This window comes from Mesoplodon mirus, assembly GCF_964341445.2.
Source record: "Mesoplodon mirus genome assembly, chromosome: 12".
Taxonomy (NCBI): Eukaryota; Metazoa; Chordata; class Mammalia; order Artiodactyla; family Ziphiidae; genus Mesoplodon; species Mesoplodon mirus.
Window position 1 is genome coordinate 8,336,083 of NC_138988.1, and position 70,944 is coordinate 8,407,026.

The 70,944-nt window shown below is 51.0% G+C and overlaps 1 protein-coding gene across 1 annotated transcript; it reads left to right on the plus strand.

The window, feature by feature from the left end:
- Positions 1 to 24,045: 24,045 nt before the first annotated feature.
- Positions 24,046 to 49,060, plus strand: SSUH2 (ssu-2 homolog; the record flags this gene model as incomplete). The annotated part of the gene is given in 13 exon segments (XM_082638232.1): positions 24,046 to 24,088; positions 24,091 to 24,174; positions 31,576 to 31,674; positions 32,028 to 32,109; positions 33,646 to 33,775; positions 34,949 to 35,009; positions 36,099 to 36,223; positions 37,283 to 37,345; positions 38,955 to 39,040; positions 40,359 to 40,451; positions 40,844 to 40,949; positions 42,704 to 42,811; positions 47,786 to 49,060. Coding segments are annotated over 13 exon segments (1,227 nt in total). The 3' UTR covers positions 47,933 to 49,060.
- Positions 49,061 to 70,944: the final 21,884 nt, after the last annotated feature.

Below are 70,944 nucleotides of genomic sequence, written 5' to 3' on the forward strand. Positions count from 1 at the left end.
AGCCTGGAGCCATCCATCCTCAGCCTAATGCATGTTGTCACATCACGTCCTGTCTGCGAGTGAAGATGCGGATGGAGACCAGACTCAGTGACGTTGGAAATTACATCCACTTGAGTGCCGGTCAGAGCCTGGAGAGGAGAGTCGGTGAGTAATCATGTTCTTTGCCTTTCACATCACAGCTGTGATTCTGCTTCCCGTTCCAGTGCAGAGCCAGGCAGTCTGGTCTCTGTGCCCAGGCTTCTCCTCCTTCTGCTTTTCTGGGCTTCTTTCTGTTTTGCTGAGACATATAGTACTTACTATGTGCCAGCCTAAGTACTTCACAGGAATGAAGTCGTTTCATCCTTCTAACCACCCTGTGAACTAGTTCCTATTATTGTACCCCTCTTACAGATGGGAAAGATGAGGCCCAGAAGGGAATTCTGGGACTTGCATAGGCACCACCTGGTAAGAGGCAGGACTGGACCCAGCCTGCTCTCTTGCTTCTCCTTGATCCTGCCTCCCTTCCCCACCTCCATGCATGCCTGAGGGTCCCATGGGTTTGGGGGAACCAGTAAGTTTCCCTATTACCCACCAACTCCTTCCCAGTTTCTCTTGGTAATATCACTGTGAGTCCTGGCATCCACTGGAAGGGATCCCTAGGAGGGACCAGGTCAGGGCTCTGATGAATACTCAGTCCTGATGTTTGCTCTCAGGAAGGCAGAGGGAGACCAAGGGCAGGCCTATCACAGTCAGTGGGTACGTCTCAGGATCTGTTGGGGGATGATTCTCCAGTGGACTCTGGTGTTTCCCCATGTCTGGTGCTTCCCTGTCTGTTCTTTATTCTGGACTACCTTTACCAGGATGTTTGTATAGCAGACATCCTTGCGAGAAGAGAGAGAGTCTTACTTTGGAACAGAGAGCTTACTGCCCACTATAAAATATTTGGGTTCCCTTAGCTCAGCGTTATTCTCCTGTAATGTAACCCACCACGTGTACAGGAGTTACATGGTTCTCTTTATGTGGTCCTGTGGGAATTGGGGCTCAGGAAACTGGGGCAAAAACGCTTACTGTCCAGCTACCGCTACTGCTGTGAGTGATACAGTTCTTTGTCTCTGATCCAGGAGTCTCCTGTCTTTTGCCAGCATCCGTGAAACTGGCAGGCTAACTTGTGAGCTGGCAAGTAGGGCAAATCTCAGGTCTTTCACAGTTCTTGAGAGATTCCAGGCTCATGACTTAGAGGAGACAAAGATTCAGGGTTTTAAAGACAAATCGGGGCTTCCCTGGTGGCGCAGTGGTTGAGAGTCCGCCTGCCGATGCAGGGGACACGGGTTCGTGCCCCAGTCCGGGAGGATCCCACATGCCGCAGAGCGGCTGGGCCCGTGAGCCATGACCGCTGAGCCTGCGCGTCTGGAGCCTGTGCTCTGCAACGGGAGAGGCCACAACAGTGAGAGGCCTGCGTACCGCAAAAAAAAAAAAAAAAGACAAATCAGCCGCAGCCCCTGCCCTTACAGGGGGTGGAGGGAAAAAGACCCCTGAGAGAGTAATACAAGCACTAAAAGATGGATGCTTTCTGAGTAGGAAAGGAAAAGACTTTCAGAGGATACAGGCTGTGAGTGTGGCTTGAAGAAGGCAGAGGATTTGATGGGCTTGGAAGCTGGGCAAGGGCGTTCCAGGCAGAGGGAACAGAGTGAGCAAAGGGACGGAGGTGTGAAGCCCAAGGTGGGTCCAGGGGACAGCCATCAGGGATGCTCGGCTGTCTGGGCTGGACAGCTTCCTCTGCCCTTCTGGAGTCACCCTCTGCCCTTCTCCACCCTGCTGTGTGCCTTGGGAGGCTGGCCAGTTCTCTTGCTCTAGCCGGGTTGGCCGGTGTGAGGTGCCAGTGGGAGATCAGGAGGTGAAAGGAGAGTGGGGTTGGTATGGATCTTCTGGGCACAAGTCACTGCTCCTCTCCTGGGGCCTCTGTCCACCTCTCTGCTCCTGGATTTCTCTAGACTCCCCTTGTCTTCACCCTTTCAGGCCTAGCGGGTGGTAACTGCTCCATGACAACTAGCCAGGTGACCACAGCGACCACGTGGTTCCCCCATCTGCCCCTTTGTGGTTAATTGTCCCCATGAGAGCACACACTTCTCCTATGATCTTACTCAAGTGAGCCTGTCTTCCCTGTTGGGACGCGACTGATACAGTGGCTGACAGGGATGAGGACTTCAGGTCATACCCCGGAGGGACTGTTGTGAGGCCTGCCCGCGAATGGTTTCCTAGTCTCACCAAGTTAATCTCCATTCTTCCTGTAAAGTCCACTCAGGTAACCCATCCCTGGAACGATTCCCAGGACCCCTGTGCTTCCCCTTCCGTGGCCTTGATAGGCTGCATTTCCCTTACCTCCTTCCCCCCACTCTCCTCTCTGGCTGTAGGTGTCTAGTTGATTTCCGTTTCTCTCACACTGCACACAATGGATATTTGTTGAGTGAATGGATAAATGTATGGCTGGATGATGCATGGACACAGGGGTGAATATAAAGCCCTATGCCATTGAAGTTTTGGGGGCAGGGGAGTGATGGGAACAGAAGCACAGAGGCAACCTCTGCCTTCCAACAGCTCCCAGTCCACCTGGGAATACAAGACTTAGACATGTGACATCTCTAACTCCTAAAGACCACCTCTGTAGGGGTGCCCAGTACTCACACACAGCAGCTATGATAGGCGGTCAGATAGGAAGAGGCTCACCCTGCTCTGGGCTGGGAGAAATCAGAGAAGGCTGCCTGGAGGAGGTGGGGCTGGAGCTGGGCAGCGAAGGATGGTGTCTTAGCTCAGCCTGCTATGATAGAATACCACAGACTGGGTGGCTTAAACAACTAACATTTATTTCTCACAGTTCTGGAAGCTGGGAAGTCCAAGATCAAGGCACCGGCCGATCTGGTGTCTGATGAGGCCCTCTTCCTAGCTGTGTCCTCACTTGGAATAGGATACTGTCTGATGTCTCGGAATGGGACGTTGATCCCATCGCGGGGGGGGCTCCAGCTTCGTGACCTAATCATTTTCCGAAGGCTCCACCTCCTATCACTGTCACACTGGGGCTTTGGATTTCAACATATGAATTGGGGGGGAACACAAATGCTGCTAAGTAGGAGGGGCCAGACTTCATGGGGCCTTGAAGGCCACACTAAGCAGTTTGGAATTTATCTCAAAGGCACCAGAAAGCCTTTGAAAATGTCGCAGTGGAGTTTCTTACTTAAAACAAAGAAGGGCCTCCCTGGTGGCGCAGTGGTTGAGAGTCCGCCTGCCGATGCAGGGGATACGGGTTCGTGCCCCGGTCTGGGAGGATCCCATATGCCGCGGAGCGGCTGGGCCCGTGAGCCATGGCCGCTGGGCCTGCGCATCCGGAGCCTGTGCTCCGCAACGGGAGAGGCCACAACAGTGAGAGGCCTGCATACCGCAAAAAAAAAACAAACAAACAAAACAAAACAAAAAAAAAAAACAAAGAAAACCAATGAAAGTCAGGCTGAAGGAAGGAGCATAGATTTCCGAGTCAGGCAGACCTGAATCCAGCCTCGCTGATTATTCACTGTGTGACCTTCCACAAGTTGCTTCACCTCTCTGAGCCTCCTTTTCCTTTTCTAGAAAATGGGGCTTGTAATAGGTACCCCCTAGGGCTGCCGTGAAAGGATGATGGAATGAAAGCAACATTCCTATTGTAGTGCTTTGTGTGTAGAAATTGCTGGAAGATGATGAACATGATGATTCCTGCTGCTACCTTATTGTGTTTCATTTTGTTTGGGGAACAATGGCTTTGAAGGTCATGTGCATTGTCTGTAGTGGTTTTGGCTGCTGTGATTGTGGGTAAGAGAAGGAGGAATCATGCAGTCTTAGAGCTTTCTTTTCCTTTTTTTTTCTGGCCTGAAAGAATGAGCTAGTGGGCTGTTATTACCGTTCTCTGGGGGCTTGTTTTTACAGCCTGAAATAGTCTGGCATTTGCCTTTCCAGCGGGCAGGCTGCCAGGCCGTCAGGCCAAAGAGTGTGTAACCACCCAGCCTAACAAAGCAAAACTATTTTTACCTTGGGGGGCCCAAGAATGCATCACACAGTCCCCCAGCCAGCCCCACCCGGCCTGGCAGCCCGAGCCAGTCGCCAGCGCAGGCTGGCTGGTCTCCTGTAGGCGTCAGTGGGAAGCAAACCGCTGGGCCCCTTGGGGACCAGTTTCCCTGGCAGGGAGGCCAGGTGTCCCAGAAGGTCCCAGAGTGGCCCACCCCCACCTTCTCTCAGCCGGAACTAGGAGACCAGGATTCTCACTCAGAGGGTTTCTGAAGGCATCAGGCAAGAAGCAGTAGGCTTTAGTTTCATCCCCTAATCTAATATGAATAAAAGCAATACTACTGCAAATAACAATGTTTTCCACTTAGATTCTCCTGGGTCCCAGGCACTGTGCCGACTGCTTTACATGCAGCATGTCTTATCTTGTAATATCATAGAGGTATCCTGTCATACTTCTATGAGGAATAGCCCCATTTTTCAGATGTGGAAACCAAGGCTCAGAGAGATTAAGTCACTTGCCCAGGGTTAATCAGCTAGGAAGCCGTTTGGCCCCAGGCAGCTGGCTGCATGGCGGGTGCCCCTCTTGCCTCCCTCCCTGCCTGTCCACACTTCAGGGAACAAGGATGGGAAGGAGCCGGGGAGCTGGCCTTTGTCCTGGTCTTCCCGTGACCCAGACCTCGCATTAGTGGCTCCTTCGTGCCTGGGAGTTTTTACAGAGAAACTAATGCTTGTGCTCCTGGCCACGGAGGGCCATGAAAGCAGGGTGGATGGAAAGAGATTTAGCTAGTGCCGGCAGCATGTTGATGTCAGCCCAGAACCCCTGCATACCCGAGGGTGAGCAAGTCACCATGCCTGAATCTCCAGTGAGCTCGGGTTGGGGGGTGGGGGTGGCCTGGGGTCAGAAACCTGCAGAGCTGAATCCTCTGGGTTACCCTAGAGAAGTCTTGCCTTTCTTTCTCCCTCCCTCTTCTTTTTTCCTTCCTCATAACCTTTTCTCTCTCCCTCTCTCTCTCTTTTTCTTTTCTTCCCTCCCTCTTTCCCTTCCCCTCCCTCCCTCCCTTCTGGACCCACCTCCTGGCAGGATGTAGCTGGATGGTCTGCCAGCACACAGACATCTGTAGCAGATGTAGCAACCTGGTCTTTGGAGTCTTCCCTTGTTCCCTCCTCCTCCCCATCCATCTAATTCTTCTTATCCTTCAGTGCCCAGCTTCAGCCCCTCCTCCTCCAGGCAGCCTTCTCTGATTTCATCCCTACCCAGAGCAGCATGGGGTCCCTCCCATCTGATCTCCTGTCACATCTACTGTCTGTAAGTATAGAGCACCTGAGTGAAAGTGGCCTCTCAGTGTTAAGAGACATTTCAAGTGTCCACGCCATGTGTTCCCAACTCGATTAAAGGCTGCTTGAGGGTAGAAGCTGAATCTTGTGTTTCTTTATGTCACATGTCACTTTACATCACTCCCCTGCCCTCAAACCTTCAATGATTTCTTACTGCACCGGGGTCAAGTATTTATCTGTCCACCCACCCATCCATCCATCATCGATCCATCCATCCAAGCATCATCGATCCACCCATCCAACCATCATCCATCTGCAGATCCATCCATCCATTTATCCATCCACCCATCCACCCATCATCCACCCATCTACCCACCCATCCACCCATTGATCCACCCATCCATGCATCTACCCACCTATCCATCCATCCAACCATCCATCCATCCACCCATCCATCCATCCACCTAGCCGTTCACCCATCTATCTATCCATCCATCCATCTACCCACCCATCCACCCATCCATCCATCTGTCCACCCATGTACCCCACTCACCCACCCACTCATCCACCCATCTATCCATGCACCCATTCAATAAATACTTACTGAGTGCAGTGTTAGAGATGTGGAGATACATTAGCCTGTACCAAAGAATCTTGATAATGAGGGAAGCAATTGTAAAACAGGATGGTGGCACTTCCCTGGTGGTGCAGTGGTTAAGAATCTGCCTGCCGATGCAGGGGACAGGGGTTCGAGCCCTGGTCCGGGAAGTTCCCACATGCCGCGGAGCAGCTAAGCCCGTGCGCCACAACTACTGAGCCTGCGCTCTAGAGCCCGCAAGCCACTACTACTGAGCCCGTGTGCCTAGAGTCTGTGCTCCACAACAAAAGAAGCCACTGCAACGAGAAACCTGTGCAACGCAATGAAGAGTAGCCCCCGCTCCCCACAACTAGAGAAAGCCCGCGCAGCAATAAGACCCAACGCAGCCAAAAATAATAAATAAATTTATAAAAAAATAAAACAGGATGGTAAATCCTATGAATGAGAAGGTTGTGAGAGTCAGAGAAACCCATATTCGAGTCATACTCTGCCACTTCCCACCTGCAGGACTTGATCAAGTCAGTTCTCTCCCTGTGCCTCAGTTTCCTTGTCTCTAAAATGGGGATAATGGTAGTTCCCACCTCACTAGGGTGTAGTGAGGACTCAGTGAGCTGATGCATGTGAGGTGCCTGGCCCCCACTCCTTTCTATCACATTAGTTCCTCACAGGCAGGGACATGGTGGGGGCGTGATCACTGTTTGTGGAGAAGCTGTTTCTCCATCCCTGAGTCCCGGGCAGTGGCTGCCTGTTGCTGGTCCAGGGGAGCTGAAAGCCTGGGAGTTGAAATGATCCAACAACAGGCAGGCTTTGTGCCACAATGGTCCCAAAGACACTCTGCATCAAACTTCAGCTTGATCAGTCTTTTTTATTTCTCTCCTACCTCTGGTCTGTATAATACATTTTTAGGGAGACAGGGGGCAGTTTCTAGAGGTCCCCTTTCCCTGGACTAGCCAAGCCTCACCTCACAAGCAGAGAAACTGAAGCCCAGAGCAGGAGGACAGAACGTGCTGGGGTCACGTTTAAAGTTCAGATCCAAACTTTGGTTCATCTACTTGCTTTTGCTCTTGCAAGGAGGAGGAGGATGGCAAGATCACCATGGGGCCGGCTCTTTGCATCCCCTGATTCCCCGTATTTTCCAGAGGAGACTCCTTACCACCTTGATCTTCATGCACCATTCCACAGCTCCCGGAACAAGTTCGTTTTCCTCAGAAGCTTTGGAATGGTGTCTTCCCAGTGAATGGAGGGAAGATGCCTTCTGTCTTGAGCAGCAGAGCCCTGCTGCCTGAACAGAGGGACCCTGGGACTCAGGACAGGGATGGTGGCAGTGAGTTCCAAGAAGTTTCCCAGGTGTTGTTGGAATAAATACTAACATTTGTCCTGGGCCGGACCTTTTGTTCCCTTTCCCATTAGACTTGTTGATGGGAAATGAGCTGTAGGAGATGAGAAAGGGTGAGGGGTGTGTGTTGCCAGAGATGTGACCTTCTCAGTTCTGAGTCTGAATATGAATCCTTTTGAGTTGTGCACTTGGTTTGAGATTTGCACTAATCCAGCCTTTCTCTCTCTCTCTCTTAAAGTTTTATTCCCTTGCCCATTGCTGAAATGGGACATAAATTATTGTTAAAATAAGAAACAAAAGCCAACAACCCTGTTTTTATAGTGGCACAGGTTTATGTTTAGTTAGAAAAATATCCTTTGGAAATTCAATTTCCCCTGCTCCACAGTGGTGTGAGGGGAAGGAAAAAAAGTGGAGAAATCTGAAAAATCCCCCAATGTCCTGACCTTGAAAAGGAACACAGTGAACTTTCAGAATCTCTGTCTATGTCTGTTTGTCTCCTCAACCCCTGCCATTAACCAGAGATCCAAGTCTTTTGCTTTAGATCCTGTCAAGCATTAAGTCGGACAAATGCAAAATGGTTAAGAGGTTGTACTGTTGGGCTGCCTGATTTGCTTTTAATAAAGGAACAGCAGTGTTTTCTCTCTGCGCTGTCAGCTCTAGTGTCAGTCAGGGAACTGGCCTGAGGCATGTTTGGGATTCCAAGAAGTCTGTGTGCATAACTAATTCCAAGTGAATGTTTTCAATGAAATGAAGTCCATAGAGGCTGTGTGGACTCATGGGGCAGGCGTGGGAGGTTAGGGACGTGTGCTGCGAGCCCTGCCTCTGCCGGTCCCTCACTGTGACCTTGGACAGACTACTCACTCAGTGTGACCTTGGAGAGGTCACCCACAGTGAACCTGGGGGGGTCACCCACTGAAACATTCAGGTGTTCACGTTTTCCCCCTGAGCCCTGGCATCTGTGTGTGAAATGAGGTAGTTAGAACAGTTCTATTTCTAATCACTTACCATGTGGAAACACGCCAGTGCAGGCATATGTATAAGGATTTTTTAAAAATCACAGTGCTTTTCGTAATTGCAAAAAATAAGAAACAGTTTGGGAGTCCAGCAAGAGGAGAATGGTTGAATACATCACAGTACATTCCTACAACGGGATGCAATGAAATGTTAAAAATGGATGGGGCTGAGATGCCAGGGATAATTCTTACAGGTGTAATGTTGTGTAAAAGAAGCCAGACACGGACTTCCCTGGTGGTCCAGTGGTCCGCTTTCCAATGCAGGGGACACGGGTTCAATCCCTGGTCAGGGAACTTAAGATCCCACATGCCGCGGGGTAACTAAGCTTGGGTGCTCTAGCACAACACAGCTAGAGAGAAGCCCCTGCACCGCAACAAAGGCACCGAGCGCCACAACTAAGACCGGATGCAGCCAAATAAATAAATAAATAAAATAATTTAAAAAAAAGTCAGACACAAAAGAGGCCCAGATCCATTCATGGAAGCAGCAGCCATGCTCATGTGATGGTATTTGGAGGCGGGGCCTCGAGGAGGTGATTAGTATTCAATGAGGTCATGAGGTTAGAGCTCCCATGATGGGATTACTGCCCTTGAAAGATGAGACCGGAGAGCTTGCCCCCCTTCTCTCTCCACCATGTGAATATACAGCGGAGATGTCTGCACACCAGGGAGAGAGTCCTCACCAGAGCCCACCATGCTGGCACCCGCATCTTGGACTGCCAGCCTCCAGAACTGTGGGAGATAAATGTCTGTTGTGTAAGCCACCAGGCTAGTGTGACGGCAGCCTGAGATGACTAATGCTAAGTCCCTATCGTATAAATTCAAGTATTTAAAGTTCAATAACAGGCATACTGAGCTTTGGTGTTACAAGTCAGAGGAGTGGTTACCAAAAAGAGGCACGAGAGGGCTTTGGGATCTGGTCACATTCTGTACTTGAACGGACGGTTGGTCACATGGGTGCCTTTACTTTGTGAAATTTCACTGAGCTGTGTGTTTCAAATTTGTGCATTATTATGGTGTGTGTTCTATTTCAGTAAAATTTACAGCAAGAAAAAAACCTGCCCGTCTAAAAATGATCAACAATAAAAGCAAAAGACTCATGAGCAATATTTCAGTCATTTCTCTGTTATTGGTATCAAGCCCGGTGCCTGGACTTAACCCTGGTAAGTGTACATAATGTAAAATTTGCTACAACAGTAAGAAAATGAACAGGGTAAAACTATGTGTGCTGACACAGAGGAGATCCATGATATATTTTGTTTTTAATAGGAGGTGCTGAGCAATATTTATAGTATCTCATTTAGTAAAAATATAATAAAAGCTCTAAGGTCACGTACATTTATATGCAGATCTATATATAAATTATATATGGACATTGGAGGTGGGGACCATTAATTTTTTCTTTGTTTTTTTTCCAGTTTTGTTGAGACATAATTGACATACAGCACTGTTTAAGGTGTACAGAATAATGATTTGACTTACGTACACCATGAAATGATTATTATAATAAGCGTAGTGAACATACATCATCTCATACAAATACAGAATTAAAGAAAAAAAATTTTTTTTGATGAGAACTCATGGGATTCTTAACAGTCTCTTAACAGCTTTCATATTTAACATACAGCAGTGGTAATTGTATTTATCATGTTGTACATTACATCCCTAGTACTTATCTGATGAATGGGAGTTCCTATCTTTTGATCACCTTCATCCAGTTCCCCCTCCCCCCTTCCCCTGCCTGTGGTAACCACAAATCTGATCTCTTTCTCTATGAGTTTGCTTGTTTGTTTTTCAGGTATAATTGACTTATAACACTATGTTAGTTCCTGTTACACAACATAGTGATTTTTTTCTTATACATTTCAAAATGATCACCACCATAAGTCTAGTTAGGATATTACAAAGACATTACTTAGTAATTGACTATGTTCCCCTCACTGTACATTTCATACCGTGCGTGACTCATGTGGCTCATTTGTTTTGCAGCCGGAAGTTTGTACCTCTTAATCTTCCTCACCTATTTCAACCACCTCTCCTCTGGCAACCACCTGTTTGTTCTCTGTATCTATAACTGTTTCTGTTTTGTTATGTTTGCTCATTTCTTTTGTTTTTTAGATTCTACATATAAGTGAAAGAATACAGTATTTGTCTTTCTCTGTCTGACTTATTTCACTTAGCGTAATACCCTCTAGGTCCATCCATGTTGCCGCAAATGGCAAGATTTTATTCTCTTTTATGGCTGAGTAATAGTCCATTGTATATGTTTACCACGTCTTCTTTATCCATTCATCTATCAATGGACACTTAGTTTGCTTCCATATCTTAGCTATTGTATATAATGCTGACGAACGTAGAGTGCATATATCTTTTCTAATTAATATTTTCATTTTCTTTGGATAAATGCCCAGGAATGGAATTGCTGGATCATATGGTAGTTCTATTTTTAATATTTTGAGCAATCTCCATACTGTTTTCCACAGTGGCTGCACCTATTTCCATTCCTACCAACAGTGCACAAGGGTTTCTTTTTCTCCACATCCTCGCCAATGCTTTTTATTTATTGTCTTTTTAATAATGGCCATTCTGACTGGTGTGAAGTGATATCTCTTTGTGGTTTTGTTTTGCTTTTCCCTGATGATTAGTGGTGTTGAGCATTTTTTCATGTGTGGGGCGGGTCTATTAATTTTTAACTTTTAATCTTTTGTAGGTTTGATTTTTTTCCACAGCATCAGGGTATTTGCTTTATAGATAGATAGATAGATAGATACATAGATACATAGATAGATACATAGATAGAGAAGGTAGATAAAAGGGGCAAATAAGTGAGAAGTTTGGAGCAGATGATATCTGAAGTCCCCCCTTCCTGCTCTGGGGTCTGTGATTAAGGCTGAACCCCTCCAGGGGTCCAGGTTTTGAATTGTATGGCCCTAAATCTCCATTTGTGGTTCTCCATTTAGACCCACAAATGTGTTCAGCCTTGTCCATTCCTGTGGCTGTTGTCCTGAATTTTCTTTGTGGCTTCTTTCTCTAAGTCAGGTTTGATGTTTGGAAGCGAGGTGCCATGGACGAGCCTCAGGATGGCCATTCTGGAAGTGATACCCAGTTTGGCACCCCCCACACACACACCAAAGGGAGATGTCCCGGGGTATCAGGGAGGCAGTCACATGCTCATATCCATAAATAATGGCCCTGTGGAGACACAGAGGATAGAACAGTTGGTTCTGCCCAGGGAAATCAGGGTGACTTCCTGGAGGAGGGGGCATCTGAGATGGTCCTTGGAGGATGAGCAGGAGTTTGACAGGCAGAGAGTGGAGGAGGAGAACGTTAGGAATGGAAGGATCTGCATGCACAAAGTCTTGGTGTTGTGACTGAGCTTGGCTGTTGGGGACATGTAGGAGTGTAGCATGCCCAAGAACTCAGGGCGTGAGTGGGTCAGGGCAAAGTGTGAGGGGTAAAGCTGGGAAAGCTCTTGGGAGCCAGATTGAAAATTTGGACTCTATTCTGTGAGTGATATGGAGCCATAGAAGATTTGAAGCAGGAAGCTTATTCAGACTGAAGTGTGGCAGAAAGGAACTTCCAATCCTTTCCCCTCTTTCCCCCCTTTCTCCCATCCTTCCTTCCGGGGAGAGGGACTCCCATCAGTAGGAGAAAAAGACAGGGTCTTGGTAGATGTTACGAGCGTGGAGCTTATGCTATGGAACGCGGCCGCTATTAGTGACACAAAGGTTTGCTGGCCTTGTGGTGGTTTTATTTGGAGGAATCTAGAGGCGGTGAAGCCATTTACATTCCAGATCCAGAAGGTTGCTGAGCCCTTCCCAGAGTACCTGAGACCGCGGGGTGTCAGGGAGGTAGTGGGGCAGGGTGGTTGGGGAGGAGACCAGGGAGAAGGGGCTGAGATGGGCTGGATGGGTGACTCAACAGGAAAAGGGAAGAGTCTTGTTTCTCATTCTCCAGACCCTAAACGACTCAGGGTCCTCTGATCACTCGGTTTCCCTTCCAGGATCTGGCGGTGGACCGGTTACCTCCACCCTTGGGGTCACCGCGGAGCGCATGCGCATGCGCATGGTTTAGACAGGTTCCTGGGCTGGCGCTGCAGAGCAGGTGAGCGGGGGCCCAGGCCCCAGGGAGGAGGGGTGGTGGCGGCCAGGATGAGGAAGGCGCGGCCGAGATGGGGCAGGAGAGATGGGCAGGAGGCGTCGGGGGCAAAGAGAGGCAGGAGATGAGGAGAGCTAGAGGTTTCCAGTGTGTGTGTGGCCGGGGGCTGGGCGTGGGGTGGGGGGGATGGTGGAGCAATGGGGCCAGAAGAGGCCGAGGAGGGAGGGGCTGGCCTGGGGAGGAAGGCAATTAGATTAGAGTCGTGGCCGCGCGTCTGTCCTTCCTCAGGACTGTGTCTCCAGCTGGCGTAAGATGGGAGCCCAACATCAGGGGGTGGAGGAGAAATCACTTCTGCTACTTTCGGCTTTGCGGGAGGCACCTGGATGTGTCTGCTGTTACTTAATGGCTCCAGCACCTGCCAAGGTCTCTGCAAGGGTCGGAGCATGTTACTGACGATGAGTGAAAGGTACCTACCTGATTCCTGCGCCTCACCCTGCTCCCAGCTCCCCGCGTGGCCCGCAGAAGCCACTTCATGTCTGGGGGACCGCAGGGCGAATTGCGAGGCGTATCTGTCATGGACGAAATCCTGGCTTGCTTCTCCCTGCCACGTGACCCTGGGCAAGTCCCTTCCCTTCTCTTGGTCTCAGTTTTCCCACATGTACGGTGGGGAGGTAGGACCAGAGGATTTCTCAGATGCCAACACGTGTTCACCCCCAACAATGACGACCCCCCCCCCCCACAGCTGTTACCCAGCCCTGGCTGGGGCCATGCAGGCAGGTGCAGGCGGGACCTGGAGCCCTGATGGTGGAAGCCCCTTCTGTGGTCACACGGGCTGGGGGAGGAGCTGTCCTGAGGCCTGGGAAGCTGGCGGCGCCTCACAGGGCAAATTGAATTTGTGTTTGAAAATGTAAGTGACTAAATAGATTGACCTTTAAAAATTCCAAATTGGTCGTGGAGACAGATGGATTGGATAGGTGGGAAGGAAGGAGGAAGGGAGGGAACTGCTGGCAGCAGCAGCCTTGTGCTATGAGGTTAGATTCCGGGACCTTCTGCTGGGAACACACCACTGTGTCCTCCTGCCTGCCAGGAGCCAGGGGTGAAAACCTCCCCCAGGTTCTAGCCCAGAGAGCATATGGCGACCAGGCCACAGAAGCTGGTTCTTGCTGGTGGAATATGAAGCACCCAGGTGGCGTATCTGCTTGGACCTGCTAAAGAGCTCTGTGAGAAATGTCCTTTGGAGTTGTAGCCATGGGATGGATCTCGAGCTGTCACCCTTCTGTGTTCCGACCCCGTGGGGACAGAGCTTTCCTTATTCCCAGCTTCTGGGGAAACATCCTTAGTTGAGCATTTAAGCCTCAGGGTCACAGTGAATTTCCTCCTGCTGTCCTTGTAACGAGGCATTGTGAGACCAGGGTCCTCTGTTTTTCAAAGTGACATAGTCTAGAAAGTCATACAAACTGATATTTAAAAATTACTAGTAGTCTTTCCTTTCCTTTCCTTGTCTTGCTATTGCTCCATAGATGAAACAGACTCATCTGAGAAATCTTCTCAGAGTCCAGAACAATGGGATGATGAAGTCACTGCATAATAATATTGACTGTGTATTCATTCATTCATTCATTCATTCATTCGTGGAGCACCTCGTATTCGCCAGGCTCTGTTCAGGGTGCTAAGCATGCAGCAGGGAGCCAAACAGACAAAAATCTGTCCTCATGGATCCTATATCCTGATTATAGGGTGGTGAGACAGATGTTAAAACAGTAAGATAGTTAAAGTGTTGGATAGTAATAGGTGCTGTGAAGAAACACAAAAGCAGGAAGTAGGACTGGGGAGCTGCAGAGTTGGTGAGGGTGGTGTCAGCGTGTCCAGTTTTTTTAAAAATAAATTTATTTATTTATTTATTTATTTATTTATTTATTTATGGCTGCGTTGGGCCTTGATTGCTGCACGTGGGCTTTCTCAAGTTGTGGTGAGCAGGGGCTACTCTTTTGTTTGTTTGTTTGTTTTTTGCATTACGCGGGCCTCTCACTGCTGTGGCTTCTCCCGTTGTGGAGCACAGGCTCCGGACGCGCAGGCCCAGCAGCCACGGCTCACGGGCCCAGCCGCTCCGCGGCATGTGGGATCTTCCCGGACCGGGGCACAAACCCGTGTCCCCTGCATCGGCAGGCGGACTCTCAACCACTGCGCCACCAGGGAAGCCCGGGGGCTACTCTTCATTGCGGTGCATGGGCTTCTCATTGCAGTGGCTTCTCTTGTTGTGGAGCACGGGCTCTAGGCTTGCGGGCTTCAGTAGTTGTGGCTCGCAGGCTCAGTAGTTGTGGCGCACGGGCTTAGTTTCTCCACGGCATGTGGGATCTTCCCAGACCAGGGCTCAAACCCATGTCCCCTGACTTGGCAGGTGGATTCTTTTTTTTTTTTTTTTTTTGCGGTATGCGGGCCTCTCACTGTTGCGGCCTCTCCCGCCGCGGAGCACAGGCTCCGGATGCGCAGGCCCAGCGGCCATGGCTCACGGGCCCAGCCGCTCCGCGGCATATGGGATCCTCCCAGACCGGGGCACGAACCCGTATCCCCTGCATCGGCAGGCGGACTCTCAACCACTGCGCCACCAGGGAGGCCCTGGCAGGTGGATTCTTAACTGCTGTGCCACCAGGGAAGCCCCAAGGGGTGTCCAGTTTTAAGTCGCAGGCCAGGGATGGCCTCATTGGGAAAGTGACATTTGAGCCAAGGCCTAAAAGAGGTGAGGGAGCGAGTTGTGGGATCTGGAATTCCAGCCAGAGGGCACAGCCAGTGCAAAGGCCCTGAGGTGGGACTGTGCTTGGTGTGGCTTTGGAGCAACGAGGAGACTGAATGGTGGGGACCAGGGCAGGGACGATGGAGGGGTGCAGGGTGCCCCTCGCAGGCCACGGCAAGGGCTTGGCTTTCAGGACCTGTGAGATGGCAGCCAGGGGCGTGTTGAACAGAGGAGGGCCGTCACGTGACTTGCAGGTATAGAAGGATGCGTCTGAGGGCTGTGTCTAGCAGAGGCTCGGAGAGGTGCAGGGAGGTGAGCGGCAGCAGCAGGACCCCGGGGAGAGGGGGCGGGGCGCAGTGTACACAGTGGGAGCAAGTGGCCACACTGTGACGTGACCCAGACAGTAGATGGGACGTGCTGCGTGGCGAGCAGAGGGGACTTGCGGGCGGGGAGTGGGGGGGACAGAGGTCAGGAGTTCAGCTGGAGAGTCTGTTACATTGAGCGGACATGTCCCAGCGGGAGAGGGCCCTGGAGCTCAGAGGAGGGTGCACAGTTGGAAGTCGTCGGTGGTCTTGGAGCGACATGAGGTAACCCCAGAGTGAGTGCTGACGGACACAAGGTGAGTCCAGGCCCCCAGAGTTACAGACGTGTGGGGAGGGGGTCAGGGGGTGGTGGTGTGTGGCTGGAGGGCGGAGCAGAGGCGGCAGGCCTGTGGGGAGGGGATCGGAGCTGCAGGGCCGTCACAGCGAAGGCTTCAGCTGATTCCCTCGGGCCGCGGTCGGGGGGCCCTTCAGAGTTGCCCCGAATTCGGGCAAGCCGGCCTTGCATGGACCGGTCCTTGGATGTGGGCCCCTCCGGAGGGTGGGGCATGCCCTGGGGCCGGGCAGCTCCCTTCTGCCCGGGGCCATTCCAGAAGGGCCCCCTCTGGGCCTTGAGCGGGGATGCCCCCGGGCTGGGGAGTAAGTCCTGAGGGACCTGGGGGTGCGGCGCAGCGCCCACCCCCCCACCCCCCCATCCACTGGGGGACGTGGCCAGGCCCTTGTAAGACAGTGGCACGCCAGGGTCTGTTACGAGAGTTGGCGAGTTTGGGGTTTCCTGGAGAGTCAAGGTTGATGGAACCCAGCAGCTGTGATGCGTCCGACTTCCGGGTGAAGTTTTCCTTTGTGTTCCGTAGTTTCTGCAGCTGAATTTTGTAAAGTGAGACAGCCCGGTTCTAGAGACTTGAAGGAGGGGCCTCACTTAAGTCAAGATGGTAAGGGATGGTGAGCAGAGACCCGGAGGAGGTGGAAGGGAGAACCCAAGGGCATCCGGCCAAGGTGCCAAAGGGCAGCACACACAGCATGGATTAGTGCAACGTGCGTGATCCTCGGGAACTTCCAGAAAGACCAGGGAGGGACACCTGTTGACGTATGGCTCTTCTGTTGTCAAGGAGACAGAGGTTCAGATCATCATCACTCAGTGAGAAAAGGGAAGGTGGAGGAGTGACCTTCTGAAGGCCAGGGAATTGACAGCATCAGAGTTTCACTTTCTTCAGTGAAAACTTTCCTCTGTGGTTTACTTGTTTGGTTGGTTGGGTAGCCAGGCTTACAAGGATGGAGCCATTTTCTAGCCAGGTCAGTGAAAACCACATCATTCTCTCTTCCCCCAGATTCTAGCAATGACAGGTAGTAATGCATGGAATTGTTGGCAGTCTGCATTAGGGCCTTGGTGCCAACAGATCTTGTTCAAATCCTGCCTCTGCCATACATGAGCTGTGTGACCTTGGGTAAGTCACTCACCTTCTCTGAGCCCTTGCTTCTTCACCTATAAAGAGAACAATATCTACCTTACATGTTTCTGTAAGGGTTTAGGTGGGAAGACACCTATGAAAGCATCTCCCTTCATCCTTGGCATTTGGGAGGCTTCAAAAGATCTCAGTCCCTTTTCTGTCACTGCAGTTAGGAGCTCATGATTTGACCTTGAAGGGATGTGCCAATTTCCCTGGCTCCCAGGGAGAGGAGGGTGCTTGGGTGCAGTGTTCCAGGAACCTCCCACATGGGCAAGTTTCTTATTTGTGTCAAGACCATTCTCTTCCCCTCCATCCTCGATTCCTGCCATGGGCACCACTGGTCTCCATCCACCCAGCCTGCCGATAAGCCAGGAACAATGTTATCGCAGCTGCCAGGCCCTGTGGGGTAGAATTCCTTTGTTGGGCAGGCTTGGCTCTCTTGGGGGTTCTGGGTGGCTCCAGGTTTATTGACATGGGCTGTTGAGAGGGCCTGGGGCGGGACCTGGCTCCTAGTAGATGCTCAGTGAGTATTCACTGGATGGACGAGTGAGTGAGTGGTGAGAGCTCTGTAGATGGTGGGGCAAGACCCACGTCTGGAAAGAGTGAGACTGGATTTGGAGCCAGTGCTCACATGTAGCTGTGTGGCAGGGGGACAGTGTAGCACCAGGAGTTAGGAGGCTTCGGCCTGGCTCCTTACTGTGTGATCCTGGGCAGGTCACGTCACATCTCTGAGCCTTTTAAAAATATCTGTCAAGTGGAGGTAATAATAATTTGTAAACTGTAAAGTACTGTATAAACAGAAACAAGTGTTGGTGAGGATGTGGAGAAATTGGAACCCTTGTGCACTGTTGGTAGGAATGTTACAGTTGCTGTGGAAAATCACATGGCAGCTCCTTAAAGCATTAAGCATAGTATTACCATACAATCCAGAATTCCACTGCTTGGTATATACCCAAAAGAATTGAAGGTGGGGTCTTGAAGAGATATTTGTCCACCCATGTTCCTAACAGCATGATTTGCTGTAGCCCAAGTGTCCATGGATGGGTGATATAAACATACAGAGGAATATTATTGTAGTGTAAACATACAAAGGAATACTGTTCAGCCTTAAAAAGGAAGGAAATTCTAATACATGCTACAATATAGGTGAACCTTAAAGACCCTATATGAGGGGCTTCCCTGGTGGTGCAGTGGTTAAGAATCCGCCTGCCAATGCAGGGGACATGGGTTTGAGCCCTGGTCAGGGGAGATCCCCCATGCCGTGGAGCAACTAAGCCTGTGCGCCACAACTGACGAGCCCGCATGCTGCAACTACTGAAGCCCGCGCGCCTGAGCCCGTGCTCCATGAGAGAAGCCACCGCAGTGAGAAGCCTGTGCACCACCATGAAGAGTAGCCCCCGCTTGCCGCAACTACAGAAAGCACATGCACAGCAACGAAGACCCAATGCAGCCAAATATAAATAAATAAATTAATTTTAATAAAAAAGACCTTATGTGATAAGTGAAATAAGCCAGTCCCAAAATGACAAATACTGTGCGATTCCACTTATATGAGATACCTAGAGTAGTCAGATTCCTAGAGATAGAAAGCTGAATGGTGATTAAGAGGCCCTGTGGGGAACAGGGATTGAGGAGTTACTGCTTAATGGGTACGAAGTTCCAGCTGGGGATGAAGAAAAAATTCTGTGGCTGGCTGGTGGTGATGGTTGTACAGTGTGAATGCACTTCATACCACTGAACTATACACTTAAAAATGGTTCAGATGGTAAATTTTATGTTACGTGCACAATAAAAAAATTTAAAGTGCTGTATAACCACCACCACCTTCATGAAAACAATTTGCTTTGACTGGAATTGAGCCTTTCTACTTATCTATGTGTAGAATGGCTGAATCCTGAATAATTTGTATTTCTGGGTGAATTCTTGATGCCATCAACTCACCATGTGGTTATGGGGGCTCTCTGGGCTCAGAAGACGAGAGGAGACATGAAATAGATAGGGCTTCTGTATTTGAATGTCCTAGGATGGCTCAGGTTGAGGCTGCCACCAAATGAGAGAACATCTGAAAACGCTCGGTGATTCTAAAAAGCTTCACCTGTTCTCACTGTGGTGCTTGCTGTTACCCCTGTAAGATCTGTGCCTTTTTTTAAAAAAAGTAATTAATTAATTTTTTTTGGTTGTGTTGGGTCTTTGTTGCCATGCGCAGGCTTCTCATTGCAGTGGCTTCTCTTGTTGTGGAGCACGGGCTCTAGGCGCGCGGGCTTCAGTAGTTGTGGCGCACGGGCTTGGTTGCTCCGCGGCATGTGGGATCCTCCCAGACCAGGGCTCAAATCCGTGTCCCCTGCATTAGCAGGTGGATTCTTAACCACAGCGCCACCAGGGAAGTCCCAAGATTTGTGCCCTTGAGGGAGGAAAATGAAAACCTGTGGGTTGATAGGAGAATGACCTCACTAAAGAACTTAACCCAATATTATGTCTTCATCTTGAGGCCAAGAAACTGCCTCCCATAAAAAGGAAAAATATCTTAGGTAGATGGTGGGTAACCTCATTAATCTGCTACTGATTGTATCTTGAAATGACACTCATAAGAAAGAAATTAAGATGCTGAATTCTGCTGTTGCTTAAGTCAGCGGTTTTTAAAGTGTAGACCACCTGAGTTGGAATCATCAAGAGATCTTATAAAAGGAGACACAGTCCAGGCTTCCACCTCAGACCTACTTAATCAGGATTTCTGGAGACAGAGCCTGGGAATTTGTAATATTAACAAGCCCCTTGGTGATTCCTGTTGATTGACTGAGAAACAAGAGCCTGGGATCAGCCCCAGCAGATTAATTGGGAAGCCAGGGACAAACACCATGTTGGGTGGCTGCCATTTGGGGTAGCTGCCATTTTGATGGGAGAAAAACCAGCAATGGCCTCCGGGGGTCTGAGGTGTAGTCACAGGGGGAGGCAAGCAGGGGCCAATGCTTGTCAGAAGCGGCCTCCTCTGATACGAAGCGATCAACAGCCCAGACTGGCTGAGGGGCAAGGGTCCCCCACAAGGAGGTCTGATGTTTACGTAACCAGGAAGTTCACCCAGTACTCATCCAACAGTTGAGGCGTTACCAGTGCCTAGTGGGCGGTGCATTTTCTGCCACTACCGTGCCAATGTGTGTATCCCACGTAATACCTGACCCTCGATATTCCGGAACATCTTGTCTGCTCCTCTGCTGCCGCCTTTGGGCCTCTGAATTTTAAGTACCTGGTTATGAATTTGTCTCCCACTTAATACCAGGAGATCCTCAAGGGCAGGAATTACCTGGTTTACCTCTCAGGGCTGGGCACACAGTAAGCACTTCCTGAACTGTTGAAGGAGCATCTGGTGAACTTCCTGGTGGCTTAAACATGAGATCTACTTGCCAGAAACTTCTGTCTCTCATCCAGACTGGTCTGATGATTTCTTTCATCTTAGAGGATGCAGCCTCTGCTCTTTTTGCTAGAGTCTGGAGATGATAGAAGTGTGGTGTATAGGGTTGGCACATTTATATTCAGAGTGTCTGTTTCAGAAGAACAATGCACTACCTCTTCCATGATGGAAGCTGTTCAGTGTCATCAACCTGCCACCAGGTAACTGGTTGGTCACCATGTTGGGACTCCGTGTTGGTCTCTGCTCCTGGCTGACTGGGCACTCAGCACTAGCCAGGCCAGCCTTGGTGATTGGAAGCCCGTGTTGCTGAGCCCATGCATGACCTCCATCCCTTCCACTGTGACCCACTAGGCAATGGCAGAAGTGGCTGCAGAAGGAGCCTGACTGGTCCCCACGGGATGGGTCACAGCTCAACTTTAAAGGATGATTGAAATTCTCCTCTGCTGAAGTCACCCTTTGATGAGCATTAACATGAGATACAAATGTTTTCATATTCTTTGCCCATTCAGAGAAATCTATCAATATACCTACTTCCCAGACCTTCTTGTCATCTGTGTTCCAATGATGTTCCTTCCAAAGTTCCTGACCATCCAGCAAAACCATTTTCCATAGCCTATAAATTGGTATAGACTCTTTTTTTTTTAAATTGGGGTATGGTTGTTTTACAATGTTGTGTTAGTTTCTACTGTACAGCAAAGTGAAGTAGAGTTCCCTGTGCTACACAACAGGGGTGTAGACTCTCGTCTGTGGCCATTTCTTCCTTCAGGCAAAATGCACAACCAGGTGCGCTGTTCAGAATTTTCCCCACCAGGAGGATTTCCTCCCACTGTCCTCTGGGGATGCTCCAAAAAGGGACTGTACTGCTGCAGCATCCACCTTTGAAGTCTGAACCCAGTTTACATTGATTCTGAAGTCATAAGCTGTGGGGATCTACTACTGCCCACTTTGTTTTATCGGCAAGCTTCTGCTTTAATATTCTTTGGAGAGGCCCAACCCAGTGGAAGCATCTGTCACTAGACAGATCTTCTCTCTGATAAGCTGAAATGTCCCCCATCCTGGGTCAGCTCCCAGCATGCCTGCTCGTAGGATGAGTGTCCTGAGACTCACCTCCTCGTGACAACCCTTTAAATACTTGCAGGTATTAGCTGAGTCCTACCTCTAGGAATGTCTCTCAGCATCATATTCAGCTGCAGCCAGGCACTGTGATTTCTGGTTTCTCTTCTAAAGCCCTATACTGCCCTAACATGATTCCCACAGCCATGAGGTACCCTCAGGACTCAGAGACCAAACTATGAGATCAAATAGCCTTTATTTCCAAGAACAAACAAGATTCTCAGACAGCAATAAATGGATAGAGTTAGCTCGTAGACAGTTATGTTCATTCAACAAATGTTTCATGAGTATTTAATCATGTGTAAGACCTGAAGAGTGGGCTTCCCTGGTGACGCAGTGGTTGAGAGTCCGCCTGCCGATGCAGGGGACGCAGGTTCGTGCCCCGGTCCGGGAAGATCCCACATGCCGCGGAGCGGCTGGGCCCGTGAGCCATGGCTGCTGAGCCTGCGCGTCTAGAGCCTGTGCTCCGCAACGGGAGAGGCCACAACAGTGAGAGGCCCACGTACCGCAAAAAAAAACCAAAAACAAAAAAGACCTGAAGAGTGTGATGATGGATCATATCCATGGACCAGTTCAGGAAGAAGAGCTCTAAGCACCCGCTTCTTGACCTCAATAGCAGTGATACAGAATGAATATGAAATGTCTGGAACGCATTTGATGCTTCTCTTTCCCTACCCGAAGCCCCTCTGATACTAGCAGGAAGTGGGAACCAGTATTAGTTTCATACTGGCCTGGAGCCTAGAATGAATGATGCTTGTTTCTCCTGACAGCTGAATACTAGGTGGCGATGGTTACATTGTTTGGCCCGAGTCACTCACGCACGCCATTGTAGTTGCAGACAGCATTCCTGTCTTGATACCTAAGCAAGATTAGAAAGGTCTAGCAGTTGGTTTGTTCATTTTCCATGTATTTTAAGAGATATTTATTAACCCATTACTATGTGATCTAACTAGTGTGCAGCAAGGGACTTTCACTGCCTTTGATCAACACTCCCTGGTTCCTAGGATACAACTCATGGTTGTCTGCATTTTCGCAGCCTCAAGACTTCTGGACCCCTTAGTACTCAGCTCTGTTTAACATTCTGTGCTTCTATTTGCCACTTAATAATTTCCTATGATTGTTTCTTTCAAATGCTGAGGAGGGTTTTTGGCATGCATATATTGTTTCTTAAAAAGTACTCAACATGTAATAGTGGTATATTGTTTTAGTTAAGCCACAGGTAGTTTGTCTGTCTATCCATGTATGTATCTATGTATCCATGTATCTATCTGTCATCTACCATGTTTAGGCTCAAATATACATACACACAGACACAGACACAGACATAGACACACACACATATTATGTTTAGAGTAAAATACACACCCAGGCATACACATCCATGGTAATCCTGTTACCCTGAGGACAGTTCTACAAGGGCTTCAAATCATTGCTTAATGTCTAAAGGTATTAAAGGCTGTATTAGGATCTCAGTCTTTCTCATGAACACGCAGTAATGAAACTTATATAACTCTCAAGTTTAAGGAATTTAGTGCTCCAATCAACCATAAAAACCTATTTGTGGGCGTTGAAGCATCTGACTGTATTTAAGAAGCGTTTGTCAAATTATGGCTACTGCTTTCACGATTGTCACCAGCATTGTGTTGAGGGCGGGCAGTGAATGAGGAGGGTGAGCGCAGCAGAGGGAGACTGAGGGCACTTCGTGGTCGCCTTGGAGCCCTCTCTGTGCCCAGCGCGGCCATGGAAGCCCGGCCATGGACACATCAGTCACAGCACTCCCCAGGTGAAGGCGACAGCCAGTCTTCACTGTGGGCATCGTGACACATCCCATGGGCATTGCTGGGCTGGGCAGGCAGGGCATAGGGTACATGCTTTGCCCTACGGAGCGAGGCTGTCCTGGCTAGAGAACTCCAGGCCCGGCTGTGAACGTCATTGCCAAGGATGCGGTGCAGATGGTGCCAGCTCAGGGTCCTCTGCCTCCACCAGCAGGTGACCCAGGTCCAGGTGTTCATGGTTTAGACTCCTCTAGAGGAGAGGGGTGATCTTGCATCATCTTGCAAGGGTCGGGGTTGCAGGTGTTTCGAGCCCTGAGGCAGGAGGCTCAGGAAGAGGCCTTTGGAAACCCACAGATATCTCCCAGAGAGCTGGGCTGGTGTGGTGACATCAGCGGCCCACGCAGCCTGGGTTGGGAGCCGGCTCTGCCCATGCTGTGCTGGGCAGCTTCGGAGCATCACCTCTTCATCCCAGCCTCGACTCTTCCCCAGGGAGCCCAGGAGGTTGACACTCACAACCTGAGAGCTCCCACCTGCCTCTCCCCTTGCCCTTGGGGAGGTAACCTCCTTGCGGTTATTACATTTCGCGTTGTTCTCTACCCACCTCCCCCACCCTGCCTGCCCAGCGCTCAGGAACCTGCCTCCTTATAGACGAGCCATGTGGCACTGGGGTCAAGAGCTCTGACCTGAGAGTCAAGCAGACAAGAGTCTGAATCCCAGCTCAGGAAAATGGGTTCCATGAAAGTGCCCATCTCACAGGGCTGCGTGAGGATGCAGGTGGTCAGGAACGCCAGCCGAGCCCGGCAAGTAGAGGGTCTTGTGAGGACGAGCCCCAAGAACCCTGAGACTGGGTCCAGAGCAGCCGCTCTGATGGACTCGGTGCTTCCCCACAGATGTTTCCCTCTGTTGTATTCAGATCAGGTAACAATGGGCCCGCTGTTCTGGGAGGGGCCTAGGGTGGTCCCTCAGATCCCAGCAGCCTGAGCCCACTGAGAGGGCAGACGCTTCCCTGGCTGGACGTCTCGACGATGGACAAGGATCTCAGTGACGGTGACAGTAAGTACAGGCTGTCAGGGCGAGGGGCGCCCGTCTCCATGGGCCGCTGAGCTGAAATCTCCCCGCTGCCCTCAGCGCTGTCTTGGTTCTGCATCTGTGTTGCTAGAGCATCCCTCCCTTCCTTCCTTCCTTTCACACGTAAAGCCCATTTGCAGCCTGCAGGCTGTTCTTCCATTAGGTGCCTCGGGGCAGTGGAGAAGGAAGGTAGAAAACCAAGGTGAGGACTTTCCTCCCTCACCACATAACAGTGTCCAAATCTTAGACTCTCTATCCTTCCTTTCTCTGATTGATAGTCACCCCTCCCCCGCCCAAGCCAAATGTGAGCCTGAGTATCAGGATTCTCATTTCAGTCAGAACTGCATCAGTTCTTAGATGAGGTTAATTTTAAAGCAATGTCAGTGAAAGGTCTTTACGCACGATCTCCCTCTAGCAAAAAGCTCGCTTGTTCATTACTGCTCAGGAAACATAGTCCAGGTGACCCCATCTTGTCATTAGTGGGACAGAAATACAATGGAATCTAAGAACTAATTAAAGAGATGAAGAAGGAAGTGGTATTTTAAGGAGAAATGTGCTGTGTTTTAAAACACAGAAAAGAAAGTTGGATAGTGGATTTGGAGTGGACAACGTGGGGAGTATCAGGTTGGGAATTGGCAGGCTAGGGTTCAAGTCCTAGCCCTGCTGTGAGTTGGCTCTGTGATCTTGGTCAAGTCACTTAACCTCTCTGAGCTTCAGTTTCCCCATGTGTAAAAGGAGATTGGTCAGGAGTTCTTAATTTGAGGACCATGAAGGTGAAGGCAAAGTACTCTATGTATGGGCTTTGTGGGGTGGGGGGCGGGGAAGGCATCCACAGCTTTCACTTGAATCCCAGAGAGGCCCGTGACACTAGTACATTTTCAGAGTTACCGAACTTGGTGACTTTGAAGGTCCTTTGCAGGCCCAACACTCTTTCCTGCCTTTAATGTTGGTGTCTCCGAGCTTTAAGCCTCAGAGCTGCAGTGGGATATAAAATGAACCCATGCTAATCTGAGAGAGCTCAGTTTACATTTTGTTGGAGCCCTTTTTCATATTGAAGTGAGAGACTGTACCTAGATGTTTTAGCATGTATTTGAGGAGGACCGACTCTGATCTCTGATATATTGGAAATTGTGTATCCACAGTCTTATTCTAATAAGTTTCTACTAACAGTCGAATGCAGTCTTTCCTCTTAAAAATACTGCTCATTAGCATTCTTTCAGTTTATTCTTGGAGTTTGTTGTAGTGGACATGGGCTATGTCAGATCTGGATTCACATCCAAGCTCTGCCTCCTGATTGCTGGGTGACTTTGCCTAAGTCACTTGACCTCTCTGAGCTTTATTTCCCCCAATAAAAATAGAGATGGTGTCATCTTGCAGAACTGGTAAAAGATTAATTGGATGCAAAGTGCCAAATATATCACTCAGCCCAGAGTAGGCATGGAGTAAATGTTGACTCTAGAGAATTATCAGATTATGTCCCCGAGAGCTTTAAAATTAAACTGCTATTAATGGAAAATATTACCACCGTGGTGTTTCTGTGTTGGCATCAAGCTTTTTGGTAAGGAAGGTAAGAGGAAGGTGAACTCTTTTTAGTTCCCTTAAAATTCTAAAAACTCTGATTCTGCCGTAGGGTCACCCTATGTGCTGGTTTCCAACATAGTCAAACCTCAGGCCGGCACTTAGGGTCTACTGCAAGGTGTGAGATTGCCCAGAAAGTTTTTAGAAACAAGATTGACAAAGTCTGAAACTAGGTAAAGTTTTCTGCTGGTTTCAGAAAGGGAGCCTGCTATGGGACTTCTGTAATTTATTTATTTATTTTTAAAGCTTTTTCTTTCTTTTCTTTAAAAATAAATTTATTTTATTTATTGTTTATTTTTGACTGCGTTGGGTCTTCGTTGCTGTGTGCAGGCTTTATCTAGTTGCAGTGAACAGGGGCTACTCTTCGTTGTGGTGCCCAGGCTTCTTATTGCGGTGGCTTCACTTGCAGAGCTCGGGCTCTAGGCTCACAGGCTTCTGTAGTTGTGGTGTACGGGCTTCAGTAGTTGCGGTGTGTGGGCTTCAGTAGTTGTGGCACAAAGGGTCGGTAGTTGTGGCTCACGGGCTCTAGAGCACAGGCTCAGTAGTTGTGGCGCACGGGCTTAGTTGCTCCACGGCATGTGGGATCTTCCCGGACCAGGGCTCGAATCCGTGTCCCCTGCACTGGCAGGTGGATTCTTTTTTTTTTTTTTTTTTTTCTTTTTGCTGTATGCGGGCCTCTCACTGTTGTGGCCTCTCCCGTTGCGGAGCACAGGCTCCGGATGCGCAGGCCCAGCGGCCATGGCTCACGGGCCCAGCCGCTCCGCGGCATATGGGATCCTCCCAGACCAGGGCACGAACCCGTATCCCCTGCATCGGCAGGCGGACTCTCAACCACTGCGCCACCAGGGAGGCCCTGGCAGGTGGATTCTTAACCACTGCGCCACCAGGGAAGCCCGACTTCTGCAATTTAAATGTCCCTTCTTAGGTGAGAGATGGTTGTCCACTTTAGCCAGTTGAGTTACCCTTCCCAGTCATTCAAGTGTTGTCCCCTTAGTTTTTGAGTCTACAATGTGGGGAAGCTTCAGAGAGAGAATATCTTCCTCCAGTGACATAATTTGGTACCAAAGTAGGCTTGGAAGTCACTTTCAGCACCACCTCTGTCGGATTTCAGTGCTTTAACAATGATGAATCGGGGGCAGGAGATGTGGACTCCTTTGATCACCTGAAATCAAGGGAAAGAGAAAGATAAGGGGGTTATCCACGAATTGTGCCTTTCTCCACCAGAAAAATTCCTCCCTATACAAAAAAAAAATAGCTGGCGTCTGGTGAGCAGAAACACGACCTGGGGGGCACTTTGCAAAGCTCTCTCAGCAACCCCTTGACGTGTGTGCCTGGAGCACTGGGGTATTCACCCGAGTAGAAAGGCCTTGGGGCTTGGAGTCAGGCTCTGAGTTCTAAGTACTGTTTCTGTCTCTGCTATGAGCCTGTGAGCTTGCTGTCTCAAATCACATCTCTGAGCCTCATCTTGTCCTTCTACTAAATGGGGAAAATAGTGGTTGTTATGAGGTGCAAGACAGATCATGGAGCATCCCTCACCGAGGCAGTGCGTGAATTAGGGGGCGGTGGTCCAGCTGGACGGCCACCCTGGAACTCAGCCCAACACCATGGAAATGGTGACGCGGCGGTGGCCCCCATCGGAGCACCCCACACTGGGCGCCACACAATGTCCCGTGACGTCCGCATTCCTGTTGTGCCCGATGAGATCTGCCCAGGAAATGATGTGTCTGCCCGTGCTTCAGCCTGGAGGCCTTTATTTTCGTCCACAACATAATGGGGAGGTTAATTTAGCTCTGACAAGTTGCCAGAGGTCATTGTGGCTTCCAGTTGATGGATGGAGCTCTGAGTGCCCCACCTCTCATTCTTCCCGTCTTCCTGCCCTGTTGTTTGGTTTCCAGCAGGACAGAGCAGCCACGTGGCGTTTCCTTGTCTTCTTGTCCAGGGGAGTATTGATGCCCCAGCGCAGCCAAGGCTTCCGGGCAGGCGGGGGCCCTCCCAGGGGAGGGGGCTGTGATGGCCTCGCCTTTCTTTCCACGCTTGACATTTTCACCCTTGTGCGCTGGCTTAAAGGAGCACCAAGAAAGAGGAAGACCCGCCCTCCTCGGTCCAAGGCACTGACCGAACATTTATTACATGCCAGGCTCGGGGCTGAGAGCTGAATACACATTGTCTCGTTAGGTGGGCCCTAATACCACCCGCTCTCTTTCCCAGCTGGGGGAGTTGAGTGCTGGGAGGATGAGTGTCTGGCACAGTGTCATGTGCTACCTGGCTCAGACGGCAGCATATCAGAGCCCGGGTTCCTAAACACCATGCCCAGGGATTCTGAGTGCAGTCACCCCCATCCCTACCCTGGCTACAGTCCAACCCTGCCCCTCACCTTTAATTCTTTTAACTGCGCTCACAGACACTGCATGGACCCTACCCCAGACAGGTTCAAATTCCAACCGCCACCTTCCTGATCCCCCTCAGAGCCCCCCCGCACAGGTGGGTGTCAGGTCAGGGTGGGCAAAATACGGCTCATGGACCAAAGCTGACCCACCGCCTGTTTTGTAGTTTAATTGGAACCAGCCACACTTATTCAGTTGTCTGTTGTCTATAGCTGCTTTCAGGGCACTACGGCCGAGGTGAGTAACTAAGACAGACTGTACAGCCCATAGTCTGAACTATTTACCACCTGGCTATTTGTAGAAAATGTTTGCTGATCCTTGGGTCCCTGGTGGCTGGAGTAGCTGAGAATGCTAATAAACGTATTAGAAGTGAAACAATATTGAGAACCAAGGTTTGAAGAATAGTTCCAGGGGAAATCTCATCCTGGGGATTTCAGGACACATTGGCAGGCGTTTGCAGCTTTGGGGTGATGTCACTTTACATCGCACTCGCATGCGTCCCAGGGCTCTCACCTGCTTCTTGGCAGAATCATTTGCTTACAAAGATAAGCTTTCCTGCTAAGAAAGGTACTCTCTATATCCACAAACGTTCTTCTATTTCAGCTTCCTTTGGAAGTTTCCTGCCAGGAGACAGAACCTTAGAGACGCATATGTATTGCTTATTATCAGAGGACAAGGGCACCCATCATGGGGGAGGGGTGGTAGAGCAGGGTTGTTTATTTGTTTTAATGACACCGCCTCCTCCCTCACTGTTCTTGGCCACGAATGCCAGAATTTCAGGCTTCTTCACCATCCAACGTCTTGTCTCTACTTCCAGATAACCTACGCTGTTCCGGTTTTGAACAAGATCTACTTATTCTTCTGGCCTCTGCTTTTATTAAACTCTACAGAACAGGACATAATATTTTTATTTTTTGTAGTGATAAAGAGCTATAGGTTTTAGAGAGCTGCAGAAAAGAGGAGGATCTCGGAGATGAGGTGGATCAGCGGGAAGTTTGACCCAAGTGGCCTTCAGTGACTCAATGCAGAGAGAATCCCCTTCCACTGGCCGTTTATCAGCTCGCCCTTTAAAGTCAACTTCCTATGGTCAACTGGCCACTATAAAGACACAGCGGAGGGATCCTTGTCCCCCAGCCTGGGGACTTCACGGAGCAGGTTTGACAGGGTGCCCACTGGGCTGGACCTGGAGCAAGGAGTCTCTGGCCTGCTCTAACTCCAGCGCTGTGCACCCTAGGAGTACTGGAGTAACCTCTCTGAGGCTCAGACTCCTCGTGTCAAGCGGAGTTAGACGCCCTGCCTTCCACACTTCTAGGTGGGATGGTGGGGTGAGGCGTCAGGTGTGGGGGGGTGCTTCCTGAGTAGTCCTGAGTTCCCAGGAGCCAGTTCTAGTATTATGCTTTCCTACTTGGAGTCTCAGTCCCTATGTATAGAGGTCACAGCCTGACAGATCAAGATGAGGTATTAAAAACAGTTACATCATCACTGCTTCTTCCATAGGGTTTGCCTTGTAAACAGCACTTGGCAAAGAACACCAGCTTTGGAGAGAGAAGAGCCTTGGTTTGAACCCAACTCTGTCCCTCACTGGCTGGGTGATCTTGGGCGAGTCACAGTCTCTCTGAGCCTCAGTCTCCTCATTGGTAGCATGTGGCTGTGCTGCTGTGTCAGTCTGGGCCATCCAAGAAGCAGACCCCAGGATGGCCTGGGACACGCCAGACGTCCCTTGGAGACCTGTGAATGGGAAGGGGGAGAAGGAGCAGGCGTAGGCAGGGACCGTCTTTGGACCACAGTATAGGTCCGACACCTGTGAGAGGAGAGAGGGCAGCAGGGGAGCCTGAGACCCTGGGGTGGCTCCAAGAAAGCCTTGTGTGGGTCTGTGGGGAGTCTCAGAGTAAAGACTGCCTGATGGAGGAAGCTGCATGACCTACTGTCCCCCATCCCAGTGCCTTAAAACAACAACCACTTTAATATATTTCATGATTTTGTGGGTCAAAAATTTCAACAGGGCTCAGGTGGGTTCTCCATGTGTAATTGATTAGGGTCTGTGTTGGTTCAAGCTTCTGTACCCAAAATACCGTAGACTGGGTTGGCTTAAACAACAAGCATTTATTTCTTACAGTTCTGGAGGCTGGGAAGTCCAGGGTCAAGGCATCAGCAGACCCGGCATCTGGTGAGGGCCCACTTCTGGCTTGTAGACAGCTGCCTTCTCACTGGGTGCTCACATAGTAGAGAGGGCGAGAGAGCCCTAGCCTCTTTCTCTTCTTATAAGGACCTTGATCCCATCATGGGCTCCATCCTTAAGACCTCATTTAAGCCTAATCACCTCCCAAGGGCTTCCCTGGTGGTGCAGTGGTTAAGAATCTGCCTGCCATTCAGGGGACACGGGTTCGAGCCCTGGTCCGGGAAGATCCCACATGCCGCGGAGCAACTAAGCCCGTGTGCCACAACTACTGAGCCTGCACTCTAGAGCCTGCGAGCCACAACCACTGAGCCCATGTGCCACAACTACTGAAGCCCATGCACCTAGAGCCCGTGCTCCGCAACAAGAGAAGCCGCCGCATTGAGAAGCCCGCGCACCACAACAAAGAGTAGCCCCCGCTCGCCGCAACTAGAGAAAGCCCAAGTGCAGCAACGAAGACCCAACACGGCCAGAAACAAACAAATAAATAAATAAATTTTTTTAACGTGTTAAAGAAAAACCCCAAAACCCAGCTCTACTGGGGCTGTGGGTTTCAACATATGAATTTGGGGGGATGCAGACATGCAGTCCCTAAAAGGGTCCCTCGCTCTGGACTGGAGGGTCCCGGATGGCTTTGCTCATATTCCTGGTGGCTTGGCAGGGTGGCTGGAAGGCCAGGCTCCACTGGGCCCCTCCCCACGTAGTCTCAGGGCATTTGCTCGTGGCCTCTCCAGCGGGATAGTCTGATTTCTTACCTGGCAGCTCAGGCATCAAGAGGGACGGCTTCAGGAGGCCAGAAGTGGGAGCTGCAGTCTCTTCTTTGCTTGCTGTGTTCACTTGGTGAAGCGGTCACAAGCCTGCCCAGGTTCAAGGGGAGGAAACGGAGACCTGTCTGTTGATGAGAGGAGCGGCAAAGACGTGTGCCCACCCGTTATTCAGTGTCTGTCTCCTGGGGCTGGGGAATATGGTACTGTTTATGCAGCACCTGTCCTGCTGACTGGCACAGAGTAGGTGCCCAGCAAATAGGAGCCGCCCTTTCGAAGGTGTGTCTCATCTTTATTATTACCGCTGCTACTGTCGTACCCCCAGCCCCACTGCTGGCTGCCCTGCAAATATGTTGTGTGTCCTGAGGGGGCCAGAGACTGACTGAAACCGTGAGCCTCTTTACGATGCACCTGCCAGGTAGCTGACAGGAGTCGCCTTTGACCCCCTCCTCCCTGAGGCTCAGCACTGCCCGTTCTTCCCTAGGTGAGATGGACCTCAGCTTCGAGGCCGAGAGTCCTCTGGCGCCCCCGGCTGAACTCCTGGAGAGGCTGCCCAGCTGTGACTGGCTTCTTCAAGGAGACAGTGAGTCTGTGTCCCTGGGGGTTTGGGTCCCGCAGCCTGTTCCCGGGGCTTATGCTGTTGTGCGGGCATCTCTGGAACAGGCCGGGCTGGGAGAGCTCCCCCGTCCCCTGGGGGCCCTGGGAAGCCCCTTGTCACCATTGGGAGGGAACGGGAGGATGGGGCATAGGCCCTGTGTCCACGGGCATTCCGTGACCACGTCCATCTCCACTTACGACCAGGATGCTGCTGGTCTTGGAACCCTGATTCTTCGTCTCTTCTTTCTCACATTCGGCCCATCTTTCCTCCTTTTGTCCCACAAATACCTGTGCCTTGGAGCGGGGCTGTCGAGCCCTGACTCCCCCGCTCTCCTCCAGGATGCCAGATATTCTTCCCACCTTCGGAGGCCCCGGGGAGGCCCCAGGAACAAAGGTGCTGGTCTTCGTTTCTGGAACACAGGTGAGCCCTGGCAGCCCCCATGGAGCCATTGTGCAGGATGATCCTCAGGTCACCTTTGTCCCCTGACAGCCCTCCTCGGGGATCTCAGGGGCCACAGATTTCAACCCAGACAGTGCATCAGGACTCCAGACCCAGTGGATCAGAGTCTCCAGGGATAGAGCCTGGGAGTGTGTATTTTTCCAAGCTCTTCAGGTTGTTTGGCTACCAAGCCAGGGTTGAAAACTCTAGTCTAGGTCAGGGGTTGCAAACTACGGCCCCCGGGCCAGATCCAGCTCACTGCCTATTTTTGTCTATCAGGTTTTATTGGCACACGGCCATGTGTTTTTGTTTCCATACTGTCTGTGGCTGCTTTTACACTGTGACAGAGGAGCTGAGTGGTGACACAGAGGCCACATGGCCCACAAAGCCTAAAGCATTTCCTATCTCGCCCTTTACCGAAAGTCTGCTTGCTTGGAGGACTCGGGGCAGAGCTCCGGCTGTCCGGCCAGCTTTGTGCGGACAGGAGGAGGAGCCGTGCCCGTTCTGGGTCCAGGGTGGCCGTGTCCTGCCGTCGAGGGTGTCTTCCTGGTGCTCCTGGCCCCGCTGCTGCCTGGACCACCTCCCTTCTCCTCCCTGGCCGCCCTCCCTGGGTGCCTGCAGATGCCCCTTCTTCCGTGGAGTCGTCCCGGCCACTGCTGCGCCCACGCTCTCCATCCGCTGTGCGCTGGCTGTGGGCACATGGGCCCCTCTGTGCGCTGGGCTGGGGGTGCCGGCGACACAGCGTGCATTGGTGAGGGCTTACATTTGGAGGCAGGCTGCCGTGGAGAAGAATGTGAAGATGGGGGGCGGGGAGGAGCAAGGGGCCTCTGCTCATGGCGGTGGCGGGAGGGCTTTGCCGAGGAGCGACAGGGCAGTTGGGCCTCAGGGGAGTCTTCCAGGAGGAGGAGAGGTGTCCCAAGAGGGGCCCCGAGAAAGGGTCCTTCATAGTCTGCCCTCCCAGCCTGCACCGCTGTCATCCAGCGGGCTCACGGCGGGTCTCTGTGGGCGCCACTGTCAGAAGGTTCTCGGCTGGGGTCTTCCCCTGAGCGTTACTCACACCTCCTCTGGCTGAAGTCAAGGTCCCAGAGGGCAGGAACCTCGTCTAGCCTAACTCCGCCTCCTTCTAGCTGGGTGACATCTTCTCTGGACCTCAGTTTTCCGTATCTGTAAAGTGGCATAATTCATCTTTCAGTTTTTTGTTTCTGTTTTTGTTTTTTTCATTTGAGTTCTAAGACCCCATCAGCCCTTCTCCGCGGCTCCACACCTCAGCTAAAGTGGTTTTGCTGTCCTCTAGAAGGACCTGCCACTTTCCCACCGGGCATCTGTTCACACAGTTCCTGATGCCGGAGATGCCCTTACCAGCTGGATGCCCGAGGGCTCTACCACTGCTGTGGACACGGCCGGGGGACCCCTGTCTCCGGGCCTTAGTTTCCATCTGCACAGTGAGGGGGCTGACAGGCCTGGGTGAGCCCGCAGGCTCTCCCCAGACCCACCGCCCCTCTGCTCGGTCCCCACCAGAGTCCCCGTGGTGACAGAGGAGGTGGCCCGGGAAGCCCTCCTCAGCTTCGTGGACTCCAAGTGCTGCTATGGCAGTGCGGCCGCCGGCGACCTCGTCATCCTGGAGCTGAAGCAGCAGGCCCTGCGCAGGGTGAGGGCTGGCCGGAGGGCGCCTGGCGAGGCCGGGGAGAAAGGAGGCTTGGGGAACAGTGCGTGTGAATAGCGGTGACATTGTAGTGCGTTATAACACAAGGAATCATGGTTGTCAATCACCAGAGAACAGCTCGAATGCCCTAGGCATCATGGACAGCGCATTACTTACGTGTCTTACCGAATCCTCATAGCTACCCGGCATGGTAGGTATCATCGTCACCAGTTAGGAGGAAATGGACATTTAGAGAGGTGGAGTTACTTGCCCCCAAACATGCAGCTAGAAGTGACCGAGCTGGGATTCAAACACAGCTTTGCTGGCACCAAAGCCCTGTTTTTAAAGACACAACTTACCTGCTTCCTGGAGGGGTGGGCTAGAAAGGGCCGTCTCCTCCCCTGATCCCAGCTCCCTCTGCCTCCCCCAAGTTTTATCTGTGCCAGGGGTATTTATTCATCACCCCCAGGCCTGAGGCTCCAAGGAGGTCCTGTGCTTGGTACCAAGACCACACAAGGTGATCCCACCTTTGTCACCTTCTGCCTTGACAGGGACAAGTTGAAGTTCACATTTCCTAGTGTCACTGGCATAGCCGTCCCCTGGAGGGCACACAGTCACAGAAATCAGCCTCGCAGGGAGTGGTCAGAGCAGGGATTTGAGGTACGAGGTCTCTGTGTAGCCGTGTGACCTTGGGCAAGTCACCTGACCTCTGAGCATCCCTTTCCTCACGTGGAAAAGGAACAGCCAGGCGATGTCCAGGATCCCGTGGATGAGGATCAAGAAGGAGGATCTCAACCTCAGGCAGATAAATTCCCCCGGGGCTGCTCGGAGTGGCTGATTCCATCAGCCTCCATGTGTCAGAGGGCAAGTTTTGCTTCAAAACTTGCCTCATAGACCATTTCTGTGTATAAAGAAATTATACACATTATACTGAAGGTGCCCAGTGGTGTGTCTGTCAGGGGAGATTTCCTGGGGCTGAGTGACCCCCTGCAGATGTGTCCCAGGGCATCTGCGACGTGAGTCGCTGCTGCCAGCCTGTTCTGAGCAGCCCTCGGGCGCTGACCGTGCTTGGGAACTTCTGTTCTCCCTGCTGAGCCCGGGGTGGGGAGCTTCATCCTTTCGCATAAGGCTCTGTCTTCCTAAGGGTACGAGTGTGAACACACTTTTTTTCCTTTGTAGTATCGACTAGAAACCTTCAGTGAATCCAGGATAAGTGAATGGACTTTTCAGCCCTTTACCAGTAAGTGAGCTGTCTGAAATCAGTTTAATTAGGAGCGAACATGGCAGGGGTTGGTGGAGAATGTCAGGACGTGGCTTAGCCACTAACCCCGAGGAAGATGCTCTGCTGCTCGGAGCCTCAGTTTCCCATCCCCCATAAAAAGAGAGGGTGGCCTTTCCTCCTGGAGACCTTCCAGGGCTGACGTTAGCAGACGCTTCCTGTCCAGGAAGTGGCTTGCAGGAGGGCCTGCAAAAGTCTAGTGTTTGCGTTTGGCCACAGGCTCGTGCTGCCACACGGGGCCAGACTGCAAAGGCAGCCAGTGTGCTCGGGCCTCTACCTGCCTCCTGGGCCACCCCCAGCGCCTCCCTGGGTCTCTAGATCCCCACCCCGTTCAGTGTGCTATGCCACCTCTGCTGGACCCCCTAGAGGCTTAAGGCTCTCTTTCTGGGAAGCTCTGTGCCCTACCTGTTTTCTGGTTCATCCTTCGAGACTTAGCTCAACGGTCCCCTCTTTTATGAAGCCTTTGAGGATTTCTTCCCTGCTGTCCCCCCCACAGCAGAATGAGTCAGTCTTCTGAGTTTTCAGAACGCCTTATGCAGCTCTTGTCCAAAGCACTTACCATGTCATATTCTGTTGTACTGTGATGTACTCTCTCTCCTTGAACGAGGAGGAGGAGAAAGAAGATGGTGGGGATGGTGACGGTAGTGATGACAATCCTGGTTTATTGGTCCCTCGGCATGTACCAGCCCTGGGCTAAGCTTTGGTATGCCTTCTGCTGCTCAGTTTTACTACCGTTCTCCATGGTAGGTGCCACCGTTATCCCGGGTTAGAGAGGAGAGGATTGCAGGGCAGAGAGGTATAGGTGGGGGAGCTGGTGTCGAGTTCCACAGCCAGGAAGTACAAGAAACAGGACTCAGCCGGGTCTGTTCAACTCCGACGCTTGGCTGCTTAACCACAGGCTCTAAGGGGACCCTTAGCCACCAGTCCCTCGGCCCCAGGTTCTAGCTTAACGCCTGGCACCAGGTGAAGGCTCCGTACTATTCGGTGAATACATGAAGGCTGGTCCTTGCAGCCGTCTGCTGCTCTTTGAACAGCCCCTTTCTCTGTCAGACCACTCCGTGGATGGGCCACAAAGAGGGACCTCCCCCAGGCTTTGGGACATCAAGGTCCAGGTTCCCCCGATGTTTCAGGAAGATACCAGGAAGTTCCAAGTCCCTCACTCATCACTGGTCAAGGTAATGTGTGCATTGGAGTCTCCGCCCTTCTCTCGGAGCTGGTTTTCCGGGCACCGTAGTGTCTTCACACTTTATCCTTTTAAAAAGGAAACCCAAAGTCCAGGCTGGTGGTTTATTTCTTGCCCATCAAATAAGCAGAATTCTAAGAAAATCCAGCGTATGGGATGTAGTCCCATACGAAATTCCGCGCAAATTAGGGAGCGTTCACATAGCCACAGGATGGTACGAAATTGTCACCAGCTTTAAATAGCGAGCATTCACTTTCCTAAACCATCTGAGTGTTTTTGTCTTTTTTATTTTTATTTTTTTGACCTGTTGGGAAACAGCTGAATGAAACATATAAAATAAAATTAAAGCATCACTGGGATTTTTTTTTATTGAAGTCATTAGGGGAGTAGAATTTGACATCCATGCTGTTTTACAGAAATATAATCAGGACAGGTAGTGAGGGTAACCTAATGTGTTACAAAACCACGGCTGAGATGTTTTATGTTATGTTCTCATCTAATTACCTGCCTTGTTTTCACTTTAGAACTTGACTCAAGCGTGTCATTTTACCCTCTGAGTTTTCATAGCATCATAAGACGAAGAGGACTTTGAGAGATCAAGAAAGTGTTTCATTCTGTTCTCCAGGGTGGAAAAGCTATTTTGATTCAGCCATTGAATTCCAGTAGCTAGCTTGCTGCCTTTTGCAAAAACACCCTCTGTTTTTTTATGGCTTCTATTCCCAAAGACCACTTTAGCCACCTAATGGGCTGAGGATACTGGCTTTTGTGGTTTAGCCTGGGAGTGTGAGTTAGGACATGGGAGTCGGAGACCTGGTCTCCCCGTCTTGGCATCCAGGACCGACTGGGCTGAGGCTCCGAGGAGGTGGTAACGTGATCTCCTTGGCTTGGTGTTCAAGGCCCTTTGGAAGCCTGGTCACAAACGGTCCCCTTCCCACCATGGCCTGAACTGTTATGCCTGCACGTGGGATGCTGACATCACGGGGGTGGGGTTGGTGAAATCAGGGGCTGCTGGTACTTGGAAAACCAGATCAAGGAGAACGTTCACTCTCAGGAATGCCACAACTGCCACGGGCATGGGCGTTACAAGTGCAGCCGCTGCCACGGGGCCGGCACGGTGAGTCACATGTGGCCGTCGGTGAGTACGTGATGTGGAGCAGGGCCATGTGGGGGTGGAGGGCTGGGCTGGCAGCCTGGGACTCCCTGCGCCAACAGTGGGGCCTCCGACAAGTCATCCTCCCTCTCCGGGCCTCCATCTTCCTACCTGTAAAATGGGAATGTTGGAGTGGGGGGTCTCTGTTGACCTTATTTCACTTTGATGGTTTATGATTTTCATTCTTCCCTCCTTTTCTCCTCCACCTACAAACATTTATTGAGTACCTGCTGGGTGCAGGAGGACTGAGACCTGGGGTCCTTCTCACAGGGACCCTCTGTCCGAGGGGCAGACTGGCAGGTGACCAGCATTTACAGTGCAGGGGCCAGTGCCGGCCGAGAAGTGAAGTTCAGGGCCTTTGAGGGACACAGTAGGCTCGGGCCTTGGAGTAGCTTCCTGGGGCCGCCGTAATAAATGACCACAAACTGGGTGGCTTAAAGCAAAAATTTAGTCCCTTAAGAGTTCTGGAGGCTGGATGTCCAATACCAAGGTGTCGGCAGGGTTAAGAGCCACCTCATGCCTTCCTCCCGGCTTCTGGCAGCGGCTGGCAGTCCTTGGCTTAGAGCTGCCTCACCCCCATCTCTGCCTCCGTGCTGCTTCCTGGCTTCTGTGTGTGTGTCTCTGTCTCCTCACGGGCTTCCCATAGGGACACGAGTCACTGGATGTAGGGCCCACCCTTCTGCAGTATGACCTCACCTTTACTACTTACATCTGCAGAGATGAGTTCCAAATAAGGTCACATTCTGCGGTTCTGGTAGATGTAAATCCGGGCGGGGATGACCACATATACTATTCAGCCCCGTGGGCCCCTCAGCACCAGCCAGGCCCTCGTGGCCTCAGCGTTCTTTGCAGAATCCTCTAGGCTACTAGCCTTCCCAGCAGTAAGTCCACGCCCCTCGCGTGTTCTCAGCTCTCCCCACCTCCCCGTTTGTGCCTAATCCCTGGGACACACACGGACCACTTGCTGCTCTAAACCGGCCTCCTCTGTCCTCTGTCTGCCCACGCGCCCTTCCACCCACCTTCCGCCTGCTGCGTGCTCTCCCCTCTACCCACTCCGCACCCACCGTGGGGCTCTGCGGCGGCTGCGCCTGCTCTGTGCCCTCCGGTGGCCTTTGCTGCTCCCTCCCCCGCCCCTCCTCCTCCTACCCCTTGTCCCTCAGGCTTTCCCTGCAATGTCTCCAGAGCACACCCCAAGCCCGCTGTGAGGGCATAACCCGGTCCATCTCTGGGGGCTTCTCCAGCACCAGAGAGGGCCAGCCTGCCCCTCTCTCCCCGCCCCGGCCATGGCTGTTTGGTCAGGGGACGGTCCCAAGGGTCATGGGGATCCGAGAAGAGCAGGAGAGGCTGAGGTCTCAGGAGAAACAGGGATGTGAGGATGCAGAGTCTCTGAAGCTACAACTGGAGGGGTCCAAAGATACACTGCATTTCACAGACAAGGGGCGAGGCCCAGGGAGAGCAGGTAGGGAAGTGACAGCTTGGGGAAGGTCCCAGGCTGGCTTGGAGCCAGGTCTCAGGATGCCATTTGCCTGCTCCCCGGGAGGCGGGTGACGGCTGAGGCCACGTGTGTCCGCAGGTGCGGTGCCCCTCGTGCAGCGGGGCCAAGCGCAAAGCCAGGCCCGCCCGGCGGTGTCAGATGTGCTCGGGGTCCGGCAGGCAGAGGTAAGATGGGGCTCCCCGGCCCCGAGCTGAGTGCTCTCACTGGCGTCCTTGCTTTTTACTGCCTGCCCTCAGGAAGGCAAGCGGGCACACTGTCTTGTCCCCACTGTGTCCCCAGAGCTCTGTGCATTGTAGGTGCCCTGTCACCTCGGTGTTTCTCGAGACCAAGTGGAGCCCATCAAGCAATCTGTGGGTCGGGGGCAGGGGGAGGTACGAGGGTCTGCAGGGAGGAAGGGAGGCCTTGGGTTAAGAGAGGAGACCTCTTCCTGCTCACGTGGAGGGGAAGTGAATACAGAAGAGCACCCAAGGTGAGATTCTGATCTCTGAGGATCCGGGCCTGGGCAAACCCTTATTTATAACCCATTGCAGGGACTAAATGGAGCAAGAGTGAAGGAAGGTTGGTTGATTGACTAAACAAAGTGCCTGTTCACAGGGCTTTGCAAACAGTGGGTTGCTGCCTTCTGGACTTGATGTCCTTTCATGTATTTATAAATCTTTAAAGGGGAACAAGAGACCATGAGGAGTGACACTCTTCAAAGTTGTGTTGGGTTAATGATACCTGTGGCTCATCCAGGCCCAGGCCATCCTTCTGACAAGGCCAGATGGTGAAGCTTTGGTGGACCTGCCACCTGTGGTTGGTAAAGGAGCTCTTTGATTTGGAAAGAAACTTAGATTTCTTTCACTTACAAGAAAAGAACTCCAATTCAAACTGGCTTTAGCAAAAGAGTAAATTTATAGGCCCATGTAATGGAAAAGTCGAGGAATAGATTTCTGGGATGACTTCAGGTACAGCTGGATCCAGGTGCTTAAACAATGTCACCAGGAATCTGTCTCTGTCCCTCACTCTGCTTTCCTTCATGTTGGCTTCATCCTCAGGCAGGCTGTCTCCTGTGGTGGCAGAGGAGGCCACCAGCAGCTCCAAGCTTGGTGACCTCAGTGGAAAAGGATGGCCCTTTCCTGATAGTTCCAGAAAAAGTTCTGGGGTGGATCTCAATGCACTCACTTGGGTCATATGTCAATCTCTGTATCAGCCACTATGGCCAGAGAGATGGAATGCTCCGATTGGCCAGGCTGAGGTCCCAAGCTGGTCATAGAAGGGATGGGGGCAAGCCCACAAACCATGTGGGCTGGTGGGGAGAAGGGTGGTCTCCAAAGGGAGATTGGGGCACTGCTACGAGGAGCAGGAGGTCTAGACGGTGGGCACGTGGAAGCAATCCGTGCCCACCACAGTCACCTCTATGAGGAAGGATGTGAGGCAGGGGCCTCCGGAGCCACTGGGACACCACAACCATCTGAGTGGTACTGATGGGGCCTCTCTCAGGTGCAGCACATGCTCAGGGAGGGGGAACAAGACCTGTGCCACCTGCAAGGGCGAGAAGAAACTGCTGCACTTCCTCCAGCTGGTCATTGTATGGTACGTGGCACCTCTCAATGCCATAGCCTGGCAGGGTGGCCGGGGGGACGTGGCCTGGATTGGTTTCTGCAGAGAAGCTGCACTTGGTTGGGGCTTTCACAGTGCAGGGACCTGCTGGGAGAGAAGGAGTCCCAGGGTCCTAAGGCCCCACGTCAGGGAAGCTGCCACGTATTAAGGGTTTCTCCTATCGGGTACCTTGCTAGAACAGAACTGTCTGTACTTTACTAGTTTTCCATCTTACGCGTGAGAATGCTGAGGCCCAGAGAGGCTAAAGCACTTTCCCAAGGTCCCACCGGTAGCACGGCAAGCCCTCCAGCCCCGATCTGCCTGATTCCAAACCCAGGTTCTTAACCCGACCCCCGGGCTCCGTCCCTCATCCTCTCCACTTCCAGGAAGAATAGCCTGTTTGAGTTTGTGTCTGAGCACCAGCTGGACTGCCCTGGGGAGCTGCTTGCTAAAGCCCGAGGAGAGACCCTCTTTAAGGATGAAAACACGATGGTAAGGAGGGCTTTGCTGCCGCCCTAAAGGGAGCTGGGTCCCTCCTCCCGCTGTGAGGCCAGGCCTTCTGGTTCTGCAGGCGATGCATTCATTCAGAAAGGCTGGGCGGGGACAGAGGCTGCTGGGACCCCATGGGGCAGTTTCTGTCTTGAATTTTACATATTCAACCCTCCTTTCTTCCCCTGTTCCTTTTCTCTCACTCTTTTCCTCCCTCCTTCCCTTGGACCAATCTTGAGACCCTCCTCCTATACCAGGCACCATTCTAGGCCATGGAGATACCATAAAACAGAATCTCTGCCCTCCGATCTCACAGTCGGTGAGGGAGAGGGTAATAATAGCATTTTCACCACACTGTCAGCCATTGAGAAATACACAAGCGAGGTAGAGAGACAGGAAGGGGCAGGGTGTCGGGGGTGGAGAGCGGTGCAGTGGGGCAGTGGGTGGTGTGACAGTATGGGAGTCAGGGTGTCCAGCAGTGGAAGCAGCACGAGGCCTCGGGGAGCAGCACAGGGCAGGGGGCTGGAGGGCAGCGAGCTGGGCGGAGCAAGGAGCTAAGACATGCCAGGTGCCAGCAGCCAGATCAGGGAGGGTCTTGTACACTAGCAGTTGGCAAATTCCGGCCCTTGGCCTGCTTTTATAAATAAAGTTCTATTGGAGCACAGCCCACTTGTTTATGTATCGTCTGTGGCTGCTATCGTGCTTCGAGGGCAGAGTTGAGTAGTGGAGACAGAGACCCCATGGCCTTCACACCTGAGTATTTACTCTGGCCCTTTACAGAAAAGATCTGTGGCTCCCTGCTGTCGGCCTGGGAAGGGAATTTGGCCTTTCTGGGACATCCTCAGGTTTTTTTGGTTTTGTTTTCTTCCCTTTCTTCTTCCCACCCTTCCTCCCTCCCTCCCTCCCTCCCTCTCTTCCTTCCTTCTTCTTTTTATTTTTTTAACAGTATGTAGCTTTCAGACTGGCTTATTAGTTTCAGGTGTATATCATCGTTTGCTATTTGTATATTACTGTGAAATCATCACCACAATAAATCCAGTTCATGTCCATCACCACACAGTTAAAATGATTTTTCTTGTGATGAGACCTTTTTTATGAGCTACTCTCAGCAACTTTCAAATATCCAATCCAGTATTATCAACTGTAGTTAGCATTCTGTACTTTACAGCCCCAAGACTTATCTCATAATTGGAAGTTTGTACCAATTGACCCCCTTTCACCCCCTTTGCCCACCCCTCCAATCCCCATCTCTGGAAACCATCAATCTGTTCTCTGTATCTAGGAGTTTGTGTTTGTTTTAATTCCACATGTAAGTGAGATCATTGGGTGTGTATCTTTCTCTGACTTATCTCACTTAACATAATGCCCTCTTCCATCCATGTTGCTGAAAATGGCAGGAATTCCTTCTTTATGGCTTCATAATAGTCCTCAGCTTCTTTTCTTTGCCCCAATCACTGGGCTTTCTAAAGGCTCACTTCAGGCATCACCCCTCTAGGAAGCCCTGCGCCCAATCCTAGCCTGAGTTAGGCAGCGAAGGCGCGCCGGGTGGGCGTGTAGTCTGTCTACGGCCCTCGTTTATTGGCTGGAGTTCCCGACGCTATAAGGTGGATGATCAATGGTCTGCGTGGGTTTAACAAGCCCCACCCATCCCGCTCGCCCGTGGCACGGGCCATCCCTCTCTGGGCTCGTGCTCCCATCAGCCCTCCAAGGCTCCAGGTGCTGAGGCTCCGGGTCAGGTGGTCTGCGTCTCCCCCCAGGTGTATCCCATCGTGGACTTCCCCCTGCGGGAGATCTCTCTGGCCTCCCAGCGGGGTATCGCCGAGCACAGCGCTGCGCTGGCCTCCCGAGCCCGCGTCCTGCAGCAGGTGAGCTGAGGGGGGGCGGTGGGGACCGGGGCTGGTGGAAGGTGAGGTGCCGGGTCTGCTGGGGCTCCAGGACACTGTCCCCGTGGACGTAAAGAAGGGAACGGGCCCCTCCCTTTGTGGGGAGGTTCCTTCTTGAGAGTGGCAGGGCAGAAGGAAGGGGGGAGGGGTGGAGCCCCAGTCGGAGGAGCACAGAGGTACTAGGGACTGACTTGGGGCCAGGGTGACCGGAGGTCACAGAGCAGGGCTGGTCAGACATAAGGCCACGGGGAGAAGTTTGGATTGATTTATCCTGCGAGCGACAGGGAGCTTACAGGGTTTCACGCAGGAATGTGGCTCAGTGTGGTTTCGATTCTCACCCCCCCCTGGTATTCAGGGAAGGGGAGGGAAAGCTCGAGATCTAGGGTCCAAGGCAGGTTTGGAACCCAGCGTCCGGCCCCCCGGGGCACTTCCCAAATCCCAGGCCCCCAAGGGCAGGGCTGAAGGCCCTCGCTGCTTTGCGGCTGTTATCCTGCTGGCCACTAGGTGGCGGCGGTGCCCGTCGCGTCCCCAGGAGCCGCGGGGGGCGGGGCGTGTGGATGGAAGATGGGGGGGTTGGTAAGGGAAAGCCCAGCCCCTGAGCTCCGTGAGGGCTCTGTCGGGGGTCCGAGCCTTACAAACTGGGCGCAGATCCTGGCTCTTCCACGTCCCAGAGTGGTCCCGGGCCAGCTACAAACGCCTTCCTGAAGTTCAGTTTCTCACCCGTAAAAAAGAGATACTACTATCGCCTCAGAGGGCTTGGTAGGGATATCATTTGCTTTAAGTGCGTGGAACCCGGTGCTCAAAATGTCCCTGTGCCTTCCGTTCCCTTTCCAATGAGTATTCCCCTTCTCTTTCTGCACGTTTACCCTGTTTGCAGGAGAGAAAAGGATGCATTTAATTTAAAATTAATAATGACCGTCTTGGAACTGGAATGCACCTCAGAGAGGATGAAACGGGGGCACTGCAAACTCAAAGGCCTGGGGGGGGGCGGTGTTGTGGGTAGGAGGCTCCCTTATCCAAAGGGCCCCGCCTCCCCTCAGCTCTGTGCAGCGCAGGGGCAGAGATTTCAGACCTTCTGAAATCCACAGTTTTACATGAAATCTTCCAGTTTTTCAGTATTGAAAGGAAAATTTAAAAAAAGCTAAGAGCACTGTATGGGCTGCTGGGCCAGCTTTGGCCTGTGGGCATCCTCGGCTACCCCTGGTCTAGTCCAAACCCATGAATTTGCCGATAAATCAGAGGAAGCCCAGACAGTGGAAGTAATTTAGGCAAGATCACACAGCTTCTCAGTGGAAGAGCCCAGGAGTAGAACTCAGATTTCCCAACTCCAAGGGAAATGTTATTATCTGCCGCATTCAAGGCACACAAGCGACTCTGAAAGCCAGTGTAGGTCTGCAGGGCTATCAGCCGGACGAGGCAGCGCCCTTTTGGCCTGGCAGACACTGCAGGGGCGAGTCACTTCCCAGGTTATGTCCTGCTTCCCAGCTCTGGCACATAGTCATGGCTCCTGGCCCTTCTCTTCCATTCATGAGCCTCGATGTCCTCATCTGTAAAATGGGCACGGTTGGACCTTGCCTTAGGTTGGGCTCCGCAGAAGCAGCTCTGAGACGAGGATCCGTGTGCAAGTCATTTTTGTTTGTTTTGTTTTTTATCAATTTATTTTATTTTGGGCTGCATTGGGTCTTTTTTTTTTTTTTTTTTTTTTTTTTTCCTTTTTGCGGTATGCGGGCCTCTCACTGTCGTGGCCTCTCCCGTTGCGGAGCACAGGCTCCGGACGCACAGGCCCAGCGGCCATGGCTCACGGGCCCAGCCGCTCCGCGGCATATGGGATCCTCCCAGACCGGGGCACGAACCCGCATCCCCTGCATCGGCAGGCGGACTCTCAACCACTGCGCCACCAGGGAGGCCCCTGCATTGGGTCTTTGTGGTGCGCGGGCTTCTCATTGCGGTGGCTTCTCGTTGTGGAGCATGGGCTCTAGGTATGCGGGCTTCAGTAGTTGTGGCATATGGGCTCAGTAGTTGTGGCTCATGAGCTCTAGAGCACAGACTCAGAGCTTAGTTGCTCCACGGTATGTGGGATCTTCCTGGACCAGCACTCGAACCTGTGTCCCCTGCATTGACAGGTGGCTTCCTAACCACTGTGCCACCAGGGAAGCCCAAGACATTTGTTAAGGAAGGGCTCCCAGGGGAAATGGGTAAAGGGGTGGGGGAGCCGGAACAGGAAGAGGGTCAGACAAGGGGGCGGTGAGGGTAGTGGCGCTCTGAGTGTCAGCCATACCTCAGCGGCTGTTCGCCTGGAGCTGACATTTGTTCTTCAGCCTCATCCATGGAGGACCCCAGCCCGGTCTCTAAGGGGCCTTGCTCCTGCAGCCCTGGTACAGTCTGGTGGGTATTACAGTGAAGACCACCCAGTAGTGAGCTGTGTACTGTAGGACTGGCTGGAGGACGAGGCATGATTGCAGCAGCTTGCGGACACAGGTGCTTCTCCTGGGACGCTTTTGCTGCTGAGGCTGACAATTTTGAGTCCTTTTTGGACCCTTCACTTGGCAGAGGGGCAGTGACTGCCCAAGATCACACAGCATGTTGGCGGCAGGCCTCCGTCTAGACCCTGGGCCTCCTGGGCTTTCCCTGACAGCACAGCCCCGTCTCAGGCGACACAAGCCATCTGTGAACCAGACCTGGAGCAGGGAGGGGTGCACCAGGGGCAGATGTGCATGTTTCTTTAAAAGGGAGCGTAGGGGCTTCCCTGGTGGTGCAGTGGTTGAGAGTCCGCCTGCCGATGCAGGGGACGCGGGTTCGTACCCTGGTCCAGGAGGATCCCACGTGCCGCGGAACGGCTGGGCCCGTGGACCATGGCCACTGAGCCTGCGCGTCCGGAGCCTGTGCTCCGTGACGGGAGAGGCCGCGACAGTGAGAGGCCCGCGTACCACAAAAAAAAAAAAAAAAAAAAGGGAGCGTAAAGGGAGAAGAGGCCACTTCTGTGACTTTGTCCTAAATTGTCCTTTGGCCCGGGATCTACAGACAAAGATTCATGCTGATATTTTGTTCAGGGTTGGGAAGTTAGCGAGTAGAATCCAGTGAGGGGACAGCTGTCACAGGCGGGGCCCCGGCCCCTCCTCTCAGACCTGCAATCTGCTCATCCCAGGGGCACAGCCAAGGTGTACCAGCAGATATACGTCCGATTACGAGATGACCACTGGATGGCAGTTGATGTCCTGGCCAACCTGTGGTCTCCAACCTGGAGACCTTTAGAATCCGAAATGGAGGCACGTGGGGTGGGGCTGCTGTGGTTTTGCTCTCTGTTGGATAGTAGAAGAGTTTGGAAACCAGAGTGGTCTGACTCATGGCCCAGGCTTTCTGAGCAGAGGTTGGCTCCCCTCCCCTCTTGCCCCGTGGTTCCCATTTTGGGTCTCCTGTACCAACATGGCAGGAGGGATCGTCTGCCTTTTCTTTCCATAGTTATCCCCCTTGGAGGCCGCTTTCTGGCACACGGAGAAAACTCAGTCTCACCATCTCATTTGGTTTTCTCAACAACTCCATGACATAGAAGTTTTTGTACCCATTTCACAGATGAGGGAACGGAGGCCCAGAGAGAGGAAGTGGGAGGTCACGCAGATGGCTTCATGGGAAGTGCACGCCCTGACCCTGAGTCCCCCCACTCCTGCTACAGTGTCAGTCACTCTGCCACCCCTCCAACCCGCACCTCCCAGCGTAGGGAGCCCACTGCTCAACATCCTCTCCCGGCCTGGCCTGTTCCCCACTTTCCCCGGGGGCCTGTGGACCGTCACCTCCCACGAGAGGACTTGGGCTCTTTTCCCAAGGAGGGGATCTTCCTGCAAGTAGGAGGGTCTGACCCTGGGCCAACCACACCACCTCCCTCTGGGGTTGGGGACCCCACATCCGAGTCTGGGACAGGGGAGCAGCTTGTGCACAGGAACTTAGGGTTTGGGCACAGAGCTTGGCTCACAGTACATCCCGAGAAAGCTTTGCTGGGGCTGAGGAGTCACTTTGCTCTGTGGGTTACACCCGTAGTTTTCCGTAACAAATCAGCGCCAAAGCCAATGACCTGGGTGTCTCAGCAGGAGTCAGTGTTAGCTCTAAGGCGGCAGGGCATTCTCTTCACTGCCCCGTAATTTTGGAAGCTTGTTGAGTAAGTGCTCAGAGAAAGGGCCAGAGAACGAGGGATTTAGGACCCCTCTGCAGGGGGGAGTGAGTGCCCCGGACTCTCAAGTAGACAGGGATGCCAGGGAGGAGATTTGAGCCTGAAATAGGTGCAGCCAGGAGGTGGGGCTTGACCTGGATGATCTTGCAAGCTTGAAATTCCTTGGGCCTCAGTTTCCCCATGTGTAAAAGGAGGGGAAAACTTGAGAAAGACTTTTCTCAAAGGAGGGTCGATGCAAAACCCTGGTGCAGGGAGGGAAGGGTCTGAGAAAATAGCCTGAAGCAGCCCACCAAACTTTGGAATTTCTTTGGTGTCAACATTTTATCTTAAAATTTAATTCAAATTGCATAATACATTCCCTAATATCTCCATGGTTATTTTAATATAAAAATGTTTAAAATGACTTTATCCTCCACTGTTCTCCACTCCACTCTGTCCAGCCCCCCCGACCCCCCATCTAAAAATTACCGCTTCTGGGAGATGTCCTGTTTGGCTGGTGGATTTCCATACATCCTGAAACTCCCCTGGGGATTGCCTGTGCGCGCGCGCCCCCCCCCCCTTCATGAAACTTAGAATGAGGTGGTGGTTAAAGATGAGAAGTCGGTTTGGGCCAGGACTTAGGGTATGTGAAGGAGCCTAGTAAGAGATACATCTAGGAGGCAGGTTGGAGCCAAAACGCCAACTGCAGAGCATGAACTTCATTCCACAGGTAATAGGGAGCTACTGAAGGTTCTTGAGCAGGTGAGTGACTTGAACAGAACCCTGAGGTTTTTCTTGGCCAATTGTTTCCTCAGCGCCAGACCATTGAGCTGGTCCCCCTCACGGAAGTTCGTTACTGGTACCAAGGAAAGACTTACGTCTACTACATCTACGGCACCGACCACCAAGTGTACGTGGTGGATTACCCCGAGAGGTACTGCTGTGGCTGCACCATCATCTGACATCGCACATCTGCCCCCAGAGCCCGCCACTCACGTTTGCCCAGGAGATTGGCCGAGGTCTCTGAGTTGACTCACTGTTGGCTCCTCTGGACAATTGCATGCAAACCCTGGTGTGTCCTTCCAGAGAATTCAGCTTCTCTGTCAAGCTACAAGTCCTTCTGGAGCCTGTTTGGCGGAATCTATCATGTGTCTAACCTACAAGAATTCATCTACACACGTTGCTTTAGGAGAAATAACTTAAGCAGTGGGGGCTTTGCCTCTGGCCTGTGAACTAAAGCCCTGATTGAGCATGGGGTTGCTTTTACTTTTCCCTGGGTCAGTCTCAGTTCTGGTGTGTCTCTGCTAGTCTGGGCCTTTTGTGGAGCTGAGTGATTCTGAAATGTTAAAAGATAGACTGAAATTAGCTGCCTCTTATGCACACCAAATAGTGCACTTAGGCAAAAACGTACACCATTTTACTCCTCATTCTGTGGGTCAGGAATTCAGACATAGCCATGGTGGGATGGCTTAACTCTGTTCCATGAAGTCTGGTGCCTCACCTGGAAATATCAAAGGCTGGGGTGGCTCAAGGGCAGGTGCGCTGAAATCACCTGAAGGCTGGTTCACCCAGATACCTGGTGGTCGATGGCGGCTTTCGGCTGGAACACCTGCATGTGGCCTCCCTATGCGGCGTGGGCTTCCTCACAGCATGGCAGCTCTCAGGGTAAGCACCCCACACGTGTGCCCCAATTAAAGAGACAGAGATCTGTTCCCAGACTGGAGAACAAACCCGCTGTGTTGGATAGACCAAGGGTCTGTATGCTAATCTCTAACATGGTGCCTGTGCATGGGTAAATTTTAGAGAGTGATTTTGGATATATGCAGGTTCTTACATCACGTGCTGACCTTAGAACTGCGCACCGAGTAGAAGGTGACCTGGAAGTCTTGTGTACCCAGTCCCAGGCAGGAACTCCCACCTGGTGCAGTGAGGCTGGGTGGGTGGAGGGGACACCCTGCACACTGAGTGCCCGGTTGGCTTTGGAGGGGTGGTTCGGGGGCTGCGTGGGCCACTGTGTACCTGGTTGTGAGTAACCAGATGTCCCTGTCATCTTACAATGCCTGCTTCCCACCTGGAAGGGGAGTGCTACACCCCAGGAGGGCCAGTCTGTACCCTCTTGATCCCCAAGCTCCTGCTGGCTTGCAGCCCTCGTCCCCCATAGGGTAGAAGCACATGGACATAAGAGGCCTGGTTGGGGGAGGCTCAGGTGGGGGGGGGCTGGTCTGAGGCCATTCCCCTGGGGCATCGTACAAATGGAGGGAACAGTTTTGGCTGTTGCCATCATTGGTGGATGGAGCCCAGGAAAGTGGGGCATCCAGCAGTGCTCGGGGGCGTCAGCGCAGTGGAGTGGCATTCCACGTGTTAACATGGCTGGCAGATACCCCGCTGACACTCACGGAGAAATTACTTCTACAAGGTCTCATCAGTTATTACTTAATGCAGTGTGATTTTTATTTGGTGTTTGCCTCTGTTCTTTGGTTTTCTGGTGTGTCTTGTTTGAAACGGCTTCTGATCCTCTCCCTTCTCTCAAGTACAAACTTGGAACTCTGACGCCTTCGTTGGGGTTCCTCGGGCCGCTGTGCTTGAGCCTCACAGATTGAAATACGTGTATTAAAACACTGCTTTCTTTTTATTTCTCCTTATATTTCCGTTTGGGCATTAAATTGCTTTTTAAAAATGGTATGTAAGTGGGTTATGTCTAAATGTCATTTTAGGATAAAAAGGGAGCCTTGCGTATGTTCGGGTTGAGGCCACGTGGCCCGTACACGCTGTTGGCATGTGAACTGGACCCAACAAGAAAATCTAGCTGGAATAAAGTGGGTCATGGGGACACTGTTCTAATTGAGCCTTAGTGGGCCACCAGCCGTAGGGCCCCTTAGTTCTGGTGGTTCTGGCAAAATCCCCGATGGTTACTAGGTCCTCCGGCTGTTTGATAACTGTTGCGTGTTTTCCCCTGCAGTGTTATCTGTTTTTATGACCTTTGCTGCAGCCAGGATCTGACTTAATTTGCCCTTTTTGCCTGTTATTCTAGGGCTGAGTTGGCTGTTGCTGGTAGGCCCAGACCTAGCTGAAGTCCCTGGAGGGTAGAGAACAGAATGCAAGGGCAGCTGTAACCCCCCAACTGGCCACTGCCCAAGGTGGCTCTGGTCCCGATTCAGTTTTGCTGTAGAAGGATATGAGACTCAAGTGGCTGGCCTTTTCTTTATGGCCCTGGCAAAGGAGAACACCAGCCCTGTTCTTTACCAGTCACTGACAGACGCTGGGCCTCTGCCTGGCGGCCAGAGCCACTCAGGTCTTGGTGAGGGTTTCCCACGGATCTGATGTCTCTGCCCTGAGACTACAGGATGGGAGGAGAGTCTGTGTGTAAGCAGAGAATAAGGAAAGAATCCATGTGAGTCAGGTGGCTTTACAACACGAGGAGGGCTAAGAGGCAAGATGGCGGTAGTGGTTACAAGCATGTGTATGAATGTGCCTGTGTGTATATATGTGTGCATGTGATGTGCATGCATGTATTTGTACATGAGCATGTGCATATGTGTATATGTGTGCACACATGGTGTGTATGTTGTGTGTGTATGCATGGTGTGTATTTGTGTGTATTGCATGTTGCGTGTGCATGGTGTGTGTGTGTGTGTGTGTGTGTTTGCTTGCCAGGCAGAGAGGATCCCTGCTTAGAAGGCAGGAGGGACTTCCTCCCCCACCTGGTTTGCCTCCCTTCTCTCCTGGTCCCTGTCATTCGCTGTGGTTCCCTATACCCTGGCCTCCAACACTTATCAGCTTGTTGTACTACAGCCAACTTCAATTTCTAGTTCACGTGCAACCCTTGATATGGAGCGTAGTGAGAGAACTGTGTTTTCTCAGTCAGGACCGTGGCGTTACGTTTCTCAGCAGGAAAGACCCTTCTAGATGCAGTGCCTGGGACCTTCAGCTTGAATTCAGCTTGAATTCTCCTTTTGCTTACATTTCACGGTCAGGGATTGTGGAAAGAGCATATACACTCTGGTTCAAATTCTGGCCCTGCCCGATAATCAGCTGTGTGACACTGGGCAGTTCTTTTAACCTTGCTGAGCCTCAGTTACCTCATCTGTGAGATGGGATGATACCACTCGCTTTGTAGGGCAGATTGAAAAGAGATCAGGTGGCCAGAGCTCAGCCTCAGTAGGTGCTCAGTACCTGGAAAGGCCATCTCTTCCCAGAAGGAAACTCCTTTGTGGCGATGGGCAGGGCCTGAATGCTTGTCACAGCGCCTCTCCAGGTGACCCGTGAGCAGGGCCTCGTGCACCAGAGTGAGTGCGAGTGACCTCTATTCCGCCGGCTCCCCTCCTTCATCCTTCAGCTCAGCTCACACGCACTACTTCCCCGCATCCTTTTCACCTTGCCCTCGGGTCGGGCGGCGTCCAGCGGCCCCTCCTCTGCGCTCATGTCTCGGGGCGCATGCGCCTGTGCTGGTCCCTGATTTGCCTTGTCTCGGCCTCCGCTGGACCACTGGCTGGCGGCTGGGTTTTTGCTCGTCGCTGCCTTACATGAGAGTGGTGCGTGTCAGTGATGACCGCCCAGCATGACCCAAGGGCTAGGAGGAGGTGCCACACGTTGATTTAACACAAAAATACCGGATTTTAATTCCAGTCTGGCTTCTATCAGCTGTGTGGCCCTGGACAAGACCGTTCAGGCCCCTCTGGGGCTTCAGTTTTCTTCCTGTACTTTGGAGAGTTGCATTTGATCCCGGTTTTCCTTTTAAAATTTCACCTTTTCTCCCGCAAATCTGTGGGACCCAGATAAATAAACCCGGCTCACAGATCAAGTGGGGCTGCTATGGTTGGTGAGGGGGGCCCAGCGGCCTCCCGGGCACCTGCCCCCTCCTCGCCCCCAACCTCTGACGTCTGGGAGCCCACGCAACGCGGCCAGGCGAGCCTCTCACTCCTGTTCTGGGAGGTGGGCTGCATCTCTAACAGACCACAGGCCAATCCTGAGAAATTTCTCTGTCTTTTTTTTTTTTTCCTTCGAAGAATTAAACCTTTGACCTGACCTTATTTTCTGATTGTGTATTCCTCAGAGTGAAACGTGCATAGAGGAAAGCACCATAGAATGTTCTGTCTAGCGGTACTCTAAGCAGTTGCTAATTTTCCTGTACTTTGGAGCAGAATGGCCCTGGGGCGTTCAGATTTGGGGTCGCCTCCCTCTAACCTGGTCCCCCAAGCTGTAGGAGCGTGTTTCTACTTGTCTTTATGTCTTCAAGTCTGGGGCATGTCTTTGCTTTTTCCCCATCAGCTGATGGAATTGGGATTTCCTGCTAAAAGAAAGATGTGACCTGGACATGGAGAGCTCCTCTTTTAGGCCAGAATAAGTCACTGTCCTTTTAGTGACAATCTGTTTTTGTCCCATGATCAGAAAATCTGGCAGAACTTTAAGGGGGCTGGGACACAGGATGGGACATTACAGTGTGGTTACAAAGCCACACAGTGTGGTCTCCGTGGTTACGGCCTGGGGTTCACAGCTTGCAGCTCACTCATGCTTGCCCAGAGGCCTCCATCTGTAAGACGGGAGTACTGACCATTAGGATTGTGGGGAGACTAAATGAATAGTGTGCAGGGTATGCATGGCACACGAGTTCTCACGAGATTTGGGCTGTTAGTAGTATGAGGGGATCCAGGGAGAGGAGAAAGCTCCAGGGAGGAAGAGATTAGACCCTTAGCATTGGGGGTAGAGCAGAAGGAGGGTGCTGTAAACTGAATGTCCCCCCCAAATTCATATGTGGAAATCCTAACCCCCTAATGTGATGGTATTTGGAGTTGGGACCTTGGGGAGATGCTTAGGTCATGAGGGCAGAGCTGTCATTTATGGGATCAGTGCCCTTATAAAAGAGACCCCAGGGAGCTCCCTTGTCACGTGAGGTTAAAGCTAGAAGATGGCTGTTTCTGAACTAAGAAGCAGACCCTCAGCACAAACCGATTTGCTGGCACTTTGGTCTTGGACTTCCAGTCTTTAGAACTGTGAGATATGCATTTCTTTTGTTTCTAAGCCACCCCGTCTATGATATTCTATTCTAGCAGCCCACACAAACTTAGAAGGTGTCTAAGCACAGAGTCTGAGGCTGTGTGATATCAGGCAGTGTTTTCCAAAAGCCAGGCCGAGTATCTGGACCTGACTGCACTTAGCGTCACCTAGAAAGTTTGTCGAAAATGCAGATTCCCAGTCCCAGCCCTAGATATTTGGGCTTTTAGTGGCTGAGATTCTGCAGTTTTACCCAGTGTCCCAAGATGATTCTTACAAATGGTTAGAACAGAAAATTGACATTTGGAGTCAAAAAACAGCTTTGGAATCAGAACTTTGAGCCTGAAATTTCAGTTCTTAGCTCACCGTGGGTTGACCTTCTCTAAACCTGTTTCTTCATCTGTGAAGTGGGGAGAATCCCTGTCCTACCTCCCTTGCAGGGTTGTTTGAAGGCTCATATAAGACAGGGAATGGGAAAGCGCTTTGCAGACTACAGCGCTGCACACGTATTTTTCATGTTAGGCGTGGGAAAGACAACCTCCACGGTTTCCAAGGCTTCCTGCTGCCTTGGACTTTCTCCACCAGGGTGCCACAAGTGCACACGCATAAAACCTCAGAGCGTTTCTCCTGCACGCGGGAGGAGTGCCTTATCCGGTAAAATGAGAACCCTGTGAGGGCCTCTCACTCTCAGAGGTCCTTGGGTCCTCAGGGAACTCAGGGTGGCTCCAGAAAGTTTCTTCAGAGGTGTATTTAGTATACCTTCCATTATTCATTGGTTGCAGTTAAAACTGCTTTATCCTTCCAAAAAGACACCATGGAAATCACTAGTGACATTTAGGAAGGCAGACTTGAGATGCCAGACTGGAAGTTAGGGCTTTAGGTCAACACATTAGCTCTTGAATCTAAGGGACAGGGGGAGCAGAGGTGGATCAGGCCCTGATCTTGCCTTGAGGACCCTCGGTGTTCAAAATGATGGTGAACGTTTCGGGAGTACCGCCCACGTGTCAGATGCTGTTCTGGGCTCCTGACGTGTCGTCTGATGTCAGTACTGCAAGGGAAGTATGAACCGGACCTCCACTTGAGAGAGGAAGGACTAAGGCCTAGAGGAGTTAAATCAAAGTCCCCCATCGAGGGGAGAAGCAGGGATCTGGACATTTGGACAGGGGCAGTCTGGCTCCAGAGCCCATGCTCTGTCTGGTTTGGTGGGGGAGGGAGACGTGACCATGACTTAGCAATAAGCATGATGGGAGACTCATGCCTTTGTCACTCCTTGTCCCCAGGCCTGCTGCTGACGCCTTCCTGAGCTAGACAGTGGGGCTCTCATCTTGCGAAGGAAGGTAGCTCGGTGACTAGCTGCCCACTTTCACCCCCCCGCCCCGGGTGCTGGGTAGCCCTTCAGTCTGATCCTTGCCTGCCCTGTGGCGCTGCGGGTTCCTGCAAGAGATCAGAAGGAGAGAGACGCTACTTCTTGCTTGTTGGTTTTTTTTTTTTGTGATGTGTGGACCATTTTTTAAAGTCTTTATGGAATTTGTTACAATATTGCTTCTGTTTTATGTTTTGGTGTTTTGTCCACGAGGCATGTGGGATCTTAGCTCCCTGATCAGGGATCGAACCCGCACCCCCTGCATTGGAAGGTGAAGTCTTAACCACTGGACCACCAGGGAAGCCCCATTCTTCTTGCTCGTTTTTTTTTTTTTTTTTTTCGGCTGCCCCCAGGTACCTGGTAGAAATCCAAGCATCTCACCTTAGGGGCCTGTGGCCAGTCATCGCAGTTCCATGCAGGAGACCCAGCCCAGGGTCTGGACCTTGTTATACTGACAGACCTGTTGTCTCTTCCCACCTCAGTCATATCACAAAGCTCTGTGAGATTCGTCTAATCTAGCCTTGGGAGGTGCTGTGACCCCTCCCAATTCCTGTTTTGCTTTTTTACTGATTGCAACCGGGAATAATTATGGTAAATATAAGACTTTACTAAGCTTATCATGTGCTGCTGTAACCATTTTATAAGTGTTAGACCCTAAATCTTCTCAACAGTTTTAGGAAGGAGGGACTATTTCTTTTTCTTTATCATTATTAATGTAATCCTCCAACACTTTCTATTGATTATTTCAGGTATTCCTAAACTGTACTGTTTGTTTAGCAAAACCAGTCCCCTTGTTCAAAGCTTTAACTCTAACTTTATTATTATTATTATTATTGTTGAAGCACAGTTGACTTACTTCAGAAATAAGTTGATTACTTATTGTTGAAGTATGGTTGTGTTAGTTTCAGGTGTATAGCAAAGTGATTCAGTTATACATATATACATATATCTATTCTGTTTCAGATTCTACTCTATTGTAGGATATTACAAGATGTTGAGTAGAGTTCCCTGTGCTATACAACAGGTCCTTGTTGTTTATTTTATATACAGTAGTGTGTATCTGTTAACCCCAAACTCCTAGTTTATCCATACCCCCCCTTTCCCCTTTGGTAACCATAAGTTTGTTTTCTATGTCTGAGTCTATTTCTGTTTTGTAAATAAGTTCATTTGTATCATTTTTTAAGATTCCACATATAGGTGATATTATATGATATTTGTCTTTTTCTGTCTAATTTACTTCACTTAGTATGATCATCTCTAAGTCCATGTATGTTGCTGCAAATGGCATTATTTCATTCTTTTTTATGGCTGAGTAATATTCCATTGTATATATGTACTATGTCTTCTTTATCTATTCATCTATTCATGGACATTTAGGCTGCTTCCATGTGTTGTTTAATTGTAAACAGTGCTGCTGTGAACATTAGGGTGCATGTATATTTTCGAATTAGAGTTTTTGTCTTTTCTGGATATATGCCCAGGAGTGGGATTGCTGGGTCATATGGTAGCTCTATTTTTAGTTTTTTAAGGAACTTCCATACTATTCTCCATAGTGGCTGCACCAATTTACATTCCTACCAACAGTGTAGGAGGGTTCCCTTTTCTCTACAAGGAGGGACTTTTTTTATCCCCATCTTACAGGTGAGCAGATTGAGGCACAGAGAGTTTAAATCACTCTCCCAGAGTCACAGAGCAAGGAAGCGTACAGCCAGGCTATCTTTTGATCCTGGATACACATGCAGTGTGCCGGTATAGATGGTATGCTTCTGTGTGGGTGTGAGAAGGGGCGAGCCCCTGGCACTCCTGGGGATAAATGTGCAAAGCAGCCAGTGCAACAGCAGGCTCCCCGTCTAGAGCCCGCCCTGGGCTGGGTGGGCCGAGCAGCCCGGGGGCGACTGGGGGCAGCTGCTGAGTGGAAGTGAGTTGTTCTTCTTGGGTAGAGGTTTGGGTCCCAGGTTTCTCCAGGTGGGTTGGTTCCAGGGCACCTCTTCAGCTACACAGGAACAGCTTCATTTTGGACCACACATAAGGGTCCTGTCTGTGGCTTCCTGTTGGTGTCATTGTCCTGGGCGAGGTGACTGACAGAGCCCCGTGGGATCCTTCTCTTGCCCGTCATTCTCCGGACTAGAATTACTTAGGTGTCAGACGGTATATGATAGCTGTAGCACACACGCTCACAATGTACATATGATACATTGGAGAACCAGCCCTGCATTTGAGTGAATCCCAGCTGTGCCGTTCTGGGCCCTGTGACCTTGGCTTATCAATCCCTGTGAACTCAGCCTGTCCAGCTACAGGATGGGGTGTTAATTAGTACCTACTCCTCCTAGAGCCACCGGGGGAACTAGAGGTAGGAATTACCTGGAAAGCCCTAGAACAGGGCCTAGTGCGTGGTGAGTGCTCAGTAAGGAGTTTTGTCATCAATCCAGTGTCAGCGATGGTTATTACTGCTGTTACATCTAGGAGCATTGCTGTGGGCCGCAGGTGAGACAGTGCTTGGCCCAGAGCAAGTGCTTAGTAAAGGGTAGGTACTATTATTTTTCTGTTGCTGTATTTTACTGAATTCTTTTGTCCTCATTTGGTCCTCACTCTAGATCTGAGGGAAAGCTGGAATTCTTTTTCTCACTTGAAACATGTTGAAACAGATGCAGAGAAACCCAAAATGTCTTGTTCCAGGTTTCCTAAAGAGTAAGGGTCACAGTCGCGTCCAAAATTCACAATACTCAGGCTCAGAATCCTTCATCCCTCTTCCCAGCCGCCATGCATTCCTACTCTGGGACAAAGCATTGAAGGCTCCTTCAAGGGGCCCTCCTGTTAGGCCAGAAAGAACGCTTTAAACCCTATCAGCTACCAATTGCCTATTTACAGCACGTTTTTCTGTCTGCCGTCTCAGTCTAATTCACTTTTTAGTCCTCTGAAGCCCGTTTACTTTAAGACCCATTTCAAAGATGAGAGAACAGGTTCACAGAGGTTGAGCTTCCTGCCTGCAGTCATGTGGCAGGTCGGACTGGGGCCAGGTCTTCTGGTTTCTCGTTCCCTTGTGTGGAATTGAAGGGAGCTCCTTTAAGACCAGAGGAGGCTTGGGACTTCCTTGGTGGTCCGGAGGTTAAGACTCTGCGCTTCCACTGCAGGGGGCGCGGGTTCGATCCCTGATCAGGGAACTAAGATCCCACATGCCGCGCAGCATGGCCACAAAAACAAAAGGCTTGCGTGTTCCAAGAAGCTCCTCCCTCCATGGAGCACGGTGCTTCCTTCCCCGTCTTTGCCTCCCTGGCCACCGTGGCCGCTCCGATTGCCCGTGAGGTCACTGCCTCTGATTCTGGCTCGGTCCCCCCTTGTAACTGACGACTCCTGGTGAGCCAGCCATGACCTAGAGCCCAGACCCGCCTCACTTCTCAGGGCACAGACCCCTTTGGACATCCCCAGCCTCGTTTCCTGGTGTCTGACTCCCGAGCATCCCTGGGTCCAGCTTCCACGCTCTCGTCCCAGAGCCCCCAGCTTGCTGTCACCTGTCCACCGTGTGGCTGAGCTCGGACTCGTGCCCATCACGTCCCACTACTGCCTGTAGATCAAGGCAGGATACCCAGAGATGAAAGAGGACGGTGCGCAGAGGACAGATGTCACTTAGAGACAGAATGACGTCAAGCTGGGCTGCAGAGCCAGTGTGGCGTGGCGCTGGGCAGGTGGCTCCGGGGCTGTGTCTCTTGGTGGGTGCCAGGGAATCTAGATTCTTGCAGGGGACAGACCAGATCTGATGATACCAACGTGAAACTCCTTCCAGCTCCAAGCACCTGCTTATTTTTCTCGTTCCTCCAGCTTGTCTCAGAAAGGACTTTCTCAAAGACAGATCCACTGAGCCTGCTTGGCGTTGCCCTGGGGTGTATAGCTGGAGACGCAGCAAATGATCCGTGAAGGGATGGGATCTGTATCGACAGACATATGTTTATCCAGATCAATTAGGGAAAATTATGTTTTGCAACACTCCCCAGATAAGGCTTTGCAGCGAATAAGGGGTTTGAGCTGTGCAGTGCGAATGACAGAAACGTGAAATGAGACGAGAAGACAATTTGCCAGGTTGCCTCCTGGGGAGAGCGCTGTATGGTGGGGAAGACAGGCGTGGTGACCTCTTGGACCAGAGGGCAGGATGCTCTCTAAACTGCTCTGCATGATGAAGGAGGGAGAGGTTTGCAGCTGGGGAGGGAGTGACTGGTTTAAAAAAGCTGACCACCAGGTCAGGAGAGAGGGAGAGAAATAGCGTTGCTGAGGTGAGAGGGGCCTAAGGAACGTAGACTGCCAGGTGGGGAACTTTCCAAGGGAAGTTCAGGGTGCTGGCTGACGTGGGCCTTCCCTGTGAACACACACGCTGCCGTTAGAAATTATTAAGAAATCTCCTAATGCTTGGTGGGCAGCATCTCTTCTCTTTGCTCCCCTCGCCCCGGGAGGCTAGCCTTGCATGGGCTCCTTGTCCTCTGGCTTCCTTTGGGTTTGGCCAACAGGGAGGTTTGGGTTCGGCCAGTGGGGCACCCCCATTTACGTCTGGTCAGGGCATCAGGGGGAAGGAGGAGAGCGATGAGGGGGGATGTTCGTTTTCCTACATCCTCACCACCTTGGGTGGGCTGTTGCTGATGACAGAGAAGCACATGGTCCCTGGGGGTGTCTTTGCACCCTGCCCACACCTTTGTAAAATTTCCCTCTATTAAACATTCCCTAAATGATCCTAATTGGAGCATGCTGGCTGCTTCCTGCTGGGACTCTGGCCAACCCACACGGGGTGAGTGCATTTCTCTTGGAGGTTTGTAAAGGGGATGGCTTCTGCGTCCCAGGCAAGAGGCTGAAGCAGGAGTTCCCTCAGACAAAGGAAGAGCTGACTTGGGTTACAGCAAACACATTCAGAAGCCCTCCGGGGATCTCCCGGCAGCCTGGCTGCCCCTCGCGGCCATGGTCACTTGGAAATGTGAGTCACAGAACATCAGAGTGGCTCCGGGAGGTCACCCAGGCTGGGACCCCTTGGGCCATTATGGAGTGGTCCTCCTTTGACGAAGGCTGGGAACAGCCAGGATCTTAAGACACAGAGGGTGGGGAATTGAGATTAGCTGGGTGTGGTCATTTCATTGATGTGGAAACTGAGGCTCTAAGTGGTTCAAGGTTACATGTCAAGTAGAAGACAGTATTGAAGGAGCTGGAGTGAAAACTGGCCCAAGATCAGACACCAGAGGAGATGTCAGACGTAAATTCAGAATGGGGCCGCTGGGAGCTCCCTGGAGGTCCAGCGGTGAGAGCCCGGGTTTGATCCCTGGTCAGGAAACTAAGATCCCACAAGGTATGGCCAAAGAAACAAAACAAAAAAACCCTACCCAGAATGGAGCCCCCAGGTAAGGGAGGGGCAGAGCCAGGGCATTTGCAGGGCTCGCAGGGCAGGTCAGCTCAGAGGGCTCAGCTGAGACTGAGCTGAGACTGAAAAGATGCTCCTCCCTTCTTCTGATTATAAAAGCAATTCAGATTCAGTACAGGCCATTTGAAAACCACAGCATAAAATAGAAATCATCCAGGATCTTACCACCTAGGCATACCGCAGTTACTATTTTAGTGTATTTCCTTAGAGGCTTTTTTCTTCCACAAAGTAGTTGTTCTGTTCTTATAACTTTGCATTCTTCTTCTTTCTCCTGGCGTTATGAGCAAACATTATGGATAAACATGATTTTTTAAGCTTTCAAAAATTTTAAATATCATATAAATTGACAAAATTTGTTTATATAACTTTTTCTGTGACAGGAGGCATCTAATTTTTTTCTTTTCTAATTTTTATTTTTCTGTTATTGTAGATATATATATATATGATATCTATATATGCACATATATAATATATATTGTTCAATATATATGTTGAATATAAAATATATATTGAATATATAATATATATTGAATATGTAGTATATATATTGTTCAATACACATATATATGCGCATGGCCTTTGATGCCGTAATTCCACTTTTAAATTCTGAATGAAGGGGGGCCTCCCTGGTGGCGCAGTGGTTGAGAGTCCACCTGCCGATGCAGGGGATACGGGTTCGTGTCCCGGTCCGGGAGGATCCCATATGCCGCGGAGCGGCTAGGCCCGTGAGCCATGGCCGCTGAGCCTGCGCGTCCGGAGCCTGTGCTCCGCAACGGGAGAGGCCACAACAGTGAGAGGCCCGCGTACCGAAAAAAAAAAAAAAAAAAAAATTCTGAATGAAGGAAATAACCAGATAAACACAAAAATGTGAGTACAAAGTTTGTGTGCAGCATTGTCTGTCGGTTTTGAAGTCTCCTGTTGTACGCTGATGTCGTGCCTTGCAGAGGAGCTGTACTAGCCCCATTTCTCCTGCTTGTCAGCCAGGAGGGTGCAGGTCTCAAGGTAGCTTTGCCTACGGGGAATTTGGTACGACCTCTCCTCAGGGCCTGGCCCCGCCCCCAGGCCCCAGCCCCGCCTCCCCCAGGTCCCACCTCCACAGGTCTTGAAGGGGAGCCAAGTGCCTGTTGTGAGGTGCGGTGGGTGAGAGCCGCTCTGCTTCCAAGAGTAATACGTTTCCATTTTCTACTTTCCAGATGTTTCTCCTCTCTGGGGCCAATTCCATGGCTCCCTGGAAAGTGATATGATGACCTTGGGCTTGAGCCCAAAGAACACAGGAGATTTTTGGCAGGTTGAGAGTGGGTTGGTGCCAATCCACTTAGAACAAAAAACACTGTATGTTGTGCTCACGTGGCAGAACGTGTCTGCACCTGCCTCCCATGGGCTCGGGCAAACCAGGAGACTGAGGGGGCAGCCGATCCCCATGGAGGAGAAGCAGCAGGATGTGCTGTAGAAAGAATTCATGGGTGGGAGTTTGATGAGAGAGCAGGCATGTGCTGGCTGTGGAATCAGGACACCTGGGCTGTGGAGACCAGTGGTGCAAAATCAGTGGTCACGTCAAAAGCAGGGATTTGAGACTTTCTGAGTCTCAGTTTCCTCACCTGTGCGGGTTAGCACTAGAAGGGTTTCTAGGACCTTTTCCATCGAGTGCACATACACTCGTGCATGCATGTGTGCGTGCACACACGCGTCGAAAATGTATGTTCTAAAAAAAAAAAGAAAACAAAATATATGTTCTACTGTATAATCCACTTGCTGGATAGTAGCTAGATCCCAGCTCATTCACCTGTAATTTTCAACTTCCTCCTGCTGTCCTGGTGCTGTAAATGCACTTAGTGGATTCTTAGTAGCACCTATGGAAACCCAGGGCTACCTTTCCCCTGAACAAAGCCCTCTTCCTGTGAGTGCCCGCCGTGGCCCCATCATTTCTCTTGACTGAGTAGAGTTCATTTTAATGAACTCTAGAGTTGATTTAATTTTAATAAAATGAGTTCATTTTACTATTTTAATAGTAACTCAGAAATACAAGTGAGAAAGTTGATTCTCAGCGCTTGTGTTTGGATTTATCCAGGGTTTATGCAATTACACTCCATTACTTTTCCCTCTGAGCGCCGGCAACTTGGAGTTGCTGGATGTGGCCATCTTACAGACGTGGCAACTGAGGCTGAGAGAGGGGACGTGTCTAGCCCAAGAATGCCCACCCAGTGAGTGGTGGAGCCAGGACTAATGTGTAAATCTCCAGGTTCCAGGCTGGCGCTTTACTTATTTTACCTGTGAATGTTTTCTGGGAGTCCTTACAACTCAGAAACAGATGGGAGTAGTGGGGAGGGGGTTATGTGTGGTTCAGAGCCTCATCCACTAGGGGCTTTTGAAACAATTCCAAACGGATTAAAAACAAATGATGTTCACCAAGCAGCCTGCCCTGTTCATTCTCTTATTCTCTCCTTCATTTATCCATCCAACGAACTTGAGATGAGTGCTTATTTTATCTTTGGCCCCATGCTTAACTTAAGTGAGCTGCCTCGTGTCTTTCTAATACATTCCCTGCCCTTGCCTTTCTTCCTTTCTTAAATTACCCAGAATCTTTGTATCACTTTCTATCAAGGAACCCCAATAGGTGCAAGGGGTTTATACCATCTAGTGGTGAAACAGCTTTGGAAAATTTTAGGCAGGGGAGTCTCTGGGGCAGATTTGAGTGTTATATAGGTCAGGCTGGTGCTGAACAGTGGATGGCTTGGTTCCTATGGGGATAAGGGTGGGTAGATTGGTTAGATAGTTTTGATGACCAGAAAAGAAATGCTAAAGGCCTAAGCTAGGTCAGTGATTGACTGCATTAAAGGCAGGAATTTGTAATGGTTAAGAGCTTGGTCTCTGATGGCAAACCTGGGTTCAAATCCTGACTCCACCACTTACTTGGTGTGTAAACATGGGCAAGTCACTTAACCTTTCCAAGTCTGTTTCATTATCTCTAAGATAGGCTGGATGCAATTATCTCTGCTTGTGGAGTGTTGGGAGGATTTACTGAGATAAGTGCCTGGCTCTTAGGACGCATTCAGTAAATGCCATCCATTGCTGATGGTGATGCTAGTGAAGATAATGGTGATAATGGAATGGATGGTGATAAAAGGAATGGGGATGGCAAGTGGGGTTTGAAGGAAAAGTCAGGGATGACTCCTGGAGTTCTAGGCCTGGTGACCGAGAAAATAAAACCCAAATAGAATATATTCAGATGGTTCTATGCTTTTGTAGAATTTGAAAAGTTGGCTGTGGGATATCTTAACCCAGTCAGCGAAGATGCCTTCCCTGTCCTGTCTGATCTCTGCGCACTGTCCCTTGTGTTGGATGGAGGTGGGGCATCTGCTGGAGGGGCCCGTGCAAACTTCATTAGCTCCATGTTAATTCTGTCTGTTTCTGCACACTTTGCAGAACACCTGAATTATATTTGCTGAACATCTCTTTGCCTTGTCTTACGGTTGTGCATGGGAAGCCAGCATCATTTCCATACATGGAAAGCGGCTGCAGAATTAGACATGATGGAAATCAAAGTTATTCCATCTTACCTAGATCTTGTTGTCTGCAAGGACCCCAAACCTGAGGTTTGCTCTCTGTTTGTTAAAAGGGAAATTAACTATTGTTAGATTTAAAGACTTACTGGCAGCAAAGTGAGACTTGTCCCTGCAGTAACCAGCATGATTTGGAGAGAACTGACGGTGAGAATGGTAAATCTCCTGCTGTGTGAGCCGGTGTCATTTCATGCTGGGTCTGTGGACCACCCAGAGCCATCCCTGAACTGCTGGTGGAATTCACCCTACACCAGGGACAGTCCTGTCCTGAAGTCAGGCTGTCCTATCACCACACCACATGGCTACATGATTCAGGACCTCTGGAAATTGACATTGACAGGTGGATGCAGGTAAAAATAAGCTCAGGATTAATCAGCGCGGCCTGCCAGCCTGGCTTCCTCAAGCAGGCAGAAGGGAGGCATCATCACACGCGCCTTCTATTTAGAGAAGGCATCTGAGCAACTGGGTTTGGATGGGCCAGGCTCTGTGGAGGGGTTGCTGGAATCTCCAAATCAGGCTTGCTGGTGACATCACTGGAGCCAGGGTACAATAGCCCTGCTCCGAGATCACCACGGAGCAATTAAAGGGACAGGAAACCTGCCACATCTTCTAGGAGCTTCCCCAGAGGTACTCCCTTCCTATGAAGGAGGCTGAAACCAGCACCTTGGTCCCCTGGAAAAGAGAAGTGAGGATGAACAACTCTTTGGCCGTGTCTTTAATGAGTGTGCTTCTCTCAATCCCTGTCCTGTTCAATTGGAATGTGCTCCCATGCCTTCCAGAAAGACTAATACGCGCTAACATGATCACGGACACCAAAATTGACCTTTGCACAATATTTGCATCCTTTACAGATTCTCTTTCTAGGCTGGGACGTTAGCAGTGATGCTCAAAATATTGACAACATCTCCTTTCTAAATCTTTTTTTTTTTTTTTTTTTTAAAGAAGATGTTGGGGGTAGGAGTTTATTAATTAATTAATTTATTTTGCTGTGTTGGGTCTTCGTTTCTGTGTGAGGGCTTTATGTAGTTGCGGCAAGCAGGGGCCACTCTTCATCGCAGTGCGTGGGCCTCTCACTATCACGGCCTCTCTTGTTGCCGAGCACAGGCTCCAGACACGCAGGCTCAGTAGTTGTGGCTCACGGGCCTAGTTGCTCCACGGCATGTGGGATCTTCCCAGACCAGGGCTCGAACCTGTGTCCCCTGCATTAGCAGGCAGATTCTCAACCACTGCGCCACCAGGGAAGCCCTCCTTTCTAAATCTTTAATCAGAATAAATTCCAAACATACCCAAGAGTAGAGAGATGGTAAGTACCATGAGCCCCTTGCACCCGGCACCTGGTCTCAGCGATTATTAATGCAGGGCCAGTCTCGTTTCATCTCTTACCACCTCCCTCCTTCGATTAATCCCACTGGGTTATTTGGAAGGAAATCCTAGAATTGTGTTATTTCATCCACAGATACTTCTGAATGTACAGTATTACACGGAACCATATGCAATTGCTAATCGACAAACATATTTCTGTATAGTTGGTTTGCTTGAGTGAGGATTTGAACGTGCTCCTTCATGTTGCTTTTTCTCCTGCCACATGTCGTGTCTCCATCCTTTTTCTCATGTCCCCCAGGTTTATAGTCATTCCAAGATGGGAATTTGGGAAGGAGGTAGATTTGTCTTTGGAACCCCCTAGCTCTTCTGGGGGTTATCTACCCTGCGGGCTTCCTACCCACCTCCTTTACCTGCTTAGGAACTTTGATTCCCAGCAAATTCTGATTCCCTGAAAAAGAAGAGGATCCAGGGATGAGAGAGCCAGTGGATTGGTTGGTAGGAGGGCCTCCTTGGTACTTCTGGGCCTAGTGGGGCTGACGGTTCTGTTTAAGAATTGACTGAGGCCTCGGCACTGCTCTGTGACCCTCGCCAAGTCACTTAACCTCTCTGGGCTCTAGTCGCCTCAAATGTGGCAAGAGAGAATATCTGTTCACTGGTTATTCCTTTCTTTTCCCGCTGTTAGACTCGAGTCACTGTAGCAGAATGCCTAGCATGTAGGGAGGGCTCACTCATCTGCTGGGTGAGCGGGTCAGATGCCCAAGACTCGCCAGTCCTGCCCCGCTTCAGGATGTTTCTCATCCTACTCCTGGCTGTGGGGCATCTCCCATATCTGACTTTGCTTGGCTGATTGAGGAGAAAACAACTGCGTACAACAGTGGAGGGAGAGGAGGTAGGCAGGGATGTTGGAGGCCATGTCCCCGGTGTCCTTGACTGGACGTCCCCTTCCTGGGTGACAGCCTGTATCCCAGCACTCAGCTCTATTTCGGTTGCCATTTGGCATGGGTCGCCTTACAGGGGCCTGGGCTCTCGGGGACAAAAGGCCAAAATCTGCTACAAGAATGGTAATTTGAGGACCCTTGGCGCCCTGCCCCTGGGGCTTCGGTGTTCTTGGGACGAGTCAGTGATGATATCATGGACTTAATTACTTTCTAGAGCACGTAGGGCCCTTGTCTCTGGTCTCCAGCCGGTGTGAGGCCCCAGGGAGCCTAATTTAGGAAAAGGAATCAGTGGGATGGCAGCTGTTCAAAGTGCTTGGCTCCTGCCTTCAGCCAGGGAATTTAAGGGAAAGGCCTTTGGAGACATGCCGCTCAAGAGAGAGGTCTTCCCTCCCGAGGTCTCCCAGGAAAGGCTCAACTTGGAGATGAAAGGTCCCACAGAGGTCATCTTGGCTGGCCAGTACCCTTCCCAACACCCCTAAGGACGTGGTCATTCTTCTTGTACTTGATTACTTCCAGTGACGGGGAGCTCATTCTCTCTGCAGACAACTCGAACTGCTAGGCAGCACCAACCTGACTTCTGACGGCCCAGTTTGCCTTGATGCCACTTCCGTTGCCCTGGTTTCACCCTGTGGAGCCACAGGGAACCCACTAAAATCCCTCTTCATTGTGACAGCCCTTCAGATATTGGAAAGCCGCTCTCCCGTTCCCTCTGAGCTGCTTCTCCAGGCTAAACATAGCCCTTGCCGCCATCGCTCATATGACATGACTTCAGTCCGCCCCACCGTCCTCATCATTTTCCTGTGGATGGGTACCAGCTCTTTGCTGTCTTTCTGAAAGCGTGAGGCCCTGGAGGCGCTGCTCAGAGCAGAGAGAAGCCGGGCACTTCCTTTATTCCGCCTCTCACGTAGCTACAGTCACAGCCCTGCTTGGCAGACACCCCGGCTCTGGACACACAGCGCAACCCCCATGCCTTTCTCACACACGCTGCTGCCGTCAAGTGCTCCGCCCGCTCTGGGATTTGGGCAGCTGCGTTTCGGGGCCCAAGGACAGGGCTCCCAAGCATCTGTCCCATTAAAGTTTCACCTTGTTGGATTCATGCTCTTGCTCCAGGCTGTCTGGATATTTTTGGGTCCTAATTCTCTTGAGGTTGGCAGCCCCTCTCAGCTCTGTGCTGTCCACACCGTGGATGAGCCTGCGGCTGTGCTCGCCCCGTGGCTGAGAAACACGATCTGTGGGACTGGGCACGTGCGTCCCTGTCAGACTCTGGTGAAGCCACCATTCAGCGCCCTTTTGCTGGGTGGTCATTCAGCACCTTGCAGGCCGGACATCACGTAGCTCCCGTTTCTTCACCCACCCACGGGTGCTTGGGGAAACCGGGCTAGGATCCAGGTAGTCTGTGTGTATGCATAACCCCCACCAAAGTGACTTGTCGTTGTGTTAAAGCAGGGAGGGGGTCGTCCTGTGCACGGTTAGCTGCGCTCTTCCTGGTAGCCCTCGCCATCTGTCTGGAGGGCCAGGTCTTCAGGTGGCCCTGGAACCCAGAGGGAGGCAAGCCCGACACAGCCGCCGCCTGTGTGGGTCCTGGGGCCTGAGGTCACCAGGAAGGGCTGGGTCGGGGGTGACAGATGTAGGGAAAAGGGAGCCTCCTCCCTACAGGTCTGTTCACCTGTGGAACCTTTTCCAGGGGTTGGATTCAGTGGTTTTATAACTAGAGTGACTGCAGGTCTCACATTTCTCTGGTTTATTTTTCTTGCTCCTTCCCTCCTTCTCTGCTTTCCCTGACTTCCTGTCCTTTTTCTCCTTTCTTTCAGTGCCCCCATCCCCAGAGTCCCCAGCACAGTTTGTCTCTGTACTCACCATCACCCAAGGTGCCTCTGTCCTCCAGGTTGCAGGCCATTGGGTGAGGCACATGTCAGTCACCAGCATCCATGCCCCGGTGAGAGGCGGGCCCCAGGTGTCACAGGATGCTACGGGAACGCGGGGTTCCTGGGTAATCCCAGTGTCTGAAGTTCTGTCCCGTGGTCTTCGTAAACCATTGAACTCTCCCTGGAAGCATCACACTTTGGTGTCCAAATGACACCTTCCTAGATTGACTTCACACTTGAAGGAGAATAAAATTCATCTGTTAGACTCTGAGCTTGTTTTTTGGTTTGGAAAATGTGTCCCTGTAATAGGTGACCTTAAAGTCAGCCCAGGTCGTTTTGGGATTCAGAATGCTGCTGAATTTGGGAACAAAGCCTGATAAACTATAGGTCGCTGTGATAAATTGGAGCCAGGACCTCCTGGGTCGCTGGGAGCCTGGGAGAGCCAGGAACTCTTAGGACCTTCTGGAAAGAATACAGATTCTCATATCAGTCTTGGGTTTGTATCGTGGCTCTTCCTTTCACTGTCTGTGTGACCTTGAGCCTCTTAACCTCTCTGAGCCTCAGTTTTCCACATCTGTAAAATGGGGGTAGTACTTTGCAGTATTAATTGTGAGGATTAATTGAGTTAGTGCAGTTTCTGGTATATAGCAGACTTTGTATTTATAACTTCACTCTTACACCTCTAATAACATTGTGAGCTCTTTCAGAAAACCTGACTCTTCTAAAAAGAAAAAAAATGTTGGAGAACATGAATAATACAGATTCCATAGGGTGCTTGAGTTACGGTTTCAAAGTGATTTCTGATTTGTGTTTTTTATGCAGGTGACTGTAAATTGGCCTTTCTTTGCTCTTAGGTTTTGTTAGAGTCTTTTCAGAGGGGAAAGTACAACTGCATCTCAAAAGAAAAGTGCAGGCCTTGCCTTTGTTTGGGACAGCTGGGCCCCACGGAGCAGGGGTCTGGGAGTCTGTCCTGATGACAGTGACAGGTGGGCCAGGGCTTGCCCTGACCTGTGCTATGAGATTGGGTGAAATCAGGGCTCCCCCGGGGTGCTGAGCTAGAAGAGCTTTTGCATGGCTAGAACAAGAGGACAGATCAGTGCCATGGAGTGCCACAGAGGAGGGACGTGGGGTTTCGCCACTGACTTCTCCTGGCTCCTGTCTAGGGTTTGGGGTGGAGGAGCATCAAAGTGGGGACTTCCTCGTGCTCCTCTGACCTTCACCTCCCTTCCCCGTTTTCAAGGCCAAGATCTGAGTTCCATGTTCTCCACCCCAGCCACCATCCCCACTCATCTCCTCCCAGGACTCAGTGCAGCCTGGCTGCCAGTTCGCTGGAGGTCAAACAGACCCTTGTCTGAGGGTCATTACTCTCCTGGATCCACCTCCTTCCTTCCCCTTGCTCCTGGCTCCCAGCTGTGCACCATTTTATTAGCATTTCCCAACTCCGAATTCCATGACATGGTCAGCCCATGCCATTCCTCACTGGGTCAAGGCAGCAGATTTCATCCTATTTATAGGATGAGGAGGCACTTCAGACCTGGCAGCCACAATGGACTTTGTTTTCTTTCCTCTTTTTTCTTTGTTCTCTGAGGTTTTGAAAGTAATTATTCTCACAAGTGATATGCAAATATATTCTCACCAGAAAAGATTTTAAAAATAGATCTAGAAAGAAAACAGAGTGAAATATTTAGGTTACACTTCTTTCTATTCTGACTGTTCACAGTCTGTAAGTTTCCTTCCAGTCTTTCTTCTAGGCATTTATATACTTATCTGTGTAAGTACAAGCAAATATATGTGTGTATATGTAGTAAAGAGTTTCCGCCTTGCCCCAAAGGAGGTCTGACCTTTACCCTCGGCTCCTGGGAGGCGATCTTTGTTTGCCTGGGTCAGCCAGATAGTAACAGTGTGATTTAGGGTGGGGCTGGCCATTCCAGAAAGACCAACAAGGTGATTTACGGTGGGTAGGTCAATCTACCAGTTGACCTGAAGATTAGACCAACCATGGGGTAATCAATCAATTAATCAATCAGGTGTGCCTGTAATGGCACCACAGTGAACATCCTTAACTCTGAGGCTTGGGTGAGCTTCCCTTGCTGGTGACACTCTGTGCATGTTGTCCCATGTCAACATCGGGAGAAGAAACTGTCCATGACCCTGTGCACAGGGGGCAGTGGAAGCTCCACTTCTGGCATTTCTCATGGAATCTGCCTTGTGCACTTCTTCTGTTGGCTGATTTCAGTCTGTATCTTTTCCTTGTAATAAACGATACCTGTGAGTCTAAGAGCTTTCATGAGTTCTGTGGATTCTAGCAAATTATTGAACCTGAGGGTTTCGGGAACCACTCGGAGTTTGCAGTTGGTGTCGGAAGTGAAGATGGTCTTGGGGACAGTGCCCTCTAACTTTATATTTGGCTTAAACTCATCGCAGTGTGTGAATTTACACGTATGTGTGTGTGTTTAAAGTTGCATAATTGGGAATTCTCTTCATAGTTCTGGGACTTGAATCCTTTCATCTTTCATATGCTAGGAGACCTTCTTTAAGGCTCCTGTGTCTTACTTAATGTGTAAAATGGGGTTAATAGCAGTACAGGCATCCATAGGGCTGCTCTGATGAGTAGATGAATATTTGTAAAGCTCTTAGGACAGTGACTGCCATGGAGTTAGAGCTACATAAGTGACGATGATGGTGATGATGAGGATTTCCACATCAGATCATTGAAATGTAGCTTATTGCTTTTATCAGCTGATGAAAGGATATCACTTCTGTTAGTTCCCTCTGGGCTTCCCACAGAGAGAGTAGTAGGGTGGGGGCTGGGGTGCTTTATGGGAAAGTAGTCTTTTTGCATGACAAGGTTGGGTGAATTAGCCAGCTGGTCTCGAACAAGTATTGATCAAACACCAATCATCTGTTGAGCAAACATTAATTTGCCTACACTATGTGCAGAGGCCCTGTCCTGCTGACTGTGAGATCATAAGAACAAGTGTATTAGGGGAAGAAAGAGGAGAAGAGAATGACCCTCCATGGGAACGTTTACTAAGCGTCACACACTGTCAATCCCTGATTTCACGTTATCCTCACGACACCCTAGGAGGAAAATGTTATGACCTCCATTGTCCAGTGAGAGTTTCAGATTAAGAAATGGGCCCATGTTGACACAGCCGGAATATGGCAGGGATAGAACTGAAGCCCAGGTATGTCTTGTGTCAAAGCCTGTTCCCTTTGAGCTGTGTTTCACTGCTAGATAAACCATGGACCTGGCCCTGAAAGAGCTCATTGTTTCTGTGGAGGAGGGGTGGGAGAGGGGGGAGACATGAGACAAGGAAAGAATGCCCAAACTTGGGGAAGCAAGGTCCCACTTATAAAGTTGCCTTGTCACTCAGCATGTCATTGGACTGCTTCGAACAACTCTGACCTAGGCAAGCATTATGATTCCCATTTACAGATGAGAAGACTGAGGCCCAAAGGGCTAAGCACCTTGCAGCTGAAACATTTCATAAGAACTTGCAGTTGAGTCTGCACGCTGTCATATGGGGATAATAATATTG